We start from the raw sequence: 60,414 nt of genomic DNA on the forward strand, positions 1-60,414 counted from the left end.
CACATAAGTAATTAAGACACGTAGACATGTTGTTCTAGACTAAACAGGATAAATTCATATGCTAGTGTAGCTCAGTTAAAGGAAAACAGGTATTTTACTTAATGAAAAATGGAGTTTTGCAACAATAGCCCATGTGCACACACATCACCTCACGTACACGGCACTCATATATCATAAACAGTACCAAATCCTAAGGGGAGTTCCCTCACACAAGGTTAGGCACGCCACTTACCTCGAACCAAGCTCAATCATTCGGTAACAATGCCTTTTCCACGAATATCCGACTCTGAATGGCCCAAATCTAGCAAAAAACAATTGCATATCATAAATACAACTAAAATAGGCTCATCAAATTAATAAAATCAATACTTTAATAAAAATTATAAAATTCGCCCTAAAAGGTCGACCCAAGCCCACGTTTCAGAATAGGGAAAAAATCATAAAATCCGAAAGCCCATTCACTCACGAGTCCAGCCATACCAAATTTATCAAAATCCGACCTCAAATGACCACTCAAAATTCCAAATCAAACTCTTCAAATCCCTAGCCTCCAACTCCCAATTTCCACCTTAAATACACACTAACTATGTGGAAAAATAAATGGGGAAGGACGATTATTGATAAATAAAAAAAATAAGCACAAGGGACTTACCTCAAGAAACCCCTCAAAATGCTCTCAAGAAATCGCCAAACTCGAGCTCAAAATGTTGAAAATGAGCAAAAATCGTGAACCTTTGCATTTAAGTGTTCTGTCCAGAAGTCTCGCACCTGCGAACTTTCTGTCACATCTGCGACGCCGCACCTGCGGAAATACCATCGCAGGTGCGGATTCCACTTCGTATCCTAGGCTCCACTCCTGCGGTTATGCGACCGCATATGTGACTATTGCAGGTGCGGAAATGCATCGCACCTGCGGTTCCTGCCCAGCTTCTTCTTGGCCGCATCTGCGGCTCCTCCTTTGCACATGCGATCCCGCACCTGCGGTCTCCCCTCCGCAGGTGCGAAAACACCAGAAATCAGAAAATCTTCAGCAACTAGCCTAAGTCCAAATTCAATCCGTTAAGCATCTGAAACACACCCGAGGCCCCCGATTCAAATCACATCAAGCAACGCTAAAAACACAAATCACCCTCTGATTCAAACTTAATGAACTTAAAAATTTAAACTTCCACAACCGATGTCAAAACCTATCAAATCACGTCTGATTGATCTCAATTTTTGCACACAAGTCATATTCTACATTACGGACCTACTCAAACTTCCGGAATTGGATTCCGACCCCGATATCAAAGATTTCACTACCAGTCCAAAACTCTAAAAATTTGACTTTCTCCACTTCAAGCCTAAATAAGGTACAGACTTCCAAAACATAATCTAGACACGCTCCGAAATCCAAAATCACCCAACGGAGCTAACAGAATCGACGAAACTCTGTTTCGGGGTTGTCTTCACATAGTTCTGACTTCGATCAAAGTCCTAAGACTTAAGCCTTCATTTAGGGACTAAGTGTCCAAAACACTCCATAAACCAAAACGAAACCTCCCGGCAAGTCACATAAGCAGAAAAAGGTACGGAAAAAACAGTAAATAGGGGATCGGGGGTAATACACTCAAAATGACCGGCCGTGTCGTTATAAAAACTCTACTCCAAAATGACTTTGTCTCTCAAATCGGTCTCCAAACGTCCCGAATCTAGCCACAAGCAGTACAATACAATCAATATAGGCTAAAGGAATCAATTCCACAAGAAAAATACGAAATTATAGCCAAAAATCCGAAATCGGCTCAAACCTAGCCCCCAGGCCCACGTCTTGAAATCCGACAAAAGTTACAAAATCCGAAATCCCATTCACTCACAAGTCTAACCAAACTAAATTTACTCAAATCCGATAATAAAATCCCATTCAAAACCTCAAAAATCTAGCCCAAAAACTCTTCTTCATTTTCCTCAAATATCAATGTCAAAACACTAATTAAATGATGAAAATAATGATATATTCATGTATGGGATGAAACCCCTGTTTTATAACTTAAAGTTTCTGTCCAGGTGCTGCCCTTGATTTTCATGACCTCGATTTTCAGCCTCGATTTTCCTAACCTCGATGTTTCCTGACCTCAATTTTTCCTGACCTCGATTTTTCTGATCTCGATTTTTCCTGACCTCGATTTTACTGACCTCGATTTTTCGTGACCTCGATTTTTCGTGACCTTGATTTTCAGCAAAAATTTCCAGCAGAAAAAAAAATTCTAGTAGTTGTTTAAGTCCAAATTTTGATCGGTTAACCATCTGAAGCTCACTCGAGGCCCTCAGGACCTCAACCAAATACACCAACATGTCCTAAAATATCATACGAACTTAGTTGAAACCTCAAATCACATGAAACAATGCTAAAACCACGAATTATACCCCAATTCAAACTTAAGGAACTTAAGAATTTCCAACTTCTACATTCGATGCCGAAACCTATCAAATCAATTCCGATTGACCTCAAATTTTGCACACAAGTCATAAATGACATAACGGGTCTATAAAAATTTTAAGAACTGGATTTCGACCCCGATATCAAAAAGTCAACTCTCCGGTCAAACTTCCCAAAAATTCAACTTTCGTCATTTCAAACCAAATTTCACTACGGACTTCCATATAATTTTCCGGAAATGTTCCTAAGTCAAAAGTCACCATACGGAGCTATTGAAATCATCAAAACTCCATTCCGGGGTTGTTTACACCTAAGTCGATATCCGGTCATTATTTTAACTTAAGCTTTAAACCTTGAAACTAAGTGTTCCAATTCATTCCAAAATCTCATCGGACCCGAACCAATTACCCAAGCAAGTCATACAATAACTGTAAAGCACAAATTGAGCAGTAAATGGGGAAAATGTGGTGGTAATAATCAAAAGGGCCGGTCGGGACGTTACATTCTCCCCAACTTAAATATATGTTCGTCCTCGAACGTGCCAAGAGTTGTTTTCAAGCCATCACATCACTATTTCATCTTACCATGCACATACCTGGGGGTGATCCCACGCCACCCTATTCTATATAGGCCTGAAAATACCACGTAATTGAAGATCATTACTTCAACCTTAGCCCATAATCCTTGGAAATCAATTTCCAACATTTAGAATTTTTTATTTATTTCTTTATTTTATTTTATTTTATTTTTTCAATACCCAAATCTCATAACCCCTTATTAGATCAATAAGTCATAGAGCTTTCTTGCCCCAACCCGAATCATAATCATCTTATAAGACGACTTTCAATATTATCCTATCAATATACCGTAATAAAATCAGATAGTACCCATTCTAGGTCCAATGATCATATATTATTAAACACAACTATCCCACTAACATGCCACACCAATACAACTCAAGCCACAACTGCGCAACCTTGTACCCAAAATGGAAGATGTCTTAAAGTAGAGAACTGTATTGCGAATTCAACAAGCACCACCACAACTGCAATGCTATAAGCTCATTATATATAGTAGAACCAAGACACACGAATTTAATAACAGTAACCAGCTCTTCTAGAGCTCACATTATCATCACTCGCACGGACAACTCACGTGCTATAGTATAAATATCCGAACCCGCACGGACAACTCACGTGCCAATAACATCAGTATATGGATCCGCACGGACAACTCACGTGCCAATAATATAATATGACTGGCATGGTCACAGGCCTCCAGTCCAATCATATCATAACTGAATTCGCACGGACAACTCACGTGCCAATAATATCAGTATATGGATCCGCACGGATAACTTACGTGCCAATAATATAATCCGCCTGGCATGGTCACAGACCTCCAGTCCAAGCATATTATAACTGAATTCCTCTAACTCGACCAAGCCACACAGGTTGCCAAATCCGAGAGTATTGCCACAAAACACCCGTAAAGCCTCACCTCATCATAAGAACCAAAAGAACCGAGAATACCATTACCATACTGATCCATCATGTTACCCATTTGTCCTATTTTCTCCGAGTTTCTTCTGAATTACCCTCAAGTTGACATTTCTCCTTGTCAGAACTCCACGATCCTTACCCAAATCTCACTATAAAATATCTTAACATAAAACCACACTGCCCTAAGGCCCATAAGCCATTATATTCTTCTTAAGCACCTTCATAAATACCACAACCGTAACACTAACTCTGAAAATACCTTATGTGAATTTAAAATTGTTCCTCTTTCCTTTATTATACTGAAATGTAGAATCCATAGTCAAATAGAATTACCGCGCGTCCCGACACCATTAAATGTAAATCTCAGATTCTATCCATACACAAATCCAAAAACATTCTCGATTGCTATATATAAATCTCGAACCCATTAGAACCTTCTAGAGAGTCATCCACTATGCTCAAATCTAATTGCACTGCCCAAACAGAATGAAAGACATGTGCTCCCTTAACTTAACAACACTCAAAGAGATAACCTTGCTTTAATACTGCTAATCAATTCATACTACGTGTGTACTACATCCAACTCATAAAGTGCAATATAATTTATATCCGGGAATTTGTTTACTCGAGTCATCCTCGATCTCAATCTCTGCAAGTCATAAATAATTCACATGTATGCCTCCAACCTAAACCAGTACAACACATAACCATGAAATCAAATCGTCAATAACAGGCTCCCCCACTTGGCTCAAAGCCATAGAACAAAAAATTCCATAACTCATAATATCCATGCTCTATTACTACCATAATACTGCAGTTAGTTCAACAAAAATTATTCACAAGCTCAGGTAACACAAAACCATAAAATACCTCAATTCACCTGCTAAGCTCGCCTTCATTCTCGTGATGGTTAAGTCAACTTTCTCAACTAATCCAAACTCAAATCTCAACACATATACCCCGCTGGGAGAAAAGAAACACGCCACTCAACATTATAAGGAACGCACATGCGTAGATTACTCCGCAAGAGATAACCCACCTGCTTAGCCTCAAATTGGAATCTTGCTATACCCTTTCGCAACCACAATTACTACAGAATCACTTAATATTTCTGAGTTTGAACTTATCAACACGACATGAAAATCTACTTCGCTCTGTAATTAAACAGCATGACATATCCCTCAACGCACTCACAACTCAAGACCGTACGTCACATCAAAACAGGAGTCAAGTAACCAATAGTAAACTCTTGAATCACAAGTAAACTTTATTTGTCTCATTCAACCCATAAGAACACATCCCGCATTCATATCATACTTATCATATAGTCATTCAACCGCTCATCGAGCCACAAATTCCACTCATAGGAATACTACCAAACGCATAAGTCCAATCGCACAGGTTCTCACAATCGAAACTACCGAGCTTAAGCTGCGGTCTAACTCCGGCCTCAAGTCCTCCAAACTGGCCCATCAACAAAACACAGAATACTCATCTTGAACCTCATTCATGGAATCACAAGCCAGCGATGCACAGCTGATACTGAGCACTCACATGCACACACGAATGCGTGGAAGAAATTCAAAGAGTTATATTTCAAGATGAATCAATTTCGCACGATAGAATACAAGAAAGTAAATTTTTTCCTAAGGGTTCGGTAGCCTCTCAAAGATAAGTACAGACGTCTCCGTACCAATCCGCAAGACTCTACTAAACCTGCTTATGACTCATGAGACCTATGTAACCTAGGCTTTGATACCAACTTGTCACGACCCAATATCTCACTTGTTGTGATAGCGCCTATCTCAATACTAGGCAAGCCGACAATCTCAATAAACTACCATATCTTTTAAGTGTGAAAACATAATATTTAAATTCAGCGGAAGAAATCTCATAATTACATATATAAACACTCCCAAAATCCGGTACCACTGAGTACATGAGCATCTAATATGAATACAAAGTGTGATTGACAAAACACTGTCTGAAAGTATAGAACAATAAAATAATTGAAATAAAGGGAGTCAAGGTCAGCGGACTCCAGACAGCTACCTTGATAGTTTCCAACTGAAAGCACTCTAAGATCTAACAGTCGCTGTGTCCGAAAGCACCTGGATCTGCACACGAGGTGCAGAGTGCAGTATGAGTACAACAACCTAAATAAGTAACAGGACTAACCTTTGGGCTGAAAGTAGTGACGAGCGCCGCAGGTACAGTCCAGTAAAAATAATAACAATACATAAATGTAGGCATGCTTTAAAATTCAACAGTTGCTTTCAGTACAAATAAAACAGATCAATTCTGAACAATACGAGGAATATGACATCTCTGTATCTACATGCCAATGTACATACTGTATGTGATGCACCTTAGTGTCACAATCTAAAATACAAATCACTCAGTACTGTATATGGCCAATCCAGCCCAGGGGAAGATCCATCCACAAATATCAATGATTCGGACAAGATCCAGGTCCAGAAAAAATCCATCCCTCAATATAAATGCTTCGGGCAAGATCCATGCCCAAGGAAGATTCATCCCTCAATATAAATGCTTCGGGAAAGATCCATGCCCAGGGAAGATCCATCCCTCAATATAAATGCTTCGGACAAGATCCATGTCCAGGAAAAATCCATCCCTCAATATAAATGCTTCGGGCAAGATCCATTCCCAGGGAAGATCCATCCCTCAATATAAATGCTTCGGGCAAGATCCATGCCCAGGGAAGATCCATCCCTCAATATAAATGCTTTGGACAAGATCCATGTCCAGGAAAAATTCATCCCTCAATATAAATGCTTCAGGCAAGATCCATGCCTAGGGAAGATCCATCCGTCAATGTAAATACTTCGGGCAAGATCCATTCCCAAGAAAAATTCATCCCTCAATATAAATGCTTCGGGCAAGATCCATGCCTAGGGAAGATCCATCCCTCAATATAAATCAACTGCGCTCACTGGGGTGTGTATAGACTCCGAAGGGGCTCCTTCAGCCCAAGCGCTATAAATCAACCGCGCTCACTGGGGGTGTGTGCAGACTCTGGAGGAGCCCCTTCAGCCCAAGCGCTATATAAAGCCGATATAGCCTACTGCGGCGTGTAGTCTGATCCCATAATAATAGTAATAATAGTAATAGTAATAATAGTAATAATAAAAATAGTAGTAATACTAGTAATAATAATAATAGTAGTAATAATAATAATAGTAATAATAATACTAATAATAATAATAATAATAATAATAATAATAATAATAATAATAATAATAATAATAATAATAATAATAATAATAATAATAATAATAATAATAATAATAATAATAGTAATAATAATAGTAATAATAATAATAGTAATAATAATAGTAGTAGTAATAATAATAATAATAATAATAATAATAATAATAATAATAATAATAATAATAATAATAATAATAATAATTATAATAATAATAATAGTAATAATAATAGTAATAATAATAATAGTAATAATAATAATAATAATAATAAAGCCTATAAGGCATGCTGCTGGCGGGCAGCCCCGATCCCTCCCCCCCCCCCCCACACACACATATATATATATATATATGGTCTACTGCGGCGTGCAGCTCGATCCCATAAATATTCTCACAATTAGGCCCTCAGCCTCATTCAGTCGTCAATCTCTCCAGTCTCCTGGGCTCAAAATGTCATGAAAATCATCCCAAAATGATAATATGATGTATCAATAAATAGTATCATAGACAGAGATATGATATGAAATGAATGAACATGACTGAGTATGGAATTACAATTTAAAACAATCAATTCAACATCAACTCGACCCCATGGGTCCCAAAAATATCGGTACGTAGCCTAAACATGATCTTTAATAGGAGTCTCATCTAAATTTCTCTAACACGTGGAGGATACACGGATAATAACATGATTCTTTAATTTTTCAATTCAATAGTATTTATTCAAGTCACAATTTCTATGGTGCACGTCCTTACGCTCGTTAACTATCGTGTGTGTTACCTCCAAGCAATTTATATAATACCAAATTCGGGGATTCATACCCTCAGAACCAAGTTTAGAAGTGTTACTTACCTCAATCCGAGTAAAACTCTACTCTAAAATGACTTTGCCTCTCAAATCGGTCTCCAAACGTCCCGAATCTAGCCATAAGCAGTACAATACAATCAATATAGGCTAAAGGAATCAATTACATAAGAAAAATACGAAATTATAGCAAAAAATCTTAAATCGGCACAAACCCGGCCCCCGGATCCACGTCTCGAAATCCGACAAAAGTCACAAAACCCGAAAGCCCATTCACTCACGAGTCTAACCATACCAAATTTACTCAAATCCGATAACATAATCCCATTCAAAACCTCAAAATTCTAGCCCAAGAACTCTTCCTCATTTTCCCCAAATTTCCATCTCAAAACACTAATTAAATAATGAAAATAATGATATATTCGTGTATATTGACCAAATCCGAGTTAGAATCACTTACCTCGATGTTTTTCCTTGAGAATCTCTCAAAAATCGCCACTCTCCAAGCTCTAATTTGTCAAAAATGGAAAAATGGGACGAAACCCATGTTTTATAACTTAAAGTTTCTGTCCAGGTGCTGCCCTCGATTTTCATGACCTCGATTTTCATGACCTCGATTTCCTGCCCTTGATTTTCATGACCTCGATTTCCAGCCTCGATTTTCCCGACCTCGATTTTTCCTGACCTCGATTTTCAGCAGATATTTCCCGCAGAAAAAAAAATTCCAGCAGTTGTTTAAGTCCAAATTTTGATCTGTTAACCATCCGAAGCTCACCTGAGGCCCTCAGTACCTCAACCAAATACACCAATAAGTCCTAAAATATCATACGAACTTAGTTGAAACCTCAAATCACATGAAACAATGCTAAAACCACGAATCATACCCCAATTCAAGCTTAAGGAACTTAAAAATTTTTAACTTCTACATTCGATGCTGAAACCTATCAAATCAATTCCGATTGACCTCAAATTTTGCACACAAGTCATAAATGACATAACGGATCTATAAAAATTTTCAGAACTGGATTCCGACCCCAATAACAAAAAGTCAACTCTCCGGTCAAACTTCCCAAAAATTCAACTTTCGTCATTTCAAACCAAATTTCACTACGGACTTTCAAATAATTTTTCGGACATGTTCCTAAGTTCAAAATTATCATACGGAGCTATTGGAATCATCAAAACTCCATTCCGGGGTTGTTTACACCTAAGTCGACATCCAATCACTATTTTAACTTAAGCTTTAAACCTTGGAACTAAGTGCTCTAGTTTATTCCAAAACCTCACCAGACCCGAACCAATTACCCAAGCAAATCACACAGCAACTGTAAAGCACAAATTGAGCAGTAAATAAGGGAAACAGGGTGGTAATACTCAAAACGGACGGCCGGGTCGTTACATATAGATGGAGGAATTATTTTGTATTTAGGGGGTTTTGTGAAGATGCTAGCACTTCCAATTGTCGTTAAAGTTTTTATATTACACATTAGCAGTAAGAATATTACATTAGCAGCCTGATTATAAAGCGTTAAAACCCAAGCATGCAACTAATATGCACCTATGAAAGTCTTGATAAACAGTACCACATACAATACATTAACAAAAACGTTTACAAAAATACTTATCAATATACACTCATAATGAAGAATATGTATAAAAGTGTTACAGTGTACACTTGATAAATCCTCGAGGATATATCATATAAGTATAAATCCCGTCTATCTTAGGAGTAAATTAAACCACAAAATTAAATGTGGTTTTTTATTGGTAAAATGAATTTATATCCTTATTCATCTTTCTTAGGCATAATCACACATGCCATAGAAACAATATCCACCGGGCATGCACCTACTATTGCAGTATCCACAATGCCTTTTGTCAAAAGACAAATTTACACATTCTCCTCTGCAACAAGTCTCTGTGAAACGGCACTTTCTCTTGCATGCACCACAGTGGTGATCATCGTACCCTAAATCCATGCACTTGTTGTTGCAGCACGTCGAGTTTCGCCCTTCCAGCACGTGGCAGATTTCATTATCTTTATGGCAATGATCGGCTGCCCTAGGGTTCCTTTCTTTCTCAGCAAGAAAACGACTTGTTCTCCTCTTCAATTGAGGTACTTCCGCCGGAGTTGCTGAAAGTTGTTTCCCATCCTCGTGAAATCCTGAATTTTTCGGGTTGGTAGATTTGTCCATACGTTGCATGGTGAGCAAAGAGATAGTGAGAGCCATTGTAACGGCAATAACAACCATTAATTTGAAAAACTTCATCTTTTCCGAACGTGAAAATGATCGATAATAGTGCTACTCGAAATCTTGGTTTAAAGAATCGATAATAATGGTATGTGAAATCTTCGTTTTCGCTCTTGACTCAAAGAAGGATAGGAGAAGGAGGAGAAAAGATTGTTTTGTTTTGTGAAGGATATAAGATTGGGAGAGATAGAGGTGTTTATATACCTTATAGGGTGGAAGAAAGGGGAAGTTGACTTTTGAAAGTGATGGTGGAGTGTGATAAAGAAGCAAGAGCGTAACATATTGACTTATGAAAGAAATGAATTAATAAGTAATTATTGCAAATCGTTGCTTGTAAAATGGCCGACTTGAGCTGATTATTCTGAAAATATATTAGGGTTTGCATGTTTAAGATAGTAACTTCAAGTCAAAATATATAGGGTTAATTAAGCGTTGATAATATTGTCTGTAATTATACGTCACCACATCTGCATGCACTTGAGGTTTCCTTGAAATGGCTATAAAGTGATTTAGAGGGAATTTAACTCGTTTCGTATATATGATTGTGGAGTATAAGTTAGTTTTTTTCTTTTTTGACAATTCAATGGGCAGTAAAGTAAAGGAAAAGTCTTGTGTCTGGGCTATTGTATGAAGCAAGACAATACTATTATACTGATACATTATTTGGTTACTAATATTTGACTTTTTGGACCTTTCTGAATATAGAAAGTAGAAGGGTCGTAACATCTCAAAGTTACAAATGGTAGAAGGAAAAAATGAAAAGACAAATAAATGGAATTTATCCCCCAAAGTGTGGCTTAAAAGAAAAATATATAATGCATGGTTCTTGGAACTTGACTTGTGTTGAGTAACTTCGACATGTGAGTTTTGTCCCAAAGTCTTAGACCACACTAAAGTTCTATTTTAAAGAACGTATGCTCAAATTTTAGACCATTAATGTGTGTACTTAAATATTTCGTTTTCAATAAAAATTCTGATGTATACAAACAACTGGTTCCGTGACAAATTAATTAGATTAATTATGGTTAGTTATATGAATATATATGTATATTTCTTTTTTTTGTTCATGGTTATATGAATATCCATTTCGACTTTAAATAATATGCAAAAGAAAATTTTACTTGTAACCAATTTGAATGTCATGTTAATTTCTTCTATTAATTTTTGTTACTCCCATTTTCTATAAAAGTTGCATGCTTCTTGCAAACTCTAGCTACGACATTGATTGCTTATAATACTCTTTGCCTATAATATTCATGAGAAATACGCATTTTATTAACATTTTCCTGTTAGTAACTAATACGATGAAATAAAACGCTTAACTAAGAGAGAAAGAAAGAGAGAGTAGAAATACTAGAAAGAATTTAATTTATATGCTTCAACATTTAAGTTTAAGAGGGTGTTTGGATTGTATTTTAAGCTGGTCAAACCAGCTTTTAAGCTCTTTTTAGTTTTTTCATTGTTTGGTAAAGTTAAAAAGTACATAAAATAAGTTAAAAACTGCTTATAACAAGTCAAAAGCAATAAGTTGGACAACCCCAACTTATTATTTTTCGGCTTAAAATAAAGCTATTTCTATTGAAAAGTCACTTTTTAAGCCAATCCAAAGAATAATTTTGTGCCTGAAAGGTTAAATAATGTCGCAACCTTCAAAGCTTTCGGGAGAATAATGAAAGGGCAACCCCCAAAATTGAAAATTGAAGGAGTAATTGAATTAAAAAATAAGTAAATTCAGAAAAAGAACATGAACAAGTAGATGTTGTTCGAAATTTGAAGAAGAAGCATTCAAAATTTACTTTTTGTTGATGATCTAGTTGACTAGTTCTAGTCTTTGCACTCTTCCAATCAGTAGCGAACACAGGATATTTTGTAAGCGGTGTCATAATTTTAAATAGTGAACAACTAACAATTCACTTTAACAATATCATACTTAAAAAAATACCGTTCAAATCATAATAATAAACCGCAATTCAGCTATATTACGACAACTCTTACCTATGAATTTTCATTTATAAAAATGTATCAAAATAACCTCATTAGTAATAATATTAAACACCTTTTTTATATAAAGAACCAAGAAATCACACAAAAAAATTATCATCTATTTGATTCCACAAAGCGTTCTTAATCAATTTCATGGCAGTAGAGAAGATGAAAGGACAACAAGAAGATTAAAAAAACTTGAAATATCAGGCAAATAATTTATTATCGCTATATTAACCAAATTTGACTCTTGACATATTGGTCGAGAGTCTCTCTTATAACACTAATAGGCCAGTCGTTCAAACTCCACCGAACACAATTTCTATTTCGTACATGACGCAAAAAGTAATTTAAAACGGAAAAATGAAGCTGCCTGGTTTCGAACCTCTGACATCTTCCAAACATCTGCGGCGCTTGACCAAATCTGCTACACAGCCAAAGTGTCAAGTGGTGTCACGTTTACTCTATTTAATCTATTTTTATTTCTGCATTTTAATTATATATACATATTTTTCCGGCAAAGCGGTGTCACGTGACACCGCTTCGCCTAAGGTAGATCCGCCCCTGCTCCAATTAGGATTTTTGCATATTATAAGTTACACACACCTTGCATTTAGGGTGTCAATGGTTCGGTTCGGTTCGGTCGGTTATTTTATAAAATTTGTATCATACCAATTTTTCGATTATTCTATTATGTATAACCAAAATTAGACTTTTTAAAACCGTCTCAATCATATCGGTTGCTCTTTGGTATCGGTACGGTTCGGTTAATTTTTGGCTATTTTTGTAACGTCATATAAACGTCACTAGTAGAAGTAGAATGCAATAGCATACATAATTTTGTAGGACTTCTAGAACTGTGTAGACATTTTTACTGTTTAAATGGTAATGAATTAAGAAAACTTAAAAGATGGCCAGAGTATAGATCCATCAACTATTTATAGCAGTATAAAAGAAACTAAACAACGACAAAGAAAATATAAATCACACGAGCGAAAAGATATTAACCTGTGTGGGACAAGAATAAAGTCTATAAAAGATTAAATAATTAAAAAGATAAATCTAATCATACGAAAGGAAATATACTCAATACATTGTAATTTGCTACTCATAATCGCTAGAATACCTTGTGTCTTGCTAGTGAATATGATGAAAATAATTTAATTTCAATAGGAGTAGCATAATAGATTTGGAAATTAGGATTTTGAGTTTAATTACTTGTTGGCTTATAGATGTTTTCATAATTACAAGGCCCAAGGAAAAATTTAATGCTTTATATTTTTTAAGCTTAATGTATAAATATATTTTTCACATGTAAATTATTCGGTACGGTTCGGTATTTTTTCAGTTTATTTTCGTAAAATAAAAAATCTATCCTAATTATCGGTACGATTTTATATAAAAACCTATAATTTTATTAAAAATACCTGAAAATTAGTTCAATACGATATGATTCGATCGATTTAGTCGGTTTTTAAGTATCTGTTTATACCCCTACCTTACATCATATACTCATTCACAGTATATCTTACTTTTCCACAATATAATAGTTAGATATATTCAGAACATTGTATTCCCTGTACTCTCTTCATTGCACTAAAATGGAAACAATTTTCTATTTTCTCTCGTCTTTAGTTGGACTATTCCAGAATTATTGTGACAAGTTCATGTATCTACACTATGTACGCAGACGGTTTCTACTATTTCAGAAATTTTCCAAACTCAAACTTTCCCATTTTCTTATCTAATGTCAAATTTATTTATTATTTTTTGGCATAATTTTACTTACACTCTTAGAGTTTTGATACATAAAGGGGACACGCTATTTGGCGAGTGAAACAATCTTTCCTTTCAAGCTATCTTTTTTTTCAAACATTTTGAAAGGTCTTTAATTGTAAAATTCTAATGTATAGATATTCAGGTAGTTCTACATATGTTTCAGAAAATATATAAGAAATTGACGTTTGAATTCATAACGAAATTTAGATGCGTTGACCTTAATACTGCGAACCAAACCATTTTTTTTAGGGACATATGAGATAATATAGTTTTTTCCTGCCTGATTTATTTATCCACTTTGATTACAAGTAAGTAGTAAACAAATGGTCCCCTAGCGATCTTATGGACTTAACTTCCTCCATAATTTTGCTCCTAATATTGTTCCCTACAACCCTTGCACAAATGCCAGAAACAATTTTGAGACCAGAATGAACATGAAATAGCTACAAACACCTTATACCTCCGATTTTTGGTTTTTTTTTTTTTTTTTGGGGGGGGTGGGGGGTGGGGGGGTAAGGTTCTAGCAAATTTGATCATATATTTTTGTCATATTTGGGAATTAAAATCTTGCATATGACAGAATTGTTTATACATTACTACATTTCTCATAATTGTTGAATAATTGCAAAGTTTATCTTAAAAATAATCGGACCAAACCAAGGTTGACTGTTGAAAGTAAAATGGGCAAAGGAGTTCTTGCAAGAAGAGAGTTCATTACCAACAAGAAAGCTCTAACTCTTGGAATACTGTAAACAAAAGGCTCCAATGGAGTCTTGTTTGCGTTACAAGTTAGAGTAACTTGTAAATCAAATAGTCGTATTAGGAGTACGGGAGAGTATTGAATTACAGTCTTGTAAGTGATACATATTTGACTCATTGTTCTAGTGGAATTGAAGTTGAAAATCCTACGTGGTAAGTCATGATTTTTGCACCTTTTAAGCCGGGTGATTTTTCACGTAAAAAGTGTTGTGTTTACTTACTTCAAGTTTAAGGAACACGGTAAAGAACCAAGTTCTTTAGTGAATCATATGGGCACTCAAATTAACAATTGGTATCAGCGTAGGTTCTCTCACACACAGGTTAACACCTAGAGAGATCTTGGAAGCAAGATGAGTGCTCCACCCAGAATTAATGAAGGACAATCAACTACTAGACCACCCATGTTCAATAAAAAATATTACAGTTGGTGGAAAGCAAGAATGAAGACTTCCTCGCAGCTGAAAACTATGAACTATTTACCTGTAACGATCCGGCCGGTTGTTTTGAGTATTACAACCCCGTTCCCCCATTAACTGCTCAATTTATGCTTTACATTCGTTATGTGACTTGTCGGGGGTAATTGGTTCGGTTCTGGTGAGGTTTTTGAATGATTTGGAACACCTAGTTCTAAGGTTTCAAAATTAAGTTGAAAAGATTGACCAGATGTTGACGTATGTGTAGTGACCCCAGAGAATTTTTGCTAAGGAAATTAAGGTTTTGTGGTGCCAAGGTTGATCAATTAGTACAAAGCCGCGGCTTGGACTTGTTGGGTTGAACAATGCACCGATGTATAAAGGAAATTTTTTTCCGAAAAAAGGGTTATTTCTGCGACCACTATGCGGTCGCAGAATTACTCTGCGGACCGCATAATGGTCGCAGAGTGGATCAGAAGAGGGGCAGAAGAGGGGCAAGTGTGGAGGAAAATTTGCGGCGTATTATGCAGCCACAGATTAGTTATGCGGTACATTATGCGACTGCAGAACAGGTCTGCAGACTGCATAACGACTGCATACTGAGGCAGCCTTGCCCAGTTCCGGAGGCCACATTTCGCGGCCATTTCGCGAGCCACATAAGCGTTATGCGGTCGCATATGTGACCGCAGAGTGTGTTTCGAGGCTTAATTTTTCTGGTTTTATAAACCAGACCCCATTCTTATAAAACACTATTGAGGGGTCATTTTGAAGAGCTTCATCTAATATTTTAGAGAGAAGTGAGAGCATTTTAGAGAGAGAAGGTGAAGACTTAGTCATTTATCCATCAATTCTTGTTTAAGGTTTGAAGTTTTCACAAGGATCTTGCTAGGGTTTCAAAGAGGTAAGAATTTCTTTCCCCAATTCTTCAATTTCAGATTTGGAGTAAAGATGGGTGATTAATAGTAGGATTCTTGGGTATAAGAGTATTATGTATACATACCAATAAGGTTGTGGAAAGATTGTTAAGTTCAAATGGGTAAAGATTGGGTTGAAAATGTAGAAATTTTTATAGACTTTAATTAAAGATTTGAGAGTCGAGTTGATGTCGGAATTTGGTGAAATTTATACGGTTGGACTCGTGGTTGGATGGGCGTTCATATTTTATAACTTTTGTCGGGTTCCGAGACATGGGCCCCACGGGCGATTTTTGAGTTTATTTCGGATTTTATTGGAAAATTAGTATTTTCTTATGGAATTAAGTACAATAATTGGTATTGATAGAATCGAATTAATTGTGGCTAGATACGAGGCTTTTGGAGACCAATTCTCATGACAAGGGCATAGCGGAATAAAGAATTACACAGTTTGAGGTAAGTAACAGTTCTAAATTTGGTCTTGAGGGTATGAAACTCCGGAATATGTATTATGTGATTGGTTTTGAGGTGACACAGATGCTAGGTGACGGGCTGTGGGCATGCACCGTAGGAATTATGACTTGGTCAATTCCATGAAAGTGTGTAGTTAAAAAATCTGTTGATATCCGTATATTCTCTACGTGTCAGAGAAAATTGAGCTGAGAATCGTATTAAAAATCATGCTTAGGCATATGTTGTTATTGTTGGTATCCACTGGGGTCATTTTGTGGTTGAATAATATGTTCAAATTGTAATTTTTCACTCAGTCATGTTTATTCATTTTATATCGTACGTTAGTCTCTCTTATTTATTATTGATGCATCATATCACTTTTTTGGGCTGCTTATCATGATTTCTAAGAGCCCGAGAGACTGGAGAGGTTGATTACTGAGTGAGGCCGATGGCCTAATTGTGAGGATATTTATGGATCGGGATGCACGCCGCAGCATATTTATTGATTTATGCCATGATTGGCTTGATATAGCGCTTGCGCTGAAAGAGCCATTCTAGAGTCTGTACACACCCCCAATGAGCGCAGGTACCTACCGAGAGCGAGTGCTGAGTGCGAGTGCCGAGTGCGAGTGCCGAGTGATGAGTGATTGTGAGGAATGAGTGACTGTGAGGTTGGAGTGAATGGGAGGACTGAGTGACTGTTGCTCTGAGAGGATGCATTGATTTCATTATTGCTGCATTTCAGTTGTCATATATCACTATGCGGAAAATTTTCTAAAAGACATTCTCTTCTGTTTCAGTCGAAGTTGATATGAAATTACTGCTGAGTTTTAAATGTTGAACTTGAAAGCATGCCTACTCTTTTATGTTGGAAAGTGTTGTAATTAGACTTAGCTGAGAAGCTCGTCAGTACTTTTAGTTATTTATTTATTATTGTTACTTACTGAGTTGGTTGTACTCATACTACACCATGCACTTCGTGTGTAGATCGAGGTGATCCCAGACACAGTGGATGTTGATTCTTTCACACAGTTGATTTTCCAGAGATTCGGAGGTAGCTGCTATGTTTTGCAGACCTTGTCTCTCCTCCCCTATCCTTTTGTTTATTGTATTTGGTCTCGAATTATTATAGACCAGGTTTCCCATACTTGTAATGTACAGATGCTCATGTACTCAGTGACACCGGATTTTGGGAGTGTGTTTATTTCTAATGTTTGTGGGATTTACTCTTAAACTTAATTATTATGTTTTCAGTATTTAAAAGAAATTGCGGGTTATTAATATTGTCGGCTTGCCTAGTATCGAGATAGGCGCCATCACGACGGTTAAGATTTTAGGTCGTGATAGTACCATAGTGAATCAAGGTCCATTAACTCCTTCTAAACAAAGTGCACAAAATGAAACAGTCCCTAAGGACTCCTCTGAATTTGTGGCAGCAGATTTCAGAATGATGGAGAAGAATGCAAAGGCTAAGAAAATCCTTATCCGTGGACTTGGTCCTAATGAGTAGAATAGAATTTCTGCGTGCTCTAATGCAAAACATATATGGGATGCACTCCAAACTGCTCATGAAGGAACAAACTAAGTGAAGAGACCAATGATAGAGCTACTTATGAGAAACTATGAGCTCTTCTCCATGAAGGAGTTTGAGCCCATCTAGGATATGATGACTAGATTTGCTATAATAACCAATGAACTGAAATCACTTGGAAAGGTGTTTACCTTAGAAGAGTTGGTCGGCAAAGTTCTAAGGATCCTTCGAGCTTCATAGGAATCAAAATTCACTGCAATACAGAAAGCGAAGGAGTTGAACAAAATCTCACTTGATGAGTTGGTTGAAAACTTAAATACTCATGAAATGAGAAAGATGGAACTGCGCAAGGAAGAACCAAAGAGGGATAAGGCCTTGGTTCTTAAAGCGTCTGGGGATGATGAATCTGACAATGATGACCCTGATCTAGCAATGTTTTCCAAGTTCAAGAAGTTCATGAAGAACTCCAAAAGTGCATCCAAGAGAGAGACCAGCAATAAGCCTAAGTAGATCGACAAATATAATTAGGATGGGTGCTACAATTGTAACAAGCTAGATCACATGGTCAAGGACTGCCTAATGTGGGAAATTGAGTGGAGGACGAACGATCTGAAAGAGAGAAATGGGAGAAGATGAGAGAAAAGGGTTCCAACAACGGAAAAATCCTAGGCAAATGATTCACTGAAGCAATGAAGCAGGCTTTCTTGGCAGTATATGAGGATAGTGGAAGTGATAAAGAGGAAGAAAAGGAGGATAAGGCTATACGTATATATGTTGTAATTGATGAACACCAGGCTGTGGATACAGAGACTCCAGTACAGCTTGGAATGCACATTGGAAGACCTCTTTTGTTTGATGAACACCACTATGATGAGTGGAAGCTACGCTTGGAAATATTTCTTTAGGCCACTAACTTTAACCTATGGGTAATTGTCATTCATGGACCAATTCACCAACCAAAATGGTTAGTGAAGGTAACAAGTGCAACAAAAGAGAAGAGGAATACGATGAGGAAGATCGTCAGCTTGTTCAGAAAAATTCTAAAGCAAAGGACCTGCTCTATAGAAGCTTGTCCAGAAACACTCTCTTCAGAGTGTCCTCTTGCATCTCTGCCCATGATATATGGAGGACCTTGGAAACTGACTTTAGAGATGAAAATATTGAAGTGGCATTGATGGCGATTGGAGAATCCAAAACAAAGGAAGAAGTGATAGGAATAATGGCCATGAGTGATTCAGAAACTTAAGATGAAACAAACCAGGTAAGTACCTCTAACTTGAAAGAAAATATTCATGCTATGTCTAAAAATAACTGATGGCCATAATTGTGACCTTGATGAATGAAATGGATAAAATGAGTACTAAAAATGATCAGCTAATAAGCAATCTTTCATGTGTCAAACTTGATATCAAAGAGCTTGAATCTGACAGAGCTAATCTAGAGGAACAAGTCAAAGACCTTAAGAACGAGGTTCTTAAGCTTACTTCTAAGAATGAGAAGTCTCTTGATATACATGGTAAAGGAAAAATGAGTGATCTATAGGATAAGCTTGAAAAGGAATTAAAAAGGGCTAAAGATAATCTTTCTGATGCTGAATGTAGGAACAAAATCCTGCCAGAAAATCTAGAAAAGGCTAATTATGAACTCTCTAGATTAAGCAAATGGCATAGATCTTTTGATGCCTTGAATTAGCTGAATGAAAACTGTAGCTCTAAAAAAACCGTAATTGGCTACAGAAAATATGTCCCTAAGTTTGACCCAAAGTATGTAGGAATTTCTGATAATAACATGTGCACTCATTGTAGAAAGGTAGGACACTTTAGTGATACTTGTCCTGCCTTAATTCATGATCAGCTTAGAAGCACCTTTAGTATTGCTAAAAATGTGAATAAAGAAGAGGAGCCAAAGGTCAATCCTTTTGTCCATACTAAGTGTATTAAGGTTAATAAGAAAATAGCTTCTAATACTCTCCCCTTCCGGGCAACAAGACATGTGATTCATCATTTTTCAAACAAAAAGGAACCCAAGCTTGTCTGGATTCCCAAAACTAACTTGTGAATTATTGTGCAGGCTAAGGTGAGAGGGAACAATAAAGACTGGTATCTAGACAGTGGATGCTCAAGACATATGACTGGAGAAAAGAAAAATTCCTCTCACTGATAGCCCTCCAAGGAGGGAATGTGTCATCTGGAAATGGGGAAAAGGGCCAGATAACAGGTATTGGCAAGGTTGGTTAGTCACTCTCTCATGCTATAGAAGATGTGTATTATGTGGTAGGCCTTAAACACAATCTTCTTAGCATCTCTCAAATGTAAAATAAAGGAAATGAGGCAAAATACAATTCCAAAATTTGCACTGTCACTAAGCTTGATACTGATGAAATTATGCTAAAGGGTAAAAGGCATAACAATGTCTACAAGATATCGATTATGTCACTTCCTGTCACGACTCCAAATTTCCTCCGTAGGATGTCGTGATGGCACCTAGTTTCTAATACTAAGTAAGCCTATCAATGCGGAATAACTGAAAATAAATTGAAATTTAATCCTCAGCAGTCGAATAAATAAGAACTGTAAATTTAACAATTTCAACTTTCAAAACCCGGTAGGAATAAGTCACAAGCTTCTAAGAATTTATTCTCAATGTCTCTATACATCATAGTCTAAAGGAAATAAAGAAGACAACATAATAAGATAGAAGGGGACTCCGGAGTATGCGGACGCTGGAAGATATACCTTGAAGTCTCCTCGTACGGCTAATTCACTAATGTCTGGTCTGATAAGATGCACCTGAATCTGCATAAAAAAGATGTGAAGAAGCGTAGTATGAGTACACCACAGCGGTACCCAGTAAGTGCCAAGCCTAACCTCGGTAGAGTAGTGACGAGGTCAGGTCAGGGAGAAAAGTTTAACAATATAATAACAATAATGACAATGGGGATAAATCAAGTAAGTAGTATGTTACAATTTAACTACACAGAATAAGGGTAATTAACACCTCGCGGAGGGGAAAGAGAAATTTACATCTTTAAGGAAAACACCAAAAATAACCAAAGGCAATGCAGCCATAAAGAAATATCAGCAAGGGCACTCCCGAGGTACCGCCTCGTAGTCCCAAATCATAAATAAATTCACAATATCTCATTTTCTTATATCACCGCGGGAGCCTTCACATTTAATTTTAAGGAAAACATTTTTCCCAAAATAGCATCCCACGGTTTAGCCACCCTTACCACACTGCATGGCTTCTAGTAATTCCCCTACTAGCCACGCGTATCAAGCCACTGTTATCTCACCGCATGCGTTTCAGCACCCAGACCTTATACCACCGCATGCATATCAATATTATAATATATCACAATTTGTACCTCAAGTGACCAAATATTTTAACTTGCCAAAATAAATCAACAACAAGAATATTTTTTACAATAAGGAGCTCACGGCTCAATCACAATGAGTACAAAGTCTCACAAAATATTCAGTAAAATAATATCCACTATTTCCACAATACGGAGCTCATGGCTCAATCACAATGAATACAAAGTCTCACAAAATATTCAGCAAAATAATATCCATTATTTCTACTATACGGAGCTCACGGCTATGAATACAAAAATCTTCACAAAATATTCAACAAAAATAATATTTCACAAATTTAACATCTTAACTTAACATCAAATGTTTAAATGTAAAATACTTCATTTTTAATAATATTTAAATTAAGAAATCCAACCTTCAAATAATGCACGGAACAAAAGAAACAGAGTTTCAACTAAACAAGTAAAACACTTAGCAGGAACAGGTTAGGCAAATTTAAAATATAAAAATATATTAATGATGATGAATATACCAGAATAAAATAATTTAATTAATATGCAACAGTGCTCTACACAATTTAAAGACATAATCTTTCACATTTAGCCAGTGTACACACTCGTCACCACGTGTACACGACTTTCAACACATCAACATTTTCAAATCAATACAAATCCTAAGGGAAATTTTCCCCACACAATGTTAGACAAGTCACTTACTTCAAACCACGCTCAATCAGTCAAGTAGTGTGCATTTTCCTTGATTTTTCGACTCCGATTGGCACGAATCTAATCATAATTAATTCAATTCAATCAATACAAGTTATAGGAATAAATTCCATAAGAAAATATAATTTTTCTAACAAAATCCAAATTTAACCCAAACAATGCCCGTGGGGCCCACATCTCGGAATCCGACGAAACTGACAAAATCCGATAATCCATTCAATTACGAGTCCAACCATACTAGTTTCACTCAAATCCGACTCCGAATCGACATTGAAATCTCAAAAATTCATTTTATGAAATTTCTACAATCTTCTCCAAGTTTCCATCTCAAAACACTAATTAAATGATGAAAACAATGATATATTCGTGTATATTGACCAAATCCGAGTTGGAATCACTTACCCCGATGTTTTTCCCTTGAAAATCTCTCAAAAATCGCCTCTCCCCAAGCTCCAATTTGTCAAAAATAAAAAATGGGACGAAGTCACCTTTTTATAACTTAAAGTTTCTGTCCAGGCGTTGCCCTCGATTTTCTACCCTCGATTTCTGTACCCGTTTTGCAGCAGAAAAATTCCAACAGCTGTTTAAGTCCAAATTTTGATCCGTTAAACATCTGAAACTCACCCGAGGCTCTCGGGACCTCAACCAAATACACCAACAAGCCCTAAAACATCATATGAACTTAATCGAAACCTCAAATCACATAAAACAACACTAAAACCACGAATCATACCCCAATTCAAGCTTAAGGAACTTAAGAATTTCCAACTTCTACATTTGATGCCGAAACCTATCAAATCAAGTCCGATTGACCTCAAATTTTGCACACAAGTCATAAATGACATAACAGAGCTATGAAAATTTTCAGAACTGGATTTCAACCCCGATATCAAAAGGTCAACTCCCCGATCAAACTTCCCAAAAATTCAACTTTCGTCATTTCAAGCCAAATTCCACTATGAACTTCCAAATAACTTTCTGGACACGGTCCTAAGTCCAAAATCACCATACAAAGCTATTGGAATCATCAAAACTCTATTCCGGGGTCGTTTACGCATAAGTCGACATCTGGTCACTATTTCAATTTAAACTTTAAACTTTGGAACTAAGTGTTCCAATTCATTCCTAAAACCTCACCTGACCCAAACTAATCACCCCGGCAAGTCACATAATAGTTGTAAATCATAAATTGAGCAGTAAATAGGGGAATAGGGCTATAACTCTCAAAACGACCGGTGGGTCGTTACATCCTCCCCCTCTTAAACAAACGTCCGTCCTCGAACGGGTTTAGAATTATACCTGAAGTGATAAAAATATGAGGATAGAAGCTACGCATATCATGCTCGGTCTCCCAAGTCACCTCCTCGACCGGATGACCCCTCCACTGTACTTTTACTGAAGCAATGCTCTTCGATCTTAGCTTTCTAACCTGTCTGTCCAAAATGGCCAGTGACTCCTCAACATAAGATAGATCCTTATCTAACTGGACTGATCTGAAGTTTAACACATGAGACGGATCGTCGTGATACTTTCGGAGCATGGAAATATGGAACACTTGATGAACTGCAGAGAGATTAGGTGGTAGTGCAAGTCAATAAGCCACCTCTCCAATTCTTTCAAGAATCTCAAAAGGCCCAATATACCTAGGGCTCAACTTGACCTTCTTCCCAAATCTCATAACACCCTTCATGGGTGAAACCCAGAGCAAGACCCGCTCACCAACCATGAATGCAACATCACGAACTTTCTGATCCGTATAACTCTTTTGTCTAGATTGGGTTGTATGAAGACGATCTTGAATCAATTTAACCTTTTCCAAATCATCTTGAACCAAGTCCGTACCCAATAGTCTAGCTTCGCCGGCTCGAACCAACCCACTGGAGACCGACACCGCCTACCATATAAGGCCTTATACGGCGCCATCTGAATGTTCGACTGATAACTGTTGTTGTAAGAAAACTCTGCAAGTGGCAAGAACAGATCCCAAGCACCCCCAAAATCTATCACACAAGCACAAAGCATATCCTCCAATATCTGAATAGTGCGCTCGGACTGCCCGTCCGTCTGAGGGTAAAATGTTGTACTCAATTCTACCCGAGTACCCAACTCTCACTGTATGGCTCTCCAGAACTATGATGTAAACTACGTACCCCGGTCAGAGATGATAGATATCGGTACACCATGAAGCCTAACAATCTCGCGAATGTAAACCTGAGCCAGCTGCTCCGAAGAGTAAGTAGTAACCACAGGAATGAAATGAGCTGACTTGGTCAATCTATCCACAATCACCCAAACTGCATCGAAGTTCCTCTGAGTCCGCGGGAGCCCAACAACGAAATCCATAGTGATCCGCTCCAACTTTTGAAGCAATCCACCCGGTCGTTGATGTTCATACTTCACCTGCTGACAATTTAGGCACCGTGCTCCATATTCCACTATGTTTTTCTTCATCCGCCTTTACAAATAGTGTTGTCTCAAGTCCTGATACATCTTTGCGGCACCTGGATGAATGGAGTACCGCGAACTGTGAGCCTCCTGGAAGATCAACTCACACAAACCATCTGTATTAGGCACACATAGCCTGCCCCGCATCCGTAATACATTGTCATCTCTAATAGTGACTTCTTTGGCATCACTGTGCTGAATTGTGTCCTTAAAGACAAGAAGGTGGGGGTCATCATATTGACTCTCCCTGATACGATCATACAGAGAAGACTGAGACACCACACAAGCCAAAACTCGGCTCGGCTCGGAAATATCCAACCTACCAAACTGGTTGGCCAAGGCCTGAACATCCAAGGCTAAAGGCCTCTCTGCTACCGGTAAATATACTAAGCTGCCCAAACTCTCTGCCTTACGACTCATGGCATCAGCCACCACATTGGCCTTTCCGGGATAATAGAGAATGGTGATAGCATAATCCTTAAGCAACTCCAACCACCTCTGTTGCCGCAAATTAAGATCCTTCTATTTAAATGGATGTTGTATACTCCGGTGATCAGTATAAACCTCAAAATGGACACCGTACAAATAATGCCTCCAAATCTTCAAGGCATGAACAATAGCTGCTAATTCAAGGTCGTGGACCGGATAATTCTTCTCATGTACCTTTAACTGTCTAGACACATAGGCAATCACTCTATTGTCTTGCATCAACACTGTGCCGAGACCAATGTGTGACGCATCACAATACATAATATAAGACCCTGAACCTATAGGCAATACCAATATTGGAGCTGTAGTCAAAGCTGTCTTGAGCTTTTGAAAGCTCTCCTCACATTCCTCGTTCCATCTGAATGGAGCACCACCCTTCTGGGTCAATTTGGTCATAGGTGCAACAATAGAAGAGAAACCCTCTACAAAATCGGTGATAATACCATGTCAAACCAAGGAAACTCCGGATCTCCGTAGCTGAGGACGGTCTGTACCAACTCTACACTGCTTTAATTTTATTCGGATCTACCTAGATCCCCTCGCATGAAACTATATGACCCAAAAATCCCACTGACTCAAGCCAGAATTCACACTTTGAAAATTTTGCATATAACTTCTTTTCTCTCAAAGTCTGAAGCACAGCCTTCAGGTGTTGCTCATGATCTTCCCGACTCCAGGAATACACCAGAATGTCGTCAATAAAAACAATGATAAAAGAATCAAGATAGGGCTGAAATACACTCTTCATTAAGTGCATAAATATTGATGGGGCGTTAGTTAGCCCAAGTGACATTACAAGGAACTCATAATGACCATACCGAGTCCTGAAGGCAGTCTTCGGGATATCTGTCTCCCGAATCTTCAGCTGATGATAGCCTGAATACAAGTCGATCTTATAGAACACTCTGGCACCCTGAAGCTGATCAAATAGGATATCAATACGTGGCAATGGATACATGTTCTTCACTGTAACCTTGTTCAACTGGAGGTAATCAATACACATCCACACAGAACCATCCTTCTTCTTCACAAATAAGAAAAGAGCACCCCAAGGCGATACACTGGGCCGAACAAAACCCTTATCAACCAGCTCTTGTAAATGCTCTTTTAATTCTTTCAATTCTGCTGGGGCCATGAGATATGGTGGAATAGAAATGGGTTAAATACCTGGTAGCAAATCAATGCCAAAGTCAATATCCCTGTCGGGTGGCATACCAGTAAGATCTGCTTGAAATACATCAGGAAAATCCCTTACTACAGGAACTGACTCCACGGTAGGAGTATCAGCACTAACATCTCTCACATAGGCCAGATGCGCATCGCACCCCTTCTCAACCATTCATTGAGCCTTAAGAAATGAAACAACCCTGCTAGGAACAAGATCCAAGGTACCTCTCCACTCTAGCCATGGTAGACCTGGCATAGCCAACGTCACCATCTTGGCATAACAATCAAAAATAGCGTGGTAGGGCGACAACCAGTCCATGCCCAAAATAATATCGAAATCCACCATACTGAGCAATAATAAATCAGCTCTGGTCTCAAAACCATTGATAACAATCAAACACGACCGATACACACGGTCAACAATAATATATTCACCCACGGGTATAGATGCATAAACATAAAAACTCAAGGAATCACGAGATACGCCCAAATACGAGACAAAATAAGATGACACGTAAGAATAAGTGGAGCTTGGATCAAATAAGACTAATGCATCCCTATGACAGACCGGAACAATACCTGTGATAATAGAATCAGATGCAACTGCCTCCGTCCTAGCAGGAAGGGCCTAATATCTGGCCTGGCCTCCCCCTCTAGGGTGACCTCTACCTGTCCGACCTCCACCTCTAGCTGGCTGTGCATGTGGAGTAGCAACTGGTGCAGTGATCATGGCCTGAGAAGCCTTAGGGCCTTGTGGAATATGTGGGGCCTAAGAAATCTGTGGAGGTGCACCCCTCCTAACTCTTGGGCAATCCCTCATTATATGGCGAGTGTCACCACACTTAAAATATGCCCTTGGAGGACGTGGCTGTTGGGACTTGCTCGGGCCTGATCGACTGCACTGCCCATTGAAAGCACCTCGTACAGGAGGTATAGTATACAATGGCGGTGCATAATATGGAATCTAAGATCTAGGAGTAGCCGGAATACCACGGGATGCTGGAAGTGCTGAATGAATAGGATGACTCACATAGCCTCTACCATGACGGGCTGTAGCTGGGGCACGAGAACTGTTATATGTGCCAGAATCTCGAGGTCTCTTAGCTTCCCTCTCTTCTCTCTCCCGGATCTGCATACCCTCCCATATCCTACCAATAGACACCACTTGTTACTATATGATGTCCATCTCCAGTTCTAGGGCTATACTGAATCTTATTCTAGGATGGAGCCCCTTAATAAATCGATGAACCTGCTCTCGAACAGTAGCAACCAAGGCTGGTGCATGCCTAGCCAAATTACTGAATCTGACCGCATACTCTGACACAGTCATAGAACCCTAGCGCAATTACTCAAACTCCGAGCGCCATATATCTCTGAGACTCTGAGGAACATACTCCCTCAAGAACATATCTGAAAACTAAGTCCAAGTGACTGAAGCTGCCTCAGCCGGACTTTCCAACTCGTATGCATGCCACCACTGGTAGGTCGCTCCTCTAAACAGGAATGCCGTGAAAGAAACCCCACTAGAATCCACAATACACATAGTACAGAGGATACGGTAACATTCCTCAAGAAAACTCTGAGCATCCTCTGAAGCCAAACCGCTGAAAGTGGGAGGGTGGTACTTTTTGTACCTCTCGAGCCTGAGTTGTTCCCCCTCCGAAACTGCTGCCCTAGCCTCGGGCCTAACTGGGATAACTGGCTGCACTGGTATAACCTCTGGAGCATGGTCAACCTGGGCCCGTGGCTCTGGGGTACGGGCGGCGGGAGTCTATGCTCCTCCCCCGGCCTGAGATATGGCAGGAGCAAGTGGAATCAACCCTGCCTGAGCTAGAGTGCCAAACATGCTCAAACACTGGGAAAGAGTCTCCTGAAGTGCAGGGGTAGTAACAGGCATCTCAGGTGCCTCCTCTCTAACTGGAGCTACTGGTGATTCCTCTGCAGCAGCTCGTGCAGGAGCCCTGGATGCACCACGTGGTTTTCCCCGGCCCCGGCCTCTTGCGGCTCTAACAGGGGGCGTGGTTGTCTGATCATCGGATCTAGTTGTGCATGTCCTCACCATATGTGAGAGAATAGAAAGACAATAGTTTATAATTTTGAAGTCAACAATGCACACGATAAGGAATCAATGAAGTGAACATTTTCCTAACAGTTCCATAGCCTCCCGAAGATAATTACAAACATCCCTGTACCGATCCGCGAGACTCTACTAAACCTACTTATGACTCATAACACTTATGAACCTAGAGCTCTGATACCAACTTGTCACGACACCAAGTTCCCTCCGTAGGATGTTGTGATGGCACCTAGTCTCTAAGACTAGGTAAACCTATCAATGCGGAATAACTGAATATAAATTAAAATTTAATCCTCAATAGTTGAATAAATAAGAACTGCAAATTTAATAATTTCAACTCCCAAAACCCGATAGGAATAAGTCACAAGCTTCTAAGAATTTATTCTCAATGTCTCTACACATCAGAGTCTAAAGGAAATAAGGAAGACAACATAATAAGATAGAAGGGGACTCCAGAGTCTGCGAACGCTGGCAGATATACCTCAAAGTCTCCTCGTACGGCTAATTCATTGATGCCTAGTCTGATAAGATGTACCTGGATCTGCACAAAAAGATGTGCAGAAGCATAGTATAAGTACACCACAGCGGTACCCAGTAAGTTCTAAGTCTAACCTCGGTAGAGTAGTGACGAGGTCAAGTCAGGCCCTACTGGAATAATAAAAGACAGGGAGAAAATTTTAACAATATAATAACAATAATGACAATGGGGATAAATCAAGTAAGCAGTATGTTACAATTTAACTACACAGAATAAAGGTAATTAACACCTCGCGGAGGGGAAAGAGAAATTTACAGCTTTAAGGAAAACACCAAAAGCAATGCAGCCATAAAGAAATATCAACAAGGGCACTCCCGAGGTACCGCCTCGTAGTCCCAAATTATAAATAAATTCACAATATCTCATTTTTTTATATCACTGCGGGAGCCTTCACATTTAATTTTAAAGAAAATATTTTTCCCGAAATAGCATCTCGCATTTTAGCCACCCTTATCACACCGTATGGTTTCTAGTAGTTCCACTACTAGCCACGCGTATCAAGTCACCCTTATCTCACTGCATGCGTTTCAACACCCAGACCTTATACCACCGCATGCGTATCAATATCACAATATATTATAATTTGTACCTCTAGTGCCCAAATATTTTAACTTGCCAATATAAATAAACAACGAGAATATTTTCCACAATAAGGAGCTCACGGCTCAATCACAATGAGTACAAAGTCTCACAAAATATTCAGCAAAAGAATATCCATTATTTCCTCAATACGGAGCTCACGGCTCAATCACAATGAATACAAAGTCTCTCAAAATATTCAACAAAATAATATTATTATTTCCACAATATGGAGCTCATAGCTCAATCACAATGAATACAAAACTCTTCACAAAATATTCAGCAAAAATAATATTTCATTATTAAAATCTTGACTTAAAATCAAATTTTTAAATGTAAAATACTTCATTGTTAATAATATTTAATTTAAGAAATCCAACCTTCAAATAATGCACGGAACAAAAGAAACAGAGTTTCAACTAAACAGGTAAAACACTTAGAAGGAACAGGTTAGGCAAATTTAAAATACAAAAATATATTAATGATGATGAATATAACAGAATAAAATAATTTAATTAATATGCAATAGTGCTCTACACAATTTAAAGACATAATCTTCCACATTTAGCCAGTGTACACAATCGTCACCTCGTGTACACGACTTTTAACACATCAACATTTTCACAGCAATACAAATCCTAAGGGGAATTTCCCCCAAACAAGGTTAGACAAGTTACTTACCTCAAACCACGCTCAATCAGTCAAGTAGTATGCCTTTTTCTCGATTTTCTGACTCCGATCGGCTCGAACCTAATCATAATTAATTCGATTCAATCAATATAAGTTATAGGAATATTTTCATAAGAAAATATAATTTTTCTAACAAAATCCGAAATTTAATCCAAAATCGCCCGTGGGGACCACATCTTGGAATCCGACGAAACTCACAAAATCCAACAAACCATTCAATTACGAGTCCAACCATACTAGTTTTACTCAAATCCGACTCCGAACCAACATCGAAATCTCAAAATTTTGTTTTATGAAATTTCTACAATCTTTCCCAAGTTTCCATCGCAAAACACTAACTAAATGATGAAAACAATGATATATTCGTGTATATTGACCAAATCCGAGTTAGAATCACTTACCCCGATGTTTTTTCCCTTGAAAATCTCTCAAAATCGCCTCTCCCCAAGCTCCAATTTGTCAAAAATGAAAAATGGGACGAAGTCCCCTTTTTATAACTTAAAGTTTCTGTCCAGGCGCTGCCCTCAATTTCCTGCCCTCGATTTCCTGCCCCCGTTTTCTGCCCCCATTTTCCAGCAGAAAACTTTCAGCAACGGTTTAAATCCAAATTTTGATCCGTTAACCATCTTAAACTCACCCGAGGCCCTCGAAACCCCAACCATATACACCAACAAGTCCTAAAATATCATACAAACTTAGTCGAAACCTCAAATCACATAAAACAACGCTAAAATCACGAATCATACCCCAATTCAAGCTTAAGGAACTTAAGAATTTCCAACTTCTACATTTGATGCCGAAACCTATCAAATCATGTCCGATTGACCTCAAATTTTGCACACAAGTCATAAATTACATAATTGAGCTACAAAAATTTTCAGAACTGGATTTCGACCCCGAGATCAAAAAGTCAACTCCCCGGTCAAACTTCCCAAATATTCAACTTTTGCCATTTCAAGCCAAATTCCACTATGGACTTCCAAATAATTTTTCGGACACACTCCTAAGTCCAAAATCACCATACAGAGCTATTGGAATCATCAAAACTCTATTCCGGGGTCGTTTATATATAAGTCGACATCCAGTCACTATTTCAACTTAAACTTTAAACTTTGGAACTAAGTGTTCCAACTCATACCTAAAATCTCACCGGACCCAAACAAATCACCCAGGCAAGTCACATAACAACTGTAAAGCATAAATTGAGCAGTAAATAGGGGAATGGGGCTACAACTCTCAAAACGACCGGTCGGGTCGTTATACTTCCCCAAAGTGAGCACACATTCTTGAGTGTATTGGAAGATGATCAATTGTTATGGCAGATAAGACTATGACATGCCAGTCTCTCTCAACTCAACAAGTTGGTAGCAAAGGACTTGGTCCTTGGTCTATCAAAAGTTGAGTTCTCCTCTAACAAGGTGTGTGATGCTTGTGTTAGAGGAAAACATGTAAGGTCATCATTTAAATCTAAAAAGGTTGTCAGTACCTCTAAGCCTTTGGAACTCCTTCACATGGACCTATGTGGACCAATGAGAGTAAGGTGTAGAGGAGGTAAGAGGTATGTGTTTGTGATTGTTGATGACTTCTCCAGGTATACCTGGACTCTATTTTTGGGATCTAAAGATAAAACCTTTGATGTTTTATGTGTATTTGTCGGAATGATTCAACAAAAACTAGGGTGCAATGTATTAAGTATAAGAACTGACCATGGAACTGAGTTTGAAAATTCAAAATTCCTTGAGTTTTGTAGCTCACATGGTATTGATCATAATTTCTCTACACCTAGAACTCCACAACAAAATGGGGTTGTAGAAAGAAATAATAGATCCCTAGAAGACATGTGGAGGACCATGTTGATTTCTAGTGGACTGCCTGAGAGTTTCTGGGCCGAGGCAGTCAATACTGCCTTTTACATGCTAAATAGATGCATGATCAGACCCATTCTTGAGAAAACTCTCTATGAGTTACTTCGAAGAAGAAAAACCAACAACACTCACCTTAGAGCCTTTGGGTGCAAATGTTTTGTGCATATAATAGAAAAGAAGCTCTATGTATGTTTGATGACAGAAGTAATGAGTGAATTTTCTTGGGTTACTCTCCACAGAGTAAGACCTATAAAGTTTTTAATAAAAGAACTATGTGTATAAAAGAAACTATTCATGTTATCTTTGATGAATCTAACAAGTTGGTTGAGAAAAGTCTGCATGATGAAGATTATGACATAAGACTCACTTGTGATACAATTACAAAGGAATCTGAACCTCAGTATGAAGATGGATACGAAGACCACAAGGAAATTGACAGTGATCATGAGGAACAAGAAGAAGAATGAACTACTCTGACTGCTAACCAGACCGATGAAGCCACACCCACTGAACTTGTTCCTTTGGGTCACTCCTTGGGTGAATCTTCTCTAGGTATATAGATCAGACCATGGAAGCATCAAATTTCACATCCTCTTGAGAATATCATCTCTGATCCAAATGCAGGAGTGCAAACCATGTCTTCTCTAAGAAATCTATGTGCACTCACAACATTTCTCTCACAGGTTGAACCTAAGATCATCAAAGAAGCTCTAAAGGGTCCAGACTGGATTATGGATATGCAAGAGGACCTAAACCAGTTTGAGAGAAGAAAGGTCTGGCACTTACAGAGACCCAAGAACAAAACTATCATAGGTACTAGATGGGTGTTCAGAAAAACAAATTGGACGAACAAGGAAATATCACAAGGAACAAGGCCAGATTGGTGGTTCAGGGATACAATCAAGAAGATGGCATTAACTATGATAAGACGTTTGCACATGTAGCTAGAATGGAACCATAAGAATGTTGATAGCCTGTTCTGCCCATATGGAGTTCACCTTATATCAGATGGATGTAAAGAGTGCCTTCTTGAACGGTTATCTGAAGGAGGAAGTGTTTGTCAAACACCCTCCTGGATTTGAAAGTGAAGTATTTACTGACTATGTGTTCAAGTTGGATAAAGCTTTTTATGGGCTGAAACATGCTCAGAGAGCTTGGTATGAAAGACTCTCAAAGTTCCTCTTAGCCAGCAACTTTGTAAGAGGAAAGGTGGACAATACTTTATTTCTAAGGAGCAGTGGGAAAAATATTTTGATTGTGTAAGTGTATGTTGATGACATTATCTTTGGGGCTATCAATGAAGCAATGTTCAAGGAATTTGCTGAGATGATGGAAAATGAGTTTGAAACGAGCATGACGGGTGAAATGAACTTCTTTCTGGGGCTGCAAATCAAGCAAACGCCTACTGGAACCATGATACATCAGCAGAAATATATCAAGGAACTACTAAAGAAGTTCAACAAGGAATCCTCTAAGTCCATTGACACTCTCATTGCAACTACAACAAAACTGGACATTAATGAAGAAGGGAAAAGTGTTGAACAGAAACTATATAGAGGAATGATTGGGTCACTGTTGTACCTCACAGCAAGAAGGCCTGATATTGTATTTAGTGTGGGATTATGTACAAGATTTCAGGAAAATCCTAAGGAATCTCACCTGAAGGCTGTCAAAAGGATACTAAGATATCTCAAGGGGACCCCTGACCTCTGCCTATGGTATCCCATAAGATATAGCTTTGATCTAGTTGGTTATGTTGAGGCTGACTATGAAGGTTTTATTGTTGATAGGAAAAGCACTTCAGGAATAGCTCATTTTATAGGTTCTTGTCTGGTGTCTTGGGGAACTAAGAAAGAAAACTCAGTGGCCTTATCAACAGCTGAGGCTGAATATTTGGCAGCAGTATCCTGATGTGCTCAGTTTCTATGGATAAGACAACAGCTAAGGGACTATGGTATATTTGTTGATTGTGTTCCCATTTTCTATGACAACACCAATGCCATAAACAATGCTAAAAATTCATGTCAGTACAAAAGAACCAAACACATTGATATTAGAAATCACTTTCCCAGAGACAATGTTGAAAAGGGAAATATCTCAATCAGTTTTTGTTGATATTTTTACTAAAGCTCTAAGTAGAGATCACTTTGAAAGGAACAGACTAAAACTAGGTCTAATCAATTCACCCTAATGATTGGCTAGAAAATGTATAATTCGATGTAGATAATTAAGTACAATGTGTTTGATTCAGCTTGGTGCTTGTATTAAGCACACACACTTGCTTGGAAAATCTAGCTGATAATTGTGTTGTATGATACTTATATGAAGTGCTGAAGCTTTATTGCAGAAACAAGTAAGGAGCTCCTAAGGAGTTGGTTCTTCGACTCAGGTACGTGCCATAATGTCTTAATTCACTGGGACTTAATATCCTAAAATTATTGCTATGCTCATACTTCTAATTCAGTTGGCATCACTTCCAGTCGTCTTCTAGTCAAAGAGTAAGGGGAAATCCTAGTGTAATTAGAGTCAAATTACTCCTAAAATCCTAACAGTCAAAGTAACTATTTTAAGAGTCCCGTTAGAACTCATATTCGGTCACTTTCTCTCTTCTAGTTTAAATCAGGAGTAACGTCTTTAAAAGTCCCTTATGATTAGCTTCTCAGACCTCATTGTTTCTCTCAAACCCTAAGTAAGAATCAAGAGCAAATATCAAGAACCAATTCTCCCCTTCTCTTCATCGAGTCTCCTATCCGATCACCATGCCTAAATCCAGTCAAACCCTCTCTAAAGCCAAATAATCATCCAAGGCTGAAGCAAAATCCAAAATCATGAAGCACAAATCAAAGAAAAGTGCCAAGCCATTAAGTGAACGCACACCCACACTTGCTCCTTCTCCTTCGATATCCTTCATTGTACCTACATCATCATCCTCTGTTCATGCTGCTCTCACCATCCCCACCTCCATTGTACCCCTACTTCAAAAACCAACCACCCATGCACCTTAGCCTACTACGAGAAATATCTAAGTTAACAAAGGTCAAGGCTACTCCAAGAAAATCTATCAAGAAAGTGCCCGATGTTGCTACTTAGGTAGACACAATGGTCAAGGAATCTGTGGTTCTAGGGAAATCAGTGCCAGTCATTGCTAATCAGTTACAACATCCTCCTTCAAAATTAGATGCTTTGGTATCCTCTATAGATGTCGCACCCTTAGATACTCTCCCACCCACGAGTGAGAAACCACAAGTGGAGGAATTCACTGTAGAAAAGGGTGTAGGTGATCTGCGGAAGGAGGTAGATACTACTACTGTGGGGCATGTGGTTGAGGGGGAAGGAATTAATGAACCTATGCAAAGGGAGGCATCTGATGGTCATTCATTTAGTTGGACTAGGGATGAGGATGATGATGGGGCTGAAAAAAGAATAAGAAGTTGTGGACAGTCATGAGGAGCATAATACTCAAAACATAGCTAATGAAGAAGAAATGAGTGAGACTGAGGGAGCATTTGGAGATGAGAAGGAGAGTAATATGGGTGATAAGGTAGGTGAACAAGTAAATGATTCTGCATAAGAAGAAAATCATAGTGAAGAAGAGGACAACTCTGAGAGTGAGGGTGAGGATCAAGAAAAAGTAAGTGAGAGTGAAGGAGTGGATGAAGAGAGTGAGGAAGAGAATGAGAATTTGAGTGAGGAATATGGAGGCTCTATGACCTTGGGAACACTGCGATAGCCCCTTCAGAAGAAACTGGTGAAAAGACAAGGGCTCAAGAACTTGTATCTCTGTTAACTCCTTTCACTGGAGATGAAGAAGTTAGTAGTGATGAAGATGACTTGCCATTGTCTGAGGTAGGGAAGAAACCCAGAAAGACTCATGTGAAAGCAACAACATCAGTATACCCAACAAGGAAATGAGTGGCCCTTCCTGCCAGGACTCCTCTTACAGGGAGTAAAAGAAAGGTTGTTGATGAACAAGTCATTAAAGAGTCTAGAAGTGCCAATAAACCAAGGAAGAAGGTCTCAATTGTGGAACCTGCGATTGAGTTGGATGGAGAAGATGAGTCTGAATCTGCTTTGCCAGCTAAGTCCTCTACAACAAAGAGAAAGGTTGCCAAAGTTACAAAAAATGCTACCTCTTCTTCAAGGTCCAGTAGGGGAAAGACAAGAAAGAATGTGCTAGTTGCAGTTGATCGACTCACAGAGTTCAGGAACAGAAAAATGCTAAATGGGATGATTCTTGCAAACACTGGTGAGACGGGGATGGCTCAACTGGTGGAAAACCTTGAGCTACATGGGTGGAAGCACATGTTTGTCAAAGATTTCCCTCTTATATATGTTCCTGTTGTGGTGAAGTTCTATGCAAATTTCAAATTTGATGGGAAGGTATTCAAGAGTAATGTAGGGGGATTTGAAATGGAGTTTGATGCTGCAAAGATGGGGATGCTTCTGAATATCTCTTCTTTGGGATTTGACAATTACTTGAAGAAAAACTGGTCAGCCATAGACAATAGTGTTGACACTAGCATTGTGGTCATTAGAAAGTTTTCTCAAATGTTTGAACTGGATGCTCCCTATAAAGTGTACAAGACTGATATGACTCTCTTCCACAAGTTGTTGTTTCATTTTGTCAATTCCTGCATTCTTCAGAGGTCTAAGAGAAGGCATGAAGCTACTCTGCTGGACATGGCTATAATGGAACTCCTTGACACTGGTAGACCTATCAATCTCCCTAGCCTGATGACTCAGCATATGGCAAAAGCTACAGACACTTCCAAGCCTAAGTATGTTATGCCTTATGGTTTCATGTTGACGTAGTTGTTTGACAAGCTCAGCGTTGACTTACCTGAGCTTAAGTATGGAAACCAAAATGATGTTTTGGATGATGTTATCCTCAAGCAATGTGGCTATGAGTAGATTAAGGCTAGAGGACCCACAGGATCTACTATTCTACTTGGGAGCAGTAGGGCTGCAGAGCTCAGTAAGAGGTTGGAGTTGGCTGTTTAAGAGAATGCCAAGCTCCGTGAAGACAATGATGAGCTGAGAAAGGAAACCATGCAACTTAGAGAAGAACTCAGAAGATATAGGGAATCTCATGCCCAACAGATTGCCACCCTTGTGAAAGCATTGACCCCCTTTACCTCTCACCCATGACCATGTTCCTTCCTAGTGTCCTTAGTTTCCTTTGCTATTCCAGTGATGCTTTATCATTTTTTTCTCTTTTGTCTTAGTCTGATTAGTTTACAGTATGCTTATTATTTCATTCTAATGATTAAGACGAGGCCCTGGACTTCTTTTGGCACTACTTAATATCTCCTCTTGTTCTGCTTTACTGCTTTGTACAATATTAGATCTTCAGCCTAGTTTGTTTGCCTTGATATTTCTTAATCATGTGTTGTAGCCTATTTGGCCTTGAATCTTACGCTATTTGTGCTTTATTTGTCTAACATCTTTTTGTTTTTTCGATGATGCCAAAATGGGGAAGATAAGGTTAGGAGGTTATGGGTTGTGAACATACATGTCTGTCAATAGTATTTGTTGTGATTACCTGGCTCTACTGTGTACAAAGTTTGTCATCATCAAAAAGCAGGAATTTGTTGAAAATTAAAACTTGAAAACAAATATCTAATAAAAGCTTAACTTAGTCACGTAGCTAATTTCTAAGTCCCCGGCAACGGCGCCAAAAACTTGTTGCGACCAAACACACTCACGCAAGTATACGCGGTCGTCAAGTAATAAAGTGACTAAAAGTCGGATGTCGAACCCACGAGGACTTATGATTAACTATTAACTAAATTAGACTATCCCAATTATCTAAACAAGAATTAAATCTAAAAATATTTTATTCTAAACTAATTAAATAAGAAAAATATAAATAATAAACTTTGAACAGAGAAAGAGCAGATTTTAATGATATCAATGTAATGAAAACGATCTAGGGTTATGGTCTATCTAACAATCCTATTGTATTCTTCAATTGAATTGACCGACTAATTTATCTAGCTTATTGGTTGACAGGGTTAATGCTCATAAGAATCTGTCGAGTTTTTACTCGCCTATTCAAGCTAACCTAACGCCTATATGTCTATGGAGTTAGAATCAACAAGAACGGATTTATGATTCCTGTAAATCAACCAAGCAAGGCAATTAGGTATATGTCTATCCTAACTACGAATCCGTCCCCCGATGCCCGAGTTCAAGAACTTGCCCTACTCAATCCTATATGCAATATAGAATTCCCACTTTCGAGTTCAATTCTAGATTCGTAGATAATATTCAATTGGTGATCAAGCAATTAAATAATTAAGTGCAAGATTGAATAAATAAACTAATATGATAAATCAAGAAGTCAAAATCAATATCCGAATAACAATAGTCATGAAAGAACCACAACCCTAGAACGTGAAGTTTAGCTCCATATAGACATGGTAGCCAAACAACAAATCATACAAAGAAACATAAAAATTACTAAGTTTGGTGGGAGAAAGATGGAACTTGATGAATTCCGGCCTCCACAGCTTTGTCGTGGCTTTTTTCTCCTCTTCCCAATATGTTAGATAACCTAAAAGAGGCGTTTTTAGCTTATATATTGCGTACAAAAGTCGTGGGCCAAAGCTCTCCTATTCCTAGTCCAATTCGGCTTCAGGGATTGATGCTAAGGTGGATGCGACGCATCCACCTTGTCCTCCATTTCAATTTTTGCCTGCGAAGGTGGATGCGACGCATCCACCTTGTCCTCTATTTCTCAGCTTTGCATGCGAGGGTGGACACGACGCATCCAGCCTTCTCTTCTACTTCCCAGTTTCGCACGTGATGGCGAACGCTATGGCCCAACTTCACTGCTAAGGTTGCATGCAGGATGATGTTTTCCTAGGTTGGATGCGATGCATCCAACCCTTCTTCCTCTGGCTAAACCACCTTTTCTTCATATTTTGCACTCCGAACACCTTAAATCGTCACACATAACTTAATTAGTCATCAAACCAATAATTACACCATGTTGGGCGTTTTAAAGATTAAATAACATCAAGAAGTGGTTAAAACATGGGCAAAGTAACATCAACACATATCGAAATATGCCAAACATCACTACACCACACTTAAACCTTTGTTCATCCTCGAACAAACCATCACTATAGTAAACAAAATAAAATTAAGCTCTTATCATTCAAAGCACACTACATCTATGACCATGGTTATTTGCTACAATTTGGCTCTAGACTATGCATCAACACACTTCCCTTTTCTTATGCCCTTCTTTAAACATATTCGAACAAAGACAACATGCTCACAACAATCCTAACCTCAAAAACCGACTCAATGTCATAATGCACTCATGGCTTGAACAACCAACATCATAGAGAAGTCTAATAACGTTACCTATCCCTCGTGAAACCATGTGCCCTCACAACAAAAGCAGAGAGAGTAAAATCAATCCACACATTCGAATCTCATGCTCACAAAGAAAATCGCTCACTCTCACAAAAGAAGTCACATGCATGTAGTTGGTACCATAGGCTTGCCCTTAATGTAAATCTCTACTAATGTAAGCTCGCTCGATCTAAAATCAATTAGGACTTTTTCATGGTTGTAATGTGGGCTAAGGTACGGGTAGGATATATTTAAGGAATAGTGAATCACCCTCCTAAGCACTTTAACACATCATCAAATAACTTAAGCGCGAATTCTTCAACACCCTTTCAATTTCACCAATAATATCACTTCAAACAATATTTCCTCTTTCTTTAAGCACTACTTTAATTCATACCCACTAGCAAGAACAAGACAACAATTTATTCATTTATATTTTTCTTTCTTTTTTTTCCAGATTTTTCTCTTTTTTTTTTTTTCACTTTCCGCTAGTGGTGTATTATTTTACAAAATAAGTGCACCCTTCTTTCTTTCATTGGTTCCACTCAAAAGTCACCCCACACTTAGTCCCTTCTTACTTCTTTTAGCGCTCATCTAACAATTAAAGTGCTTTAAGAGGTAAAAGGATCAAAACAATGTCAATTAAGAATAAAAAGGGTATAGGCTTGTAATGTGGGTACCAAATAAAAGGTCTACAGGCTCAAAAGGGTTAACTAGGGATAGATTTTATTTGTGATAAGCAATAAGCTCAAAAAGATCAAAGAAAGCCTAAAATCATTTTTCAAACCGAGCATCACCTAAAATTTCGCTTCAACTCACATACCGGGCAAGTTCTAGACACAAGTACACTACATGGACTACACAAAAACCTTACCACACATGGCACATGACTCATTAAGGACGGTCACATTCCGACTCTCAAACAATGCAAGTATTCACGGAGCAACGAGATATTAAGCATTAAGCGCAAAGTGAACACAAGTCAAGAAAATGAGAAATAGGCGCCACAAAACATGCTATCCATTTTAACAAGGCATCATCAATAATTTCAGAGTGAGAAGGGAAGATATTACATATGTAAAAGCCTAAATATGCCATTATCAACCAAGTCAAGGTCACCTAGGTTCATCATTCTTCCTCCTTTTATTCCCTACATTCCTACTCTACTCTAAAAAGAAAACAAAATTACCCGGTTCAAACTACATCCCATGGAAAAGAACCGAGGCACAAAGAAAAACCACAGGGGATTATTACTATCTACAAAGATACTATATATATATATATATATATATATATATATATATATATATATTTTTTTTTATTTTTTTTTTTTGATAATGATAAACTGATAGTTACTCCATATAGATGAATTTACTGCTATTTTATGCCATTAATCCAGTGAATATTTTAGTACATTCATCCATACATCAAAACATGAATCACCCCCACCCCACACTTAGGACTGTGCGTTGTCCCCAACGCACACAAACAAGGTAAAGTAGGGTGAGAAGAACTCCCTCAAGTCAAGGTGGAGGGCTCATCCGCAGTCTGTGGAGGAGCATCTGCATCCATAGCATTCCTATCATCAACAACTGGTGCGGATTCTATATCAGGTGTTACAGCGACCTCAGTAGGCCTGTTGAGTGGAGCCTCAGTGACTATGGGAGGAACAGGAGTGGATGGTCCGGCAGTGGATGATGCAATCAGCTGGGAGATGTCTGTACCTGCACATTGAACCAGAGCTCTGAGGAGTAATGATATCTCCTTCATCATCGTGGCCTGCTCGGTCTGAACTCGGCTTAGATCCGCACGAGTCTGTCTCAACTCATCCCTGGTGGCACTCAACTCGACACGAGTCGCTATCAGCTCAGCCCTGTTCTCTTGCATATCTGCTTGCATATGCTCAAATAATTGTTGAATGGTGAGCTTAGAAGACCTTCCCTTGTTCGGCTCTAGAACATGAGTGACATCATATGGTCCTGGAGCTTTAGCCTCAATGTCGTCATTCTCCTTGTCCCATAGTACTCCCATCTCTGTTAAAAAAGCCGTTAGGGTATTAGCAAAGAACAGCCTCCACTTGTAATTCATCCTGGTTCGCTGCATTTGATCATGCATGATGGCTCCGAAGTTGAGTGGTATCCCCTCTAATAAAGCATATAATACGAGTGCGCGGTAACGAGGGACATCAGTTTTATGTTGGCATGGCAGCAGGCGGTTACAAATGAAATTTAGAGCCACACGTGCTAACGCACTCATGAATTCCTTGGCTATAGAGTGGTACTCCATACTCCCATGCTTCCATTCTGCATCCTTCCTGGTAGGGCATAGGACAGACTTAATGTGTGCATAATCTGGTGTTTTGCATATGGAGTCAAACCTGTCTGTAAGTGTGTGTGGCACCCTTAAGAAGTTATTCAGAGCTTCAGCTGACACATTAATATCTACCCCTCTTACTCGCACAATGTTTCCCCTTGCGTGACGCCAATTGGCGTAGAGCTCTCTAACAATGGTGAGGTTGGCTTTGCCGTGACCTTTCAGAATGGGTCCCCATTTTTGCACCTCTCGAATTGACTTTAGAAACTCTGAGTACTTTGTCTTAAGTGGTCCGATGTTTATCGGCTTTTCCGGAATATACTTCTTTGAAACCAGTATCTTCTTATAGGCTCGGAATGCCTTCTCATTAACAAAGTATTTCTCCCAATCAACTCGGTCTATGGGTTCACCCTCGTCTTCATCACTCATGTTGACCTGTAGGTGGTCATTGTCCGAATCGGAATCGGATTCAGATTCTGTAGTAATCTTCTCCTTCCCTTTATCAGTCGGATCACTCATTTTCGAAGCTTTTCTTTGGTATGTCACAGGCTCTCTTATCTCTATTCCTTTGCTTGGTGTAATACCCTTCTTCACTGTCCTCCTGACTAATGTTTCCTCCTCCTCTTGCTCTGAATCATCACTTAACTGCCTAGGCAGCAGTTCCATTTCCTTCTCCGTCCGCTTCCTTTTTTTCTGTGGATTTGGACCGCCCGCTGCCCTTCCGGTAGGCTTTTTGGGCGGTTGCTTGTTACCATCTTTGTCTTGTTGCTTGGATGGTTTACTCACTGCTGTCATTTTACAAATCTAAGTACCTGCAATGCAAAGAATTCAACAATTAGCAGATGAAACAGCGAAGTTCAGCTTGAAAGCAATTGCAACAGCTTGCAAACTTCAATTTAATCGTAAAGTCATGCCATTCACTACTTCATGGAATTGTAGCTCATGACTTTCAGCAAGTATGTGATAACTCTCTTCAAAAATTCAATTTCACATAGCCCCTCACTCGACCCCACACTTATTCTCAAGCATACACCAATGTTGCTCGGTTACTCAGACTTCACCGACGCCTAAATTTTCCTCAGGGACAATTCGTCGAACATGTGGTATGCAACAAGTGTGCCTAGTTCATTCTATCAGTTGAGCAATGCAACTACCCTCCCAAAGTTTGACGAGATGAAGGGAATTATAGTTTATCATCTCGCAACCATTACAACGACCAAGAACGACAGCCCTAAAAAATTTTGAAATTGCAAAACCTACTTGTTGCTACCATTGAGGGAGGGAAGAGAGAAGAATTAGGAGAGAATCCAACGGAAGAACGAAGAGGATGATGCGTACCTGTCGTGTTTGTATGCGTTACAATTTCGATTAAAGAATTTTGTTCTGCGTTCGTAGGCGTCGCCAAAAAGAGACGAGTGGATGCGTCGCAAGAAGAGTTTTTAACGAATTCGTTATCTTAAGATGTGTTAAAATATATATTACTTACCTGTGCGTGCGAGCTTTGACGCGACGCATCCCCTTGTCTTCCTTCAAAAATTTTCGGACGCGACACGGGCGCAATAGGCAGACTTCACTGCCTTGAGCAATTGGCCCGTCAATTTTTTTTTTTTTTTGCTGAGGGGGACGCGACGCATCCGCCTCATTTTCTCATATCTGGGGAACTTTTTATTTTTTATTATTTTTTTTTTTTAAGATCTATGTCCTACAAAAAAATAAAAATAAAAATAAAAATAAACTAACTAACTTGGGTGGCCTCCCAAGAAGCGCCTGATTTAACGTCGCGGCACGACGCAACATGTTCTTCATGCCTCCACTAAATCCATTGTGGTCTTGTGACGTGCAATGTCACCACCCCAATAGTGTTTTACTCTTTGGCCATTTACCAAGAATGTCGTATTGGACCCCTTATCACACAATTCTATCGCACCATGAGGTTTCACACTAACCACTTCAAACGGACCCGACCATCGAGATTTAAGCTTTCCTGGAAAAAGCTTTAGCCTTGAATTAAACAGTAGAATTTCTTGACCTGGTTCAAACTCACGATGTTGGATATGCTTATCATGCCATCTTTTGGTCTTCTCTTTATACAATTTGGCATTTTCATACGCATGCAATCGAAACTCATCAAGCTCGTTGAGTTGTAGCAATCTCTTCTCACCGGCCAAGTCCATCTCCATATTTAGCTTTTTAATCGCCCAATATGCTTTGTGTTCAAGCTCGACGGGCAGATGGCAGGCCTTCCCATAAACCAACCTGTACGGAGAAGTGCCTATTGGGGTCTTGTACGCAGTGCGATATGCCCATAATGCGTCATCCAGCTTCCCGGCCCAGTCCTTTCTATTCATACTTACTGTCTTTTCCAAAATCTGCTTGACCTCTCTGTTGGAAACTTCTACTTGACCACTCGTTTGGGGATGATAGGCAGTGGAAACTTTGTGCTTGACTCCGTATTTTGCAAGAATATTATTCAGCAGTTTGTTACAAAAGTGAGTTCCCCCGTCGCTTATCAACACTCTTGGGGTCCCAAAACGTGTGAAGATGTGCTTCTTTACAAAGCCTACCACAACCTTTGTGTCGTTAGTAGGAAGAGCTATGGCCTCTACCCACTTAGAAACATAGTCGACCGCCACCAAGATGTATCTGTGTCCGTTAGAATATGGGAATGGTCCCATAAAATCAATCCCCCAAACATCAAAAAGTTCTACCGCCAGTATATTTTGCAAGGGCATCTCGTGCTTCCTCGTGATAGTTCCAGTTCTTTGGCATCTATCACAATTTTTAACGAAGGCATGTGCATCCTTAAACAATTTTGGCCAATAAAAACCTGATTGTAGCACTTTTTGGGCGGTTCTATCCCCGCCGTGATGACCTCCATATGGTGACGCATGGCAGTCATGTAGTATAGCCTTCATCTCTTCCTCAGGAACACACCTTCTCACCAACTGATCTGCACACTGCCTATATAGGAATGGCTCATCCCACACGTAGAACCTTACATCATGTAGGAATCTTCTTCTATTGTCAGCTGTCCATTCTAGTGGCGTCACCCCACTTGCGATAAAATTCACATAATCTGCATACCATGGGGCTTCACCTGAGGTGATTGCTAATATTTGCTCATCCGGAAATGTTTCTTTAATTGACCCTCCTTCAGCTACATGGTCCCGACTTTCTAATCTGGACAAATGATCGGCCACTTGATTTTCTGTCCCTTTTCGATCTCGGATCTCTAAGTCAAATTCTTGCAAGAGGAGGACCCAACGAATCAGCCTCGGCTTGGCGTCTTTCTTTTCAAATAGGTATCTGATAGCTGAATGATCTGTGTAGACGATGACTTTGGTTCCCACTAGATAGGATCTGAACTTGTCAAACGCCCACACCACTGCAAGCAACTCCTTTTCAGTCACTGTATAATTCATCTGAGCTGGATTCATAGTTTTGCTTGCATAATAAATGGAGTGAAAGATTTTATCCCTCCTTTGCCCCAACACCGCTCCAATTGCTATGTCACTTGCATCGCACATCAACTCAAATGGTTGTGCCCAATCGGGGCCAATGATAATTGGTGCAGTCACCAATCTTCCCTTCAGCTCCTCAAATGCTTTCAGACATGCATTATCAAACTTGAAGGTAACATCTTTCTCTAGAAGCCTGCACAAAGGGGAAGAAATTTTCGAAAAATCTTTAATGAAACGACGATAAAAACCTGCATGACCCAAGAAACTGCGAATGCCTTTGATGGATGTCGGCGGGGGCAATTTTTCAATCGTCTCCACCTTTGCTTTATCCACCTGTAGACCATCTTTTGAAACCTTGTGCCCCAAAACTATACCTTCACGTACCATGAAATGGCACTTTTCCCAGTTTAGCACCAAGTTCGTCTCTTCACACCTAGCTAGCACTTTATCAAGGTTCATCAAACAACTATCAAAAGAACATCCAAACACAGAAAAATCGTCCATGAATACTTCTACAAATCTTTCAACCATGTCAGTGAAAATAGCCATCATACACCTTTGAAAAGTCGCAGGTGCATTACAAAGACCGAAGGGCATTCTCTTGAACGCATACGTGCCATAAGGACATGTAAATGTAGTTTTCTCTTGGTCTTCTGGGGCTATAGCAATCTGATTATACCCCGAATAACCGTCCAGGAAACAGTAGTATTCCTGGCCAGCTAATCTATCAAGCATTTGGTCAATAAAAGGAAGGGGAAAGTGGTCTTTCCGGGTGGCATTGTTCAGTTTTCTGTAATCTATGCAAATTCTCCATCCAGTTACAGTTCTTGTAGGAATTAAGTCATTATTTTCATTAACTACTACGGTTATCCCCCCTTTCTTCGGCACACATTGAACGGGGCTTACCCATTTACTATCAGAGATTGGAAATACAATACCTGCATCAAGCCACTTAATCACTTCTTTTCTTACCACTTCTTTCATGATTGGATTTAGTCGGCGTTGGTGTTCTACACTTGGCTTGTGTCCGTCCTCCATGAGGATTTTGTGCATGCAGAAAGCTGGACTAATGCCTTTAATGTCAGACATTGTCCACCCAATTGCTCGCTTGTGCTCACGTAGCACCCTTAATAGCTTTTCTTCCTGTAATTTAGACAAGTGAGCAGAAATAATAACATGTAAAGTGTCAGAACTTCCCAAATAAGCATATTGAAGGTGAGGGGGTAGGGGTTTAAGTTCCAAATTTGGAGCTTTTTCAATTGACGGCTTTGGTGGGGGGCCACTTGGCCTATTCAGGGGCTCAAACGGGATTATTCCTTGCATGTAACCACATGATGTATCTAGGATATGCATCATCTCCTCAACCTCATCATCCATCTCCAAGCTATCAAACATCATGATTGCTTTTTCTAAACAGTCGTCTAGATATACACTCGTGTCAAGAAGTTTCTCATCCACCTCCATCACAGATATCATAGAGAGCTCCTCATAGTGGCGGGGAAGTTGGATTGCTTTGTAGACATTGAAGACTGCTTCCTCGTTGTCCACTCTCATAATCATTTTCCCTTCTCTCACTTTAATTATTGCATCGCCAGTAGCCAAGAGAGGTCGTCCCAATATGATTGGAACTTGTTCATCAGCCTCGAAGTCTAGAATAATGAAGTCAGCTGGGAAGATGAATTTTCCAATTTGCAGCAGCACATCTTCAATCACTCCTTCGGGGTAGGCTATGGACCTATCAGCTAATTGCAACATCACGGTGGTTGGTCTCGGAGCTCCCAGACCTAATTGCTTAAACAAGGATAAAGGCATCAGATTTATGCTTGCACCCAAATCACACAGAGCACGTCCCACGTCAATATTACCGATTTGTACTGGAATGGTGAAGCTGCCAGGATCCTTAAGCTTTTGGGGAAGCTTGTTTTGGACCCTTGATGTGCACTCCTCAGTAAGTGCAACCGTCTCGAACTCAGTCAATTTCCTCTTATGAGCCACTATGTCTTTTATGTACTTAGCGTACTTTGGAATTTCACGAAGTACATCCACTAATGGAATATTTAATTGAACCTGACTCAACATGGAGAGAAATTTGTTGAACATGCGATCGTCATTCCTTTTCTGCAATCTTTGGGGGAAAGGTGGTGGTGGCCTTGTAACCTCCATTCGCTCTGAACTTGCATCATCTTCCTTTGACTCTTGTGTTGCCTTAGGTGTCAACTCCCCCCAGGTATAGGTTTTTCTTTTATCTTCCTTGGCACTTCCTCTAGTTCCCTCCCGTTTCTAAGTGTAACTGCATTAATTTGAGGGTTCTTCTCTGTATCACTGGGAAGTGAGCCTGTAGGTCTAGTATTTTGGTTTGCTGCTAACTGCCCCATTTGCCTCTCAAGATTTCTGAAATCGGTCCTGAGCTGTTGATTGTCTAGTAACAACTTTTTCAGCAAGTCATTCGTACTTTCTTCCATTTGTTGGGGTGGCTTCTGAGGTTGAGTAAAATTCCCTTGAGGCCTATACTGATTCTGTTGACTTCCGCCCCATGAGAAGTTAGGATGATTCCTCCAGTTTGGGTTGTAAGTGTTCCCATATTGCGCATGTTGATTCATAGGACCTCTGTTTTGTTGCCCCACATAGTATATAGATTCAGGATTCGTGGGGCACATGTCAATCATATGACTGTCTCCGCATAGTTCGCAACAAATAGACATCTGCTGTACATGTTGCATTTGTTGTGTTGTCATTCTATTCATCTGATTTGCCAATTTTGCTATATCGGCTCTCATGGCGGAAAAGTCATCAAGCTCAATCAAACCGGCGGCCTTCTGTTTAATTCCCCTTCGTGAATCCCCCTCTCCTTGCCAATTATGGTCATTAGCAGTGAAATTATTTAGCAAGAGTTGTATTTCACTATACGGTCTTGCCATGCAACTACCCCCACAAGCTGAGTCAAGATTCATCTTTGATGCTTCATCTAACCCATCAACAAAAGTGTGACCCAATACCTCATCAGTTTGACAATGATGCGGGCAGTCTCTGAGTAGCTTCTTGTATCTTTCCCAAGCTTGACGAAGTGTCTCGCCATCCCATTGTTGGAACCCAAGAATTTGGCTCCTCAGCGACTTTGTCTTCTTAGTTGGGAAAAACTTGATCAGGAATTTCCTTGCTAGATCATCCCAAGTGTGGATAGAGTTCGCGGGCTCCTTTTGCAACCATTCTTTAGCTTCCCCCAACAGTGAAAAAGGGAATAGTGTCAGCCTGACATAGTCCTTGGAGACGTTCGGATAATTGTAAGTGTCCGTGATTTCCAAGAAGTTCTGAATATGCCTCTGCGGGTCCTCATGAGATAGACCCACATATTGTCCTGTGGACTGAATCAGCTATACCATGTACTGTTTGAGTTCAAAATGCCCAGTGATATCAGGCTTCACAATAGCCTGAGTCATATTCGCAAGATTGGGCCTTGCGGCTTCAATTACCGGACGCTCTTCATTGCCTGCCATATCTATTGGCTGTGGTTGGACTGCGATGTCCAACTCTCTTTCTATTCTCGTTCTAGCTTCGTGTTCCCTTCTCACTCTATGTAGTGTTCGTTCGATTTCTGGATCAAGAGGAATGAGGTTGTTTGCACTTCTACTCCTCTGCATTCGAGAGAAGACCCTGCGTTGACACAAACCAGGCAAACTGAAAATTAAAACTTGAAAACAAATATCTAATAAAATGTCTAATCTAGAAAAATAGCAAATTTCTAAGTCCCCGGCAACGGCGCCAAAAACTTGTTGGGACCAAACACACTCACGCAAGTATACGCGGTCGTCAAGTAATAAAGTGACTAAAAGTCGGATGTCGAACCCACGAGGACTTATGATTAACTATTAACTAAATTAGACTATCCCAATTATCTAAACAAGAATTAAATCTAAAAATATTTTATTCTAAACTAATTAAATAAGAAAAATATAAATAATAAACTTTGAACAGAGAAAGAGCAGATTTTAATGATATCAATGTAATGAAAACGATCTAGGGTTATGGTCTATCTAACAATCCTATTGTATTCTTCAATTGAATTGACCGACTAATTTATCTAGCTTATTGGTTGACAGGGTTAATGCTCATAAGAATCTGTCGAGTTCTTACTCGCCTATTCAAGCTAACCTAACTCCTATATGTCTATGGAGTTAGAATCAACAAGAACGCATTTATGATTCCTGTAAATCAACCAAGCAAGGCAATTAGGTATATGTCTATCCTAACTACGAATCCGTCCCCCGATGCCCGAGTTCAAGAACTTGCCATACTCAATCCTATATGCAATATAGAATTCCCACTTTCGAGTTCAATTCTAGATTCGTAGATAATATTCAATTGGTGATCAAGCAATTAAATAATTAAGTGCAAGATTGAATAAATAAACTAATATGATAAATCAAGAATTCAAAATCAATATCCGAATAACAATAGTCATGAAAGAACCACAACCCTAGAACGTGAAGTTTAGCTCCATATAGACATGGTAGCCAAACAACAAATCATACAAAGAAACATAAAAATTACTAAGTTTGGTGGGAGAAAGATGGAACTTGATGAATTCCGGCCTCCACAGCTTTGTCGTGGCTTTTTTTCTCTTCCCAATATGTTAGATAACCTAAAAGAGGCATTTTTAGCTTATATATTGCGTACAAAAGTCGTGGGCCAAAGCTCTCCTATTCCTAGTCCAATTCGGCTTCAGGGATTGATGCTAAGGTGGATGCGACGCATCCACCTTGTCCTCCATTTCAATTTTTGCCTGCGAAGGTGGATGCGACGCATCCACCTTGTCCTCTATTTCTCAGCTTTGCATGCGAGGGTGGACGCGACGCATCCAGCCTTCTCTTCTACTTCCCAGTTTCGCACGCGATGGCGAACGCTATGGCCCAACTTCACTGCTAAGGTTGCATGCAGGATGATGTTTTCCTAGGTTGGATGCGACGCATCCAACCCTTCTTCCTCTGGCTAAACCACCTTTTCTTCATATTTTGCACTCCGAACACCTTAAATCGTCACACATAACTTAATTAGTCATCAAACCAATAATTACACCATGTTGGGCATTTTAAAGATTAAATAACATCAAGAAGTGGTTAAAACATGGGCAAAGTAACATCAACACATATCGAAATATGCCAAACATCAACCAGCTCCTCAGGTTGATAATTATACGTATGTACAAGACAGTAACTTTATCAAGATTACCCAGGTCCGAGTTTGGTGGAAGAAGGCTACTACATGTGATAAGGGTTGTTGCTCAAGAAGATACGGATAATTCAGTCAGAGTCAAGAGTCCTAAAGCTTGTGGAATCATTAGAAAAGTAGGAGTCCTATCAAAGGAGAAACTAACTATGTATAGGACTCCTAGAAGATCTCAAGTTGATGTGTTTAAATACTATCTACTTTGGACTTCTATTTTTATCCTTTTACACATCAACTGAAGAGTCATGTGTTGTTTTGCTCTAGTCGAGTACTTGCATTGTATTCTTCTTAAGTCAGTCTAGCAAATGTGTTTTAGGAAATTGAGTTATAATCAAGTGTCACAAACATTTACTGAGTTGGAGTGAGTGTCTTCTTTACAAGTTAGAGTAACTTGTAAATCAAATCGATGTAGTAGGAGTACTGGAGAGTATTGAATTACAGTCTTGTAATTGATATATTTTTGTCACATTGTTCTAGTGGAGTTGAAGTTGAAAGTCCTACGTAGTAGGTCGTGGTTTTTGCACCTTTTGAGTCCGGTGATTTTCTACGTAAAAACTGTTGTGTTTACTTTACTTCACGTTTAAGGAACACGGTAAAGAACCAAGTTCTTTAGTAAATCATACGGGCACTCAAATTAACAATTCTAAAGTAATAGAAGAAGTCAGTTCTAACTTGCTGAATGAATAAGAGTTATGTTCCACAACCAGTGTACTACAATTATACGATTGGGCAGTCAGGTGCATAAGGCATCTCGCGTCCACGCAGGGTCCGGGGAAGGGATATACCTCAAGGGGTGTGACGTAAATAGCTTACCCTCATACAAGCATTAGTGGTTATTTCCTCTAACCCGTGCGTGACCTATAGGTCACACGAAGATAATTTTTCCTTCCTCTAACGCTCCCCTAAATTACTTGTACAAATCCCTTTTAAGAGAATACATTAAGTATATCTAAATCTCATTCTCATCCTTATCAATTACCAAAGTTCATGTAACCTTGATCCAGCCAGCAATATATCAAACTTCAGTTGAAATTGGCAGATCACTTTTGAGGTGAGACTAGAAAGGATGATCGCTTGATTGATTTGCTAATATTACTCACAAGAGCTTAACTTAGAAATTATAGTTAGTGAACATTTATGACTTTTCAAGCAGGTACTAGAAAGTAGAGAGAGAGGGCCAATATTTTCTCAATCAATCGAACAATCAATCAATAGTCAACCAAGCAAATAGAAGAAATGAACTACACAGTGATGAACGACGAAGAAGTAAACCAGTTACTACGTAGTAGAAACAGACAAAAGGATTAGTCAAACGGAAAAAATAGTTTCAAAGAAAAGTTAATCTCTTCTGATAGCACCATCAAACATCTAGACTTTAAATGCAACTCTTTCAGAAACATCTCTCTTGAAGATGAAAACACAAATCCGGAAAATCACCTAAATTTCATCCTCATTTCAGCACAAGACAAAGAAAGACTATACAAACCATGGAAACAATCCATCATCATTAAGTTGCTTGGGAGGAGGTTAGGATACATCCAACTAAGGGACAAGATTCATCGATTATGGAGATCATCGGAATCTCAAAATTTAATAGATCTGGGTAATGATTTCTATCTCACTAAATTTATTTCACAAGACAATCACAGTAAAGTGCTGCAATAAGGTCCATGGTTCATTGGATCACAATATATATCTATAAGACAATGGGAACCGAAATTCAACCCATATGAGGCAAAACCACTCATTGCCACAATATGGATTAGATTACAAGATTTACCAACTGAATTTTATGACATCTCAATCCTAACAAGAATTGGACAGATGCTAGGGACATTCCTAAATATCGACAATTGCACAGCCCAAGCTAGCAGAGGGCGATACGCAAGGTTATGCATCCTGGAACCAATAGGAAAAAGATTACCAACGTCAGTACTATTAGGAACCCATCTCTAGCAAATACACTACGAAGACACCAATCCCCTATGTACCCTGTATGGATGCTTAGGACATCAACATAATCAATGCACAGCAAAGAAGGGACCACAGGTCACCACACCCAAAACATGGTGAAAACGTAAAGCCAGACACAGTAGAAGGGCCTTGGAAAACGGTGGTATACCCAAAAAGGAAAGGGGAAGACAAGGTCAGTACTCAACAACCAAGCCCAGCACCAGTAATCAACTCCAATGCAGAAAAAGAAACCGGCAATAATGACGCAAGCACAAAAGAAGGACAAAGAAAATCACCAAACACCAATAGCCCCACCAACATCTTTAAAAAAAATACGAAGAGGAGAGTTCTACATCTAATCAAGATGGGAGAAATCAAACCATCAGACTTTACTCCTTAGCGAGTAATCCACACAGTCTCCAAAAAATCTTCACAATACCCACACCACCCAGTCAATTCCCCAAGAGAATTCCGAGTCACGTCACTGATAAGTGGAGATTTTGACTACTTATTAGCACCTTTTTGCTTCTGTTTTAGTCTTATAGTATTGATTTATGTTCCCAAAACTAATGAAAATATGCAAATTGCAGGAATTGTTGGAAATTTGGTCTCCCATGATGAAATTCAACTCAAAAAGGAGTGTTCTGAATCACAAGACAATAAAAGGCGCAGAATCAAAGAAGTGCAGTCGGCAGAAGGATTTCTGCGGTCGTAAAAGAAAGTACGGACGACAGAATTTCATCTGCAGTCGCAAACCAAGAGAAAGAATCCAACAGGACTTTGGCCAATATGCGGCCGTAGAATAGCATTTGCACTGACAAATGATTCTAAGTTCAGAGAGTGTGCAAAAGACCAAGTCCTGAAGCCTTGCTGAAGTGCGGACCGCACAAAAATTGTGCGGCCGCAGAAGATGTTTCGCAACCACAATCCAGAAATGTGCGGCTGTAGAATCCAAGCTCCTGCCAATTGAAGTAATCTACGGACTACACATGGAATTGTGTGACCGCACAACCTCCCGAGGAGCCTTTTTGTCAGTGAATATTGGGCCACTATAAATAGACAAGTTTCACATTTTTAGGTTAAGTTTCGAAGTTTGAGTTGTTGTAGCTGTTACATTTTGCCATTTTAGGAAATTTGTGATTATTTTAGTGTTTAAATATTATATTTTATTATTTTAGTCTTTGGTTATGGGTTTAATTAGCATCTCTTCTTTATTTTCTTCAATTCCCACTATGAGTAGCTAGATTCTTACTAGGGTTGTGACCCAACTCTAGTGTGTAAACCTTATGGGTACTTAATTTAATATTTGTTTATGATTGGGTGTTGATTATTTAGCTTAGTTCATGCTTCAATTTTAGAATTAATGGTTGTTAACATTGATTCATGCCTTTTTGACTTAGTCTCTACTTGAGAAAGAGAGACCTAGTCTAAGATAACTTGACTAACAAGGAATTGGATTAATTAAAATTTGATTAGCCTAATTAAAGGGTTCAAACTAGAGATAGTAGGAACCCGACTTGAGCTCATATCAACTATTTTGTTTGATACCCATTTGGACTTGAGAAAACCAAATTGGAAAAAATTACTCTTTCACCGAGAGGAATTGAGTGGGTAACGTAAAGTTGAGAGCTATAATACACCCCAATCAACTAAACAAGTATTAACATATTTAACACATTAGGCGAGCACCTAGGTTATGATCACATCCCTAGGATTTTTAACTACTTGAAAAAATACCAAAAACAATCATTCGCTTCTAGTTTCTTTTCTTACCTTATAATTGTTAGAGTAAAAGTAGCATTAGAAATCAAAACCTTTTGTGGAAGTGCAAATTTAGTTAACTCATTCACTCTCGTCAAGTGTATACCCTAACACCCAGTGTAACTTCCTGTGAAAATCGACCCCAACTCTTGTTGGGTACTATTCTTCCAACGATTGTTTTCACTCAGCCACACACATCAAATTATCCAAGTGGAACCTACCCCACCACAAATTGAGCAAAAAAACACAAGTGCGAGAAAAGGAACCGCGTCTACATCTGACGTGGCGGGTGTCGACTCACCAATACAACGTGGAAAAAATATCACAAAAACTCAAGCCACATCTTCTATCCCCACACATAATCCCTTCTCTGTCTTATCTAAACCCCTACCACCTAGCACTAACCTAGGCCATACATATGCCACTACTAAATCAGGTAACCCTTACATGTACACCTACACCCCTCCCCCTCCCCAAACAATGAAATCACTTCTGCCCCCCTACAATCCAAAAACGACATTTCCAACCAGCATCATTCAAATAACCCCACTACTATTACTACATCACCTGAAATAAATATACCAAAAAAACCACTATGAAAATAATTATTCCCCCTAAAACTCTACCAAACGAAGCACACCAAGGCCATCGGATCATTAATGAGGAAATAACCTCAAATATATCCAAACAGGATATATCCCCCCAAAGTATCAAACCCTCCCTACGAAACACTACTCCCACCCCACGGGTATAATTGATCACCATGTTCAATGCATTAAATGCACAAACGAGCTCTGTTACGCCAAATCCAGCTCTGCCCAAAATGGATCCAGAGCACTCAACCATCAGATGGTCATATCCTATCAATCCCCATCACAATGATGCCCCCTACTAAAACCTACTCTCACGACATTGCCCCAACTCCAATATATCTCCTCTGGTTCAAACTCCACCATCCCATAACACAAAGAAGAACTCTCACAAACACCTAACCTCAAACATGCCTCGATCACCACAGAGAAACAACGCTCGCCGGAACTACGGGGAACCCAGCAGGAGATCTCTGGGCAACGATGCTCGCTACCAGCAGCCACCCTTCCCAACTCACCACCTGCCCAGAACAACATACACCCAAATCCACTCAGTGACCCAAGCTTTCTACCTCCAAGCCTTATTCGTTCCGATGGGGTACAACTACCCCTTGAGCGGGTACTACAACCCCTACCAGTCCCCACTAGCTTATGAAAACAACCTTCACTTGCACCACCAACAATACTACAGTCAAATGCTACAAGCACCACTACCACAGCCACAGGAGGAAGTCCCATCCCAAAACCTCCCATGCCACTGGAACTACGACTACATGGTACAGCATGTCATACTACTAATGGAAAACACAGCCACCCCATCGCACTATGTCTCTCAAGGACTGCACTCCAACATGAGGATGCAGCATGCGCACCAGCTACTACAAGTCCAAGAAATAATTGCTCTAGAACTCAACAATCAAATCTTAGACATGCAAGTAGCAGCGACCACTCAACAGACAACGGAGCCACCAACGCGCTGGAATATACCCCCCACCACCCAACTCATAGAGCTCAGCACCAACTATGGCACCCCAGCATGCTTCGTCAGATCACCAGGAAGAAGAACAAGTTGTACCACTCTTACCACAGTTCCTCCTCGAGGAGTTACATCGATTGGAATCACCCCACAATCACCAGGGACATCGAGCATAGGCCTCTTACAAGCAAGCATCCTCAATCAAGTTCTCCACAATATCTTAATAACAGAGCCTCTGACACTCACCATGCCCCAAAACTAAGAAAGAACATTCCTCGTCAGTGTTTCACCTCTATGAAGATGGGTATAAACATGCGGATCCACTATCATACTCCATTGTGATGGTTCCAACACTGAGGGAGAAAGCACCTCCTCCAAAAGACATCAACTACCAGCAACTTTCTCTTTCTCTAAACCCCACGAGGGCTCATCGAGAGAGATCAACCCAAAGCAATCCCCTAATGAAGATACTTTTATGGAATTGTAGGGGAGCCAATGGAGCTGATTTTCGGAGGAACCTCAAAGCAGTCCTCTCATGGAACAACCCCACTATGGTTTGTTTCACTGAGACAAAAATGAAGAAGGCAGCAAACGAGGCTCTAATGGTGGAATTTTGGTTCACCAACATGCTTCACGTGGATGCTATTGGCTATTCAGAAGGGATGATCATGCTGTGGAGGGAACATGAAGTTGCGCATGTGGACCCCATTGCTGCCACAAATCAGGAGATACATGCAAATGTCCAGGTAAGTACATCAAGTCAACCCTGTATTCTATCATGGGTTTATGCTAGTACTAGTTTTAATAATAAAAAAATTCGGTGGGACAATCTAGAGCATATTTCTGTATCACATGCACAACATTGGATCCTTTGTGGGGATTTTAATGAAATTACTTCTGCAGTTGATAAATTCGGTGGAAATCCTATTAATAATAATCGTGCCAATGCACTACTAGATTGCCTCCAAAATATCAACATGGTTGATCTGCGCTTCACAGGTTCAAGATTCACATGGTCAAACCTAAGGACTAAGGAGCACTAGAAAGAACTTAATTCTAGAAAGAATAGACCGCTTCTATGCAAACCCCTCATGGCTTAATATGCACCCTGAATCTACGATCACACATCTTCCTAGAACCCATTCGGACCATTGTCCCTTTTTATTATGCCTTTCAAAAATATCCAGGCCTAACAACTTATTTAGGCTGGAAATTATGTGGTTTAGCCACCCTGATTTTTATAATTTTGTTAATCAACACTGGCATCAGTCCTCCATATACCATAGTGCACTAAAATATTTTACAAACCACGTCAAAAATTGGAATAAGTCTAGTTTTAGCAATATTTTCCACACAAAAAAAGTCCTACTAGCCAGACTAGTGGGTCTTCATCAAATGGACACTGCCAATCAAAACTTAGAAAATAACCTGCGTGCCCAATATAATGTAGTACTAAAGAATGAAGAAGATTTTTGGAAACTAAAATCTCGAGTTCCTTGGCTAAATGAGGGAGACGCTAACACTAAGTTCTTCCACGCGTCTACCATCCAACGGAGAAGACGAAATAGAATACTAGGTTTAAATGACTCTATAGGTAATTGGATCTACGATCACAAAGAAATCAACACCATTATCCTAAACCACTACAATGTTATTTACTCAATTGAGCTTACTTCCAACATCAATGCAACCCACGAACACTATGAATACGCATTGTTGAAAGAGGATAGGGCCATCTATCTAGATCCATCTCTGGAATAGAAGTCAATCAAGCAATTAGGTCTTTCAAACCCCTTAAAGCCCCTGGGCAAGATGGCTACATCCAATTTTCTTTCATAAATATTGGAATTCCACTAGACGCGTTGTCTTCCAAATTTACAAAGATGGTTTTGAATCTTCTACCATTCCAAGTGAAATAAATACCATATTTATCATGCTCATCCAAAAAGTAAAGAACCCTGAGCACATATCTCAATATAGACCAATCGGTCTTTGCAACACCGTCTATAAAATCATTACAAAAATAATAGTTAATAGGATCCGCCCATTTCTCAAACACCTAATTAGTCCTAACCAGTGCAGTTTCCCGCCAAGTAGAAGGGCTGTTGATAATGCCATCATAGTGAAAGAAGCAATCCACTCTTTCAAACGCATGGCAGGCCGCATGGGCAACATGATGCTCAAACTAGACCTTGAAAAAGCGCTTGACATGCTTAAATGGTCTTTCATCCGCAAATTGCTCCACAACTTAGGGTTCCCCACAAAGCTTATCAACCTAATCATGAATTGTATCTCTTCCTATACCATTTCTATCATGATAAACAGAAAACTCACAAATTTCTTTGAACCATCTAGAGGTATACGCCAAGGAGATACGCTCTCTTCCTACATTTTTATTATTTGTATGCAGTCATTATCCCATCAAATTGACCAAGCAACAGCCAATGGAGACTGGACACCAGTCAAGATTAGTAGATCTGGACTGCCAGTCTCTCACCTATTTTTTACGGACGACCTTATATTATTCTCACGCGCTGACCTTCATAACACCAGCTCTATTATAAATATATTTAATAAGCTACACCGCCAGTCGGGGCAAAAAATTAACTTCTCCAAATCCAAAGTCTTCTTTTCAAAAAATGTGTTCATCAACACACAAGATTGTTTGACTACAGCTCTAAACATATACAAGTCCACTAACTTTGAAAAACACCTTGGTTTTCGGCTAACAAATAGCTTTTCTAAAGGCAAAGATTACCAATTCATTATCAATAAAATAAACAATAAACTCTTCGGTTAGAAAGCGAAAACTCTCAACATGGCAGGAAGAACTACCCTACTACACTCAGTCCTAGCCACTATTCCAAACTACTCCATGCAAAGCAATCTATTACCAACCTCCACTAGGAATCACATAGACTGTATCCAACGAAAATTTGTGTGGGGATCAATTCCGGGAAAAAAAAAAAAGTCCACCTTGCCAACTGGGAGACTGTAACCACTCCCAAATCACTAGGAGGGCTGGGACTATATAAAACTGCTAATAAAAATCATGCTATGCTAGCAGGGTTACTTTGGTGTTTCCATAAGAGTGCAAACTCTTTATGGGTCAAAATACTTCAAGCAAAATATATTCAGCATAGACAAGAAGGGACATATTTGGGCAAGCCAGTTGATTCATACATATGAAAAAGTATGACCAAAGTCACTGGCCTCTTCCAAGCATGACTCTCGTGGAACATAGGGGATGGAACAAACAACAACCTCTGAAACGACAAGTGGCTCCCAAACAATAGTTGTCTGCGCCACACGATCCAGGGCCGCCTACACCACATAGAGGAACAATTGACAGTATCATAATTCTTTCAAACCACTCGTGGACTCTGGGAAGATTATCATTGTCCTTACATCATGATACAGTAGAATTAATCAACCACACTCATATCCCATTCTCCACGAACAAACCTGACCAATCTTTCTAGAACCAAACATCCATTGGCAATTTTACTACTAAATCAGCCTATCTGCTCCAACTCCATATCACCAACCAACTACCATCACCCACACATGGAAATTACTTTTGGATTTGGCACTTCAAGTGCTTGAATAAACACAAATTCTTCTTGTGGTTACTTGTTTACCACAAGCTCCCTACTAGATATTACCTGTACCAGAAAAAAAATACTCCAATCACACTTCTGTCAATTCTGCTCAAATATTGTGGAAGACATAAATCACATTTTCTTTGCATGCAAACACTCCTGTCATTTATGGCCTTTGTTCAACTTACGCATACCTCAACCACACAACCTTGCCAACTGGCTGAAGGATAGGTGCACCAAAGACACTACCATCCACACACCAAATGCCTCCTTCAAAGCACCATACTCCACCATACTGTCGTTCGTCCTCTGGAACATATGGATTAATAGGAATTCAAATCTTTTCAACCATACTTCAGCCACTACGTGCAAAAAAGAAAATCATGCTACAAGTAGCAGAATTCCTATCACTCACTCAGACCATAACAACTCCAAAAATACGGCTTCAAGTCCCAGTAAGGTGGCTACCACCATCTACGAGTCATTACAAGCTAAACATTGACGGAGCTTATGATCCAACTCACCAAACCAGTGGTATTGGGGGAATCATTAGAGACCACAGCGGCTCATGGGTTGTGGGCTTTGCGCAGAAAGCGACTGCAAATTCTACCATACACGATGATATGCTCGCACTACTAGCCGGACTGGAACTCTCCTTCACAAAAAATTTCATTTCAATTATAGTGGAAATAGATTCGCAAGTATTATGTAATTTATTTAAGGTTGAACAACATCGATTCTCACATCTTCTTAATGATTGCATTTTTTTCTTGGTGTTGTTGGATTGGAGGTTATAACCCATATATATATATATATATGAAAAGCAACTCTATGGCTGACGCTCTAGCAAAGTACGAACATTCCATGCAATCAACAACAACGGAGGAAGACAACACAATATCCTGGGAAACTCCTGCGAACTTTGTTTTAAATGCTTTCAATAAAGACAGATTGGGGACAATCGCTATTCGATCAACCCCTATGTTATGTAATAACTAGACTTCTCCTGTTCTTTAATATAAAGTATTCCTTTCTTTAGCAACAAAAAAAACAGGTAATTAAGCTCTTCTTTTCCACTAGCCTCAGCCTGAAAATATACAAAGGCGGATATATCTGCACCCAGTCTATTTATTACGGTGCAAGCAAGTCAATGCTTCAGAGTTGGTCTCGTACTCGACTGAGCAGAAGTACTATACATAACCAAGTTCAATTTTTCTCATGCTGTTAACAAGTCCTCA

At 39.1% G+C, this 60,414-nt stretch overlaps 3 protein-coding genes across 3 annotated transcripts; 2 read left to right on the forward strand and 1 right to left on the reverse strand.

The window, feature by feature from the left end:
* Nucleotides 1-9,522: 9,522 nt before the first annotated feature.
* On the reverse strand, nt 9,523-10,358 carry LOC104100182 (stigma-specific STIG1-like protein 2). Its single transcript, XM_009607358.4, has one exon. The coding sequence runs from the start codon at nt 10,224-10,226 to the stop codon at nt 9,756-9,758; it is 471 nt and encodes a 156-aa protein (XP_009605653.1). The 5' UTR covers nt 10,227-10,358; the 3' UTR covers nt 9,523-9,755.
* Nucleotides 10,359-33,237: 22,879 nt separating this feature from the next.
* On the forward strand, nt 33,238-33,843 carry LOC138894469 (secreted RxLR effector protein 161-like). The gene has a single exon (XM_070179165.1). The coding sequence runs from the start codon at nt 33,238-33,240 to the stop codon at nt 33,841-33,843; it is 606 nt and encodes a 201-aa protein (XP_070035266.1).
* A 22,072-nt stretch (nt 33,844-55,915) lies between these two features.
* On the forward strand, nt 55,916-56,617 carry LOC138894470 (uncharacterized). Its single transcript, XM_070179166.1, has one exon. It carries the CDS (start codon nt 55,916-55,918, stop codon nt 56,615-56,617), a length of 702 nt encoding a protein of 233 aa, XP_070035267.1.
* Nucleotides 56,618-60,414: the final 3,797 nt, after the last annotated feature.

Source organism: Nicotiana tomentosiformis, chromosome 6 (genome assembly GCF_000390325.3).
Source record: "Nicotiana tomentosiformis chromosome 6, ASM39032v3, whole genome shotgun sequence".
In the NCBI taxonomy this organism is placed as follows: Eukaryota; Viridiplantae; Streptophyta; class Magnoliopsida; order Solanales; family Solanaceae; genus Nicotiana; species Nicotiana tomentosiformis.

Excerpts from the sequence above, each read along its gene's own strand:
- LOC104100182 (XM_009607358.4), bottom strand. The coding sequence starts at position 10,226 with ATGAAGTTTTTCAAATTAATGGTTGTTATTGCCGTTACAATGGCTCTC.
- LOC138894469 (XM_070179165.1), top strand. The coding sequence starts at position 33,238 with ATGTTCAAGGAATTTGCTGAGATGATGGAAAATGAGTTTGAAACGAGC.
- LOC138894470 (XM_070179166.1), top strand. The coding sequence starts at position 55,916 with ATGGTTCCAACACTGAGGGAGAAAGCACCTCCTCCAAAAGACATCAAC.